At 44.0% G+C, this 64,733-nt stretch overlaps 2 protein-coding genes and 1 long non-coding RNA gene across 3 annotated transcripts; all 3 read right to left on the reverse strand.

The window, feature by feature from the left end:
* Positions 1 to 416: 416 nt before the first annotated feature.
* LOC126646942 (uncharacterized) lies at positions 417 to 4,016 on the reverse strand. The gene is made up of 3 exons (XR_007630472.1): positions 3,974 to 4,016; positions 1,020 to 1,164; positions 417 to 664 (listed from the first exon to the last, which is right to left on the reverse strand). It is a non-coding gene; the product is annotated as an uncharacterized LOC126646942 (long non-coding RNA).
* A 39,377-nt stretch (positions 4,017 to 43,393) lies between these two features.
* On the reverse strand, positions 43,394 to 51,379 carry FBXO4 (F-box protein 4). The gene is made up of 7 exons (XM_050328730.1): positions 51,180 to 51,379; positions 50,845 to 51,080; positions 48,914 to 49,134; positions 47,844 to 47,919; positions 47,161 to 47,339; positions 46,110 to 46,285; positions 43,394 to 45,060 (listed from the first exon to the last, which is right to left on the reverse strand). Exons 1-7 carry the CDS (start codon positions 51,366 to 51,368, stop codon positions 44,971 to 44,973), a joined length of 1,167 nt encoding a protein of 388 aa, XP_050184687.1. The 5' UTR covers positions 51,369 to 51,379; the 3' UTR covers positions 43,394 to 44,970.
* Positions 51,380 to 51,727: 348 nt separating this feature from the next.
* Positions 51,728 to 54,839, reverse strand: RIMOC1 (RAB7A interacting MON1-CCZ1 complex subunit 1). Its single transcript, XM_050328732.1, has 6 exons — positions 54,752 to 54,839; positions 54,342 to 54,442; positions 53,804 to 53,950; positions 53,268 to 53,399; positions 52,942 to 53,056; positions 51,728 to 52,026 (listed from the first exon to the last, which is right to left on the reverse strand). The coding sequence occupies exons 1-6, from the start codon at positions 54,837 to 54,839 to the stop codon at positions 51,737 to 51,739; spliced, it is 873 nt and encodes a 290-aa protein (XP_050184689.1). The 3' UTR covers positions 51,728 to 51,736.
* Positions 54,840 to 64,733: the final 9,894 nt, after the last annotated feature.

Here is a 64,733-nt window from a genome sequence, read left to right on the forward strand (position 1 = left end):
AACCCTGGTCTGCAGCCTGAAGGAAATGACTGGGGCAGCGCTGGGGCAGCTGCTCGCTGGAAGACGGGCTCTTCTCCAGGAGAACCTGAAGGGATCCTTCTTGTCCCCAGTCCTAAGACACGAGAGCCAGAAGCACTAGTCTCCAAAAACAAAATCCCTTGGGCATCTGAAGTGCCCTGCATCTGAGATTATCCATAGTGCAGAGCACAAACATTGTCTCTTGCTTTGTCCTTTCTCCTGTCAGGGTCAGCTACTCTGGAAAAAGTTGACACTGCTGGTTATCAGGAGCCAGGCAAGAACTATATCCTAGGAGCTGCAGCAGCCTTGAGTGTGCTCCTGCTTGGGATAGCGGTCTGTTGTATAGTCATGTCACAGCTGAGAAGGAGAGACACGTGAGTTGGCTCTTCCCAAGAGTTATTTATTGCTACCATTGGCAGTGTTTGCACAGTGCTGGAGTGCCAAGGGAGCTTCTGGGAGCACTCTGCTGAAACCTCTGTAGTATGGTCCTTTAACTGGGTTCTCAGTTCATATCCATGGGTAGACTCCTCTGAAATCTGTTTGTACAGAAGGACCCAGGGAGATGGAGCAGCACAAGGACAAGCCCATACTGATTCCTTCTGCAAACAGTCTCTTTCCTTACCTCAATCTCTTTCTTAATGTCCATCTAGAGATAAAGATGAAGCAGAGTCAGAAGGAGTAGGAAGGGGCAAGAGAGCCCAAACAAACACAAAGCTCAGCAACAGCTGCCGCCTGTCACCAGGGATCTTTGCAGCAGAGCTCGCCCAGCTATACAGGAACATGGGCACAGACCCTGCACCTCTGCCTGCTTGTCCCAGCTGCTCTCTGGCTGATGGGGCCTCTTCACAGGAGAACTGGATTTCCCTGGACTCACTCCAGCCCACACCATCCTGGTGTCCCTGCTACCAGTACCAGCAGGGGTACTTTACTTCAGAAGATGGTGTTCTGTTTAATGAATAATATATAAATAAATATCTTGTTAAAAGGCAGTGAGTTCTCACCTGTTTTGTCTGTGACTTGGAACTGAATGCACAGAGGTGGAAGCAGGGCTGGATCTGTGAGAGGAGCTGGGATGGACATGCACTCCAGAGCAGAACACCTTTGTCCCAGCATCAACCTGGTTTTCCAGCTGGGGCCTGTAAAGAACTGGAGAAAGGCAATGTATGTTTCGCCATTGCTTCTTGAACTGCTATAATGCAAAAAGCTTTGCCTTTGTTTAAACTGCAAAAGCAACTTGAAACACATGGGCATTCAATTACAAGGACAAATAGCAACCTTCAGAACTGGGGAAAGAGCCACCTTGGAGAGGGCTGTAACTCCCATATGTAGCCATAGGAACATAAAATTTGGACCTGGGGAGAGGTGGCACAATAATTAATTATGAAAGAAAATATGGTCAAGTACTCCCTAGCAATACTGATCACAAATTAATTTGGCACACAGAATGTAAAACACCAATACTCCCTATAAAACTCAGAAAAATAATATTCTGCCCTGGGCAAGGAGGACAGGTTAATACAAGTGAAGAACACAGGAGAAAACAAAATGGCTTCTGCGTTTATGAAAAGGAATTCCGAAAACCCTGATGGACAGCCAACCCAGTGATAAACTGGAGGTACTAGTTAAAGCATGGCAGGCAAAAGAGGGATCAATAAAAGCTGTTGTCTCTGCTAAAGCCCCTCCCCTAGAGGAACCACAAAAGGGGAACGTGGTGGGAAACACTTTTGTTCATCCCCAGTAGGTAAGCTAGGGGATGGAGAGTGACTTTCTATCAGATGGCTTACCAAAAATTCCAAAGGAGACTTATTAATGACCTGTCCTAGTGATCCCTGCAAAGTCCCCATAACCTTTTTAATAGACACCGGAGGTCAAATATCTGCTCTCAAGATTAAAGATGCCTCTTCGTGAGGAATCATCCCCTCATGTAAAGGTGTATTTGTTGTGGATACTTTTGGATACACTCAACCCCAAATGACAACAAGGATAAGATGCTGGTTGCTAGGGGAGGAGAAAATGATAAAAACCCTTATGGTTTTGGGAAAATTTCCTAGAAATCTTTTGGGGCTAGACCTCCTAAAGGGAAGGTCATGGACTGACAAAGAAGAAAAAAATAGGGGCTTTCAGGAAGGAAACCCAGCATTTGCACCTGCTAGATGCTGCCCCTGCTCTTCCTCCCTCCCTAGTAACCAATGACAAACTTTACCTCTTACCCTTGGGAGCCAGAGAAGGAATCACCCGAGTTACTGAGAATCTAAACCACTAGTGATTACAGCCCATTCCCCCTATAACACTCCCCCTATAACACTAATCTCCTAGTTGGAGATTACCTGAGTGCTACTGAGGTCTTCATGCAAGCACAGGACCCCTCCCTACAGCAGTCCAGAATAGAGCCAAACTAATAGCCACCATAATTTTGTGAACAAACTCACAAAATTATGGTCACTACTGATGTTAAAGACATGCTTTTTATGGTTCCTCTGCAAGATCAAGATCAGGAGCGTTTTGCAGTCAGCAGTACACTTTTACCTGCCTCCCATAAGGGTTTAAACATTCACCCACTTCAGCATGCATCCACTAGCAAAAGAACTGTCAATCCTCCTACACCTGAGGTAAAAGTATATCAGTATATTGATGATATTTTGCTAGCAGGAGATGAAATTGCACCTGTACAGATAACCCAAAAGGACATTATTGAACACCTAGAACTCCTGGAATTACAGAGCCCTCCTGAGAAAGTACAACTCCCTTTGCAAGGGGTAAAGTTTTTTGGGATACGGGGGAGTGGGGGCAGTGGTCTGTAATCCCCAGACACCCTCACCTCCCTTGAACTGATTAAGGTGCCTGAGAGCGGAGAAGATGTGGAGAGGCTTTGGGCCTGTTGGTCTTTTGGAGGAAGCACGCTCCCGGTTTTTCAATAGTTGCAAGGCCCTTGTGTGATCTGCTGTGGAAGGGAGCAGAGTGGGATTGGACTGCCTTCATGATGAGGCCCTACAACTCCTAATTCTTGAGGCTAACACACATCACTCATGAGGTCCTATACACACTTCTGATTCCATGCTACTTGAGTGGGGATTTGCCAGTTCAGAACTGTCCATACATTTATGGCAGTAAGGACATGGTATTTCTACACAACTCATTGGATTTTTCTCTCAAAGCTTTAAGGATGCACAAAAACGGTATTCCACTTGGGAAATGGGTTGGTTTGTAGTCAATCCTGCTCTCTGGGAAGCAGAAAGAACTGTCCATCAACAATCAATAGTTTTAAGAGGACCTGTTAAAGCCATCAAAAAGGTTTTGTCAGGAACCCTGACTCTTGATGGGGTGGCCCAACAAGTTTCTGTTTGAAAGTAGTATGCCCAAACTGAACAATGTTGTACCATCTTTCAAGTAACAGGAGGAGCTCCTAAAAATCTTCCCTTACAAGATGAGGTAGCCCCAAATAACACAACGGACTCTTTACGTTCTATTATTGCTCCCCCATAGTCAGAATAATTGCAGATACCCAGCATCAAGGCAGAAATGATATCCCAGGAAATCCTGACTGCAGACTTCAGGGTCAGTGGTGGGTTGTAGCTGGACACCCAGTGTGAGCTCAGACAGCTCACTTGAAGAGCTTCCTAGTTCATTTGGGTTAATTTGGTTAATTTAGTCTTGGGTGGTTTGGGTCTACATTTCTAGTTGCCTCCCAAAAACTTGGCTGTGGTTTTCCTCCTGTTTTCGGGGTCAGTCAGCTCCTCACTGCTGCATACCAAGGTGCTCAAGCATGGCACCATGTTTCTGATGAGGGACAATTACTTCTAATCAAACTGTCCCACTTTCTTTCTAAAGACATGGACCCTGAGACTCTGTAGAAGGAGACCTTCTAGATGGGAGAAAGTGTCAGAGTGCCAGTCTCAGCTGAAAGGCAGGCAGTGCCAGACACCAGCACACCAGGTAATTGCTGTCCCAGGCTCACCAGCCAGAATCATTGTTGTCCTGAGGCTTCTCCCCAGCACCCGCTCTTGCTCGTCCTGTCAGCAGAAAACGTGGAGGTGTGAGTGCAAAGAAGCTGTTGTCCAGGAAACCAAGCACAGCTCTCTGAGTGTGGGAGATGGACATGAGGAGGAAGAGCAGTACCGAAGATTTGTGAAATCCTTAAAAGAGTCTACTGAAAATGAAGACATTGTTTAAATATACTGAGGACATTCAAAAACTAAATACTTTGTTAATTAAGTTCTAGTATTTTTAATATGAAGTTCTTATATTGTACCCAATAATCCTTACAGAAATCCCTGTAAGTTTTTAGTTTCTTTTTTCCTGTTCACCCATTGGTTAAAAAATGCTATGCTGAAATTCTTCCTGTTATTGTTAAGACCCTCCCCCTTTTGCCCATATATGACTATGACCCCTCCCCTAGTTGCCTAATATGGGCAAAGCCCCGCCTTGCCTTTCCATATTTGGTATGTTCACGCCCATTCTTCTGGAAAATTCCCTGCTTCCCCTATATGAGGGGGAAGCCAGTTTAAGGCTACTCATTCTAGTTCGATTTATGGTTTGAGGTAGCAGGAGTCTGAGTGAATCTTTCCATTTTTTAGCAGGCTGTAATACGTGAGGTTGATAGCTGCCTCTAGGATGTGTGGGAAAGTATGCTTGGTAGCATGTCAGAGAGATGTTCATAGAGATTCCTCAACATTGTTTATGGGGTTTTTTTCTTACAGTTTTGGCTTAGAAAAGATTTTCTCAACACAGCGCTATTCGCTTTGAAGTGGCAAACAGTAACCACTGAGCTGCTCACCCTTGTCCCTCACCTCTCAACAGCCAACTACAACAGCTCCTGGCTCTGGGCTGTCTTCCATGGAGCCTTTGCTGCCTTTGAGATTTCCACCTCCTGAGAGAGCAGCCAAAATCTTATATTAAAGTAGAGCTTTGGCTCAACCTTTTAAACAGTTCCCTTGAGTTCCTGTCATACAGCCATCCTCACTTGCAACCCTGCAGATGCTCGTGAATAGAGAACCATGGAAGACAATTACTGCCATGTCACAGATGCCTCAGCTCCTTCTGAGGGAGCTCAGACACCTACATGCAACTACACGAGGAAAACAGCCCGGGATTCAAATGGGTGCAGTGAAATCCACCCCGGTCATCTCCTGATCCTAATCTTTGTGTGGCTCTCGCCTGCTAACTTCTTGGTTACTCGCTATAATCCTCTGTCCGAGACCTGTTCGTTTTCACTGCCTCTGTCTTGATGTCCGTCCCAGCCATTTTCAGCAGTCTCTGTCCTGCCACCAGCTCTCATTTCCTTTTCTCTTGCTCCCTCCTGCTCTTTCTGCCCTGCTGCTTCTTCCTTCAACTCTCCCTGTTCCTTGAGCCGCTTTCCCTCTCGCTGTCCCCTTGTTCTACTTCCTGTCCCCATTTTACGTGTCTTGCCGTCTCGATCCCGCTCCCTGTGCCACGTTCAAGCCAGGACTCCCCAGTGAACTGTTCCCTGCAGCGATCCCTGCAGCCGGGACAATGCAGGCAGCTCCTACAGCGGCAGGAGCTGGAACACGGGGCAGGCAGAGGTGCCTCGGCCCCAGGGCTGGAGCGGGACAGCTCCGGCCCAGCGGCGGTGCTGAGTGGGCGCGGGCAGGGCCGGCGGTGGCGGCGGCAGCTCCGGCCCCACAGCCCCGTCCCTCCCGGCCCGGCCCGGCCCGACCTGAAATGGCGGCAGCGCGGGGCTGGAGCCCGCGGGCTGCGGGAAGCGATGTGTCCCTGCCCTGCCACACGCGGGAAGCCGCTTCAAAAGCACCATGTGTGGTTTGGGGTCACTGGTCCCAGAGCCGATGACGAACCGGGGAGTTGCAAAATGCCGTGGAGTGGATTCAGAGAGAGCCCGGATTTACAGGCAGTTAAGAAGGCTACTTACTGTTCATCGCTGACTCTCCTCTGGCAGGGCTCATTGAGAGAGCTTCAAATGAGACTGGGAGAGGGAATAAGCCAGGCTCACTTAGAGTAAACCTGGGCACAACTCGCCGATGTTAGAGGAGGGTTGCAGAGGGAAGAAGTGCTGTCTTCAAACGTCATGAACCTGGAGCAAAACTAGCGGGAAAAGCAGGTTTCCAACCGGACTGATGGCAGACAAAGAGAGTACCAAGGAAAGCCACTTGTACTTGGCTCTTTTATGCAGTCTTCATAGTAGCTTTTCATAGGGATTTCTGGAAGCATGACAGGAGTGCCTCTGCACTCCCTTGCATAGGGCTGGGCTGCCTCTGAAAACAAATCCACCCTTCCCCACTTCTGCTCCTTCCCCAGCAATGCAGAAAGAGGAAATTCAACAGTGGGCAGATACAGAAATTCATGGGCAAAGGGTGTTTTTGGGGAGCCCTGGCTGAGGGCAGAGTCCGGTGGGGACGTGATGTCACAGAACCCCATTTGATTTGCAGCCACAGGGCCCCACTTTGATCTGCTGTTCAGTGCCAGCTCTGGGCATCTCTGAGGCAGCAGCAGTAGCGGCAGTCGCAGCATGTTGCAAGCACTGGAGGTCGTGGTGCTCACCCGCTGCCTCCTCTTCTTTTTGGTGGCCTTACAAGCCCAGGATGCCCAGTCTATTCCAATGCAAAGACAGGGACCACCAGGTAGGCAGGCAGGGGCCAGCACCCACCCTGGGCTGGCAGCAGTGGGGCCAGGGTGAGCCAGGAAGGCACCACAGTTCAGCAGTGGGGCAGACACAGCGCAGGGAGGTGGGGAGGGCTGCAGCTGCTTCAGGGGTGGTGAGGAGAGAGGGTTCTGATGATCAGGGAGATGAGTGGCACTGCAGAGCCAGAAACTCAGCACTGACTTATACATCACATGGCAGTGTTTATCCAGTCTCATGGCTGGGCTCCAACACTGACCCATGGCAGGTCACCTGCGCACGTCTTGGCTTTTGCTTCCTCTCAGAGCTGCCAGCTTAATGTCCCAAGGACAGCCCAGCACCCCTGCAGCTGTGAGAATACAGACCTGTCATTCTTTGTTCTTGAGGTGTGATGGTAACTTCTTGAGGGTGTTTGGTTGTAGATATGGCCAAAGGAAGGGCTCCTCCAGCTCCTCAGATGAATTTCACACTGATTCCAAGCTGGTATCTCAACTAGTGGTGGAGTAGTCAATCTCTACTGATTTCACAGAATAAGCAATCTTTTTTAGTGCGCTAGTCATAAGACATCTATTTTTGTACATTAATGTCCTTCTATAAATCTAAAATAGCGAAGGATTCTCAGAAGATACCAGAGGAGCTCCTAAGAGCCTTGGAGAAAGCTGCATCTGGTTAGTATATCCCACTCTGTTAACCACAGGACCTGGCAAGCTGAGTTTTTAGTTTACTGTGGGGATCTATTGTAGCCTATGCAGCAGTATGGAATCAGTCAGAGCCTCACTGCAAGGACACTCGATTTCACACATTGCATGGACTGCTGAGCCACAGAGATGGTCCAGCACATCTGCTCCCTCATGGGCTTCCAGCTGAGAGCCAGGGGCAACTGCTTCTGTACTTGTACCATTACTGGCCAGAGCTGCTCTGTGCAGATGCTGATAACCAGGTGTTGGGAACAGGGCTGTGCCAAATTTGTGTTGGACTCATGCACAGCCCAGCATCATGGTGGAAAGGATGTCCAGGAAATCTTGGCTGCTCTTTCCAGACCTCAGGATCAGGGGTGGGTTGGAGCTGGACACCCAGCATGAGGTCAGGCACCTTACTTGAAGTACTTCCTAAAATGACTCATTTGGTTAATTCTGTCTTGGGTGGTTTGGGTCTACATTTTTACTTGCCTCCCAAAAAACTTGGCTGTGGTTTTCCTCCTGTTTTCGGGTACAGTCGGCTCTTCCCTGGCTTTTACTAAGGTGCCCAGGACAAAGTATCATGTTCCTGATGAGGGACAGTTACTTGTAATTAAAACTGTCCCATGTTCTTTCTAAAGAGATGGACCCTGAGTCTCTGCAGAAAGAGATCTTGCAGATGGGAGAAAGTGACAGAGTGCCAGTCTCTGGGGAAGAGAGACAGTCATTGCCAGACACCAGCTCCCAAGGTAATTCTGTCCCAGGCCCGCCAGCCAGAATCACTGTCGTCCTGAGGCTTCTTCCCAGCACCGGCTCCTACTTGTCCTGTCAGCAGCCAGACATGGGGGTGTGAGCGCAGAGAAACTGTTGTCCAAGGATACCAGGCATAACTGGTTGATAACTGCCTCTAGTGTGTTTGGGGAACATACTGCCATCAGCCTGCCAGAGAGACATTCACAGATGCCTCTGGATGCCTTGGGTTTTTTTGCAGTTTTTCTTATACTTTTGGCTCAGTCGGAAGAGATAGTCGTAACACAACGTTGTTTTCTTTGAAATAGTAAACAGGAAACACTGAAGTGCTCCTTTCACTCTACATTCCTGTCCAGGCCTTTTTTAGCAGTCTCTCTCGCCTGCCACCAGCCCTTACTTTCTTGATTTTTCTTGCTGCCTCTGGCTCTTTTTGCATCTCTGCCCTGCTGCTTCTTCCTCCTACTCTCCCTGTTCCTTGAGCTGCTTTCCCTCTCGCTGTCCCCTTGTTCTACTTCCTGTCCCCATTTTACGTGTCTTGCCGTCTCGATCCCGCTCCCTGTGCCACGTTCAAGCCAGGACTCCCCAGTGAACTGTTCCCTGCAGCGATCCCTGCAGCCGGGACAATGCAGGCAGCTCCTACAGCGGCAGGAGCTGGAACACGGGGCAGGCAGAGGTGCCTCGGCCCCAGGGCTGGAGCGGGACAGCTCCGGCCCAGCGGCGGTGCTGAGTGGGCGCGGGCAGGGCCGGCGGTGGCGGCGGCAGCTCCGGCCCCACAGCCCCGTCCCTCCCGGCCCGGCCCGGCCCGACCCGAAATGGCGGCAGCGCGGGGCTGGAGCCCGCGGGCTGCGGGAAGCGATGTGTCCCTGCCCTGCCACACGCGGGAAGCCGCTTCAGAAGCACCATGTGTGGTTTGGGGTCACTGGTCCCAGAGCCGATGACGAACCGGGAGTGGATTCAGAGAGAGCCCGGATTTACAGGCAGTTAAGAAGGCTACTTACTGTTCATCGCTGACTCTCCTCTGGCAGGGCTCATTGAGAGAGCTTCAAATGAGACTGGGAGAGGGAATAAGCCAGGCTCACTTAGAGTAAACCTGGGCACAACTCGCCGATGTTAGAGGAGGGTTGCAGAGGGAAGAAGTGCTGTCTTCAAACGTCATGAACCTGGAGCAAAACTAGCGGGGAAAGCAGGTTTCCAACCGGACTGATGGCAGACAAAGAGAGTACCAAGGAAAGGCACTTGTACTTGTCTCTTTTATGCAATCTTCATAGTGGCTTTTTGTTGGAGTTAAGTGGAAAAAGCAAGACCAGCTAGCTCAGTGTTGGGTCAACAGAGCTGAATCAACTTTATTGGAAAATGGAGGATTTATATAGGGATTGGGGAGGAAGGTTCAGGAACATGGGAGGAGAATAGGAGGAGCATGCTAATTCTCCAACTACGATTGGGGAATCCTAGGGAAATACATAAACAAACGGAAAACATACATATGTATGAAGGGGTAAGGTAGTAACAAGGGGAAAACAGGGATTGGTCGAGCTGCTGTGGCTCCATGAACTATCCAGTGGCAGCTGACACTAGCTCTTGAACACGATGTCCATGGCAACCACTCGCAAAATGGTGACAAATGAAGCTGCAGCTCGACGGCAATATTACACCTAAAATCCTTAACAACACAGGTTGTTTAACCACCATAATTATACTCTTAATAATTACAAAACCCATCTCCAACATCTCACCCTTTCTTGTTTTATAACTTGAAGTCTTTCTTATATAATACATTAATCAATATTATTAATAGATAGAATAAGAAATAATTGTAATTTAAATTAGATGGAATACCTCAATTAGACTTAAAATATGAAGACTTTATAGAATATTACATTAGAAAATTAGGTTACAAAAATATAAGACATATATATGTAGGTACATATGAAAATAAATAATCTTCCGATTAAGGATTTTTATAATTAAATAATGATGATACATAATAATAGAAATTAGAGAATAAATAGAATCAGACTAAAACTCTTGGATGGTGTTGGGATAGGGTTGATTTTAAGGGTGTTATAATTAGCTGTAATTGATATTGTTTTGTAAGAGAGAGTAAATAATAGTAATGGTACTTGTATGGTGGAGTGTGTGTATTTAAATTTACGGTGTTAAACAAGAAACTTTGAGAACTGGGGAAAAATAGGAACTTGGATTGAAAGATGTAATAAAACTAATAAGAAATCATTGTAAATAGAAAAAGATAGAACAGGTAATATGGATGTTTCCATATTTATACTCTCCTCTCTCCTTTCTACAAGAGGGAGTAGAATGTGAAATAAAAGCTTAATGAAGGCATTATTAATAAAATCTGTAAAAGGGAAATTTTCAAGGAAGATGTTACTTAAGACCTGTTCCCAGGGTTAGAAGGGTATAGGAATGAGGGATAAGGAAGGGGAACCCCAGCGCAAAGACCTTCTTTACCCCACGGCAGCTCATCACCTCTAAGTGAAGGCGCCGTCAGTCAGGTAGCTTGAACCTCTGCGCAGAGGTTTTCTTTACCTTGCGGCCATCCACTGCGAGGCAGCTTATTATTTCCAGTTAGGGTTGAGTAAGAGGGAGGGAAAGAGGTCATTAATTCAGCATGAAGATTTCTAAACTTTTAATAAACACGAAATATAAGTATAAAGTAAGGTAAACTTACAGAGTAGTTATAAAATCACAACACAATTACAATTGAACAAAAGTATTTTAAACTTGAAAAGCAAAATTACTAGAAAAAACACATCGAAAAGACAAAAGTTTCTAAGTCTCCTTAGTTGTCTGCATTCCAGAATGTAATTGGGTGAGGATCTTGCTGAAAAGGTCTGCGAAGATTTCTTTTTCGGCGAGTTGCGTGGTTGATAAATGACACAGAGGTGTAGTTTTCTCCAGGTCTGAGGATTCGGAACTGCTGTTGTAATGGCTCAGAAATTGATGTTATGTTTTGAGGTGAGGGACTCTCCCACCGGTGGTTTAGGTATGGCGCGAGGCTGAAGACATTTTGGATTCTTGGTATTGGTGGAGAGGAAGAACTTGAATATGTGTATGTTGTTAAATTAGTAGTGGCATACCAGGTAGTAAAGCTGTATGCAGGCGGTACAACATCGGTAAGTGGCTGATGGACAGCGCCATCTTCCCAGATGTTTACATCTCAAGTTGCGGAAGTGTTGTGGTTACTGCCATCTTGAAGGTTAGGGATTTCCGGGGCGACATTGGTGACGTCAGTCACAGAGGAGGGTAGAGGTGACGTGTCAGGTGATGTAATAATGGGTGGGGACACGACTTCCCGCCATTGCTCCTTCGTGCCAATCCCTCCTCCCTCCTGTAGCCCGCGAAAACTTTCCCGCTGCTGGCTCAACGGTCCGCCTTCACTGTCACCATGTTGTACGCGTTTTTTACCCCCGTTTGCCATTTTAGGGTGTTGTATTGCGCAGAGTTTTTCTGGGGGACTGACGCCTATTTGAGTTTGATTACAAGTGGCAGGAATTTTGTTATATTCCTGCAGATTATTATCCTCAGTGACGGTAATATTTAGAGAACAGTCACTTTTATCTATTTGATTTTGATGTTGAGTAGTAGTTGTTTCCGAATTTTCATTTGGTTTTAGCGTGATTTTGAATATTATAAAGATGGTTTTCCACGCTTTCAGAGTCTTTACTGCGTGACTGTCTCCATTAAAAATTGCTATCGCCAGTGCAGAACCTATTTTTGCCCATTCCATATAAGTTAGAAGTTGTGGAACAGGGTTGATGTTTTTGTAGATCCATTTAACTAAGGATTTTAGGGAGCTTTTGTCCAAAGGATGGTTTTTTCTTCTAATTAAGGTTTTTAAATAATAGTACATCTTAAGTTCTTCCCTCGAAAGGGAGGCTCCCATTGTTGCTGTTTCGATTTTTATAGTATTTGTAGTAATTTTTTTCGATTTTTATAGATTTTTTCTTTTTAGTAGGGGATGTGAAGATGGGGTAGGAAGGGAAAGGAACTACCCCGGATGCTCACCTCTCCTGAAGGTCGCCTGCTCCTCCAGTGAGGGGGGACGCGATGCCCAGTCTCATCGGGGGGGAGACTGCCGGTCTGCGGTGTATCAGGAACTCCCGCAGTTGAATGTCCACTTGAATGCTAGTGTAGAGCTTTGAAAATAAAATGTCTAAAGGCTAACCACAGAGGTGGACGCCATTTGTCGCAGTCTCTGTAAATGGGAAACGATCGATCCAGCTATAGGGTTTGTTAACCCAACGTTGCTGCGCCACTGTTGGAGTTAAGTGAAAAAAGCAAGACCAGCTAGCTCAGTGTTGGGTCAACAGAGCTGAATCAACTTTATTGGAAAATGGAGGATTTATATAGGGATTGGGGAGGAAGGTTCAGGAACATGGGAGGAGAATAGGAGGAGCATGCTAATTCTCCAACTACGATTGGGGAATCCTAGGGAAATACATAAACAAACGGAAAACATACATATGTATGAAGGGGTAAGGTAGTAACAAGGGGAAAACAGGGATTGGTCGAGCTGCTGTGGCTCCATGAACTATCCAGTGGCAGCTGACACTAACTCTTGAACACGATGTCCATGGCAACCACTCACAAAATGGTGACAAATGAAGCTGCAGCTCGACGGCAATATTACACCTAAAATCCTTTACAACACAGGTTGTTTAACCACCATAATTATACTCTTAATAATTACGAAAGCCATCTCCAACAGCTTTTCATAGGGATTTCTGGAAGCACGACAGGAGTGTCTCTGCACAGGGCTGCCTCTGAAAACAAATCCACCCTTCCCCACTTCTGCTCCTTCCCCAGCAATGCAGAAAGAGGAAATTCAACAGCGGGCAGATGCAGAAATTCATGGGTAAAGGGAGTTTTTGGGGAGCCCTGGCAGAGGGCAGAGTCCAGTGGGGATGTGATGTCACAGAACCCCATTTGATTTGCAGCCACAGGGCCCCACTTTGATCTGCTGTTCAATGCCAGCTCTGGGCATCTCTAAGGCAGCAGCAGTGGTGGCAGCAGCAGCATGTTGCAAGCACTGGAGGTCATGGTGCTCACCCGCTGCCTCCTCTTCTTTTTGGTGGCCTTACAAGCCCAGGATGCCCAGTCTGCTCCAGTGCAATGGCAGGCACCAGGTAGGCAGGCAGGGGCCAGCACCCACCCTGGGCTGGCAGCAGTGGGGCCAGGGTGAGCCAGGAAGGCACCACAGTTCAGCAGTGGGGCAGACACAGCGCAGGGAGGTGGGGAGGGCTGCAGCTGCTTCAGGGGTGGTGAGGAGAGAGGGTTCTGATGATCAGGGAGATGAGTGGCACTGCAGAGCCAGAAACTCAGCACTGACTTATACATCACATGGCAGTGTTTATCCAGTCTCATGGCTGGGCTCCAACACTGACCCATGGCAGGTCACCTGCGCACGTCTTGGCTTTTGCTTCCTCTCAGAGCTGCCAGCTTAATGTCCCAAGGACAGCCCAGCACCCCTGCAGCTGTGAGAATACAGACCTGTCATTCTTTGTTCTTGAGGTGTGATGGTAACTTCTTGAGGGTGTTTGGTTGTAGATATGGCCAAAGGAAGGGGTCTTCTAGCTCCTGAGCCAGATTCTGTGTTGATTCCAAGCTGGTATCTCAAGGGTGAGTAGTCAATCTCTACTGATTTCTCAGAATAAAAACTCCTTTTAGTGTGCTATTCATAGTAAATTTGTCTTTCTACTTTAATATCCTTAAAAAATTTAAACAGGGATGAATTCCCACGAGTTCCCTGAAGAACTCTCGGAAGCATACACTGAAGTTCCAGAGGACGTCCAGACAGACTTGGAAGAAGCTCCATCTGGTTAGTAATATGACCTACTCTTTTAGGTCTATTGCAAGCTGAGTTTTTTTGGTTCCTGTGCGAATGTACTGTAGCCTACAGAGCAGGAAAGGATCAGTCAGAGCCTTGCTGCAAGGACACTCGATTTCAAACGTTGCAGGGGCTACTGAGCCACAGAGATATGTGCAGCACAGCTCCTGCTCCCATATGGGCTTCCAGCTAAGAGACAGGGGGCAACTGCAGAGCTGCTCTGTGCAGATGCTGATAACCAGGTGTTGGGAACAGGGCTGTGCTGAATTTGTGTTTGGCTCAAGCACAGCCCAGCATCAAGGCAGAAAGGATGTCACAGGAAATCTTGGCTGCTCTTTCCAGATCTCAGAGTCGGGTGGGTTAGAGCTGGACACCCAGCGTGAGGTCAGACACCTTACTTGAAGGACTTCCTAGAATGGCTTATTTAGTTAACTCAGTCGTGAGTGATTTGGGTCTACATTTCTAGTTGCCTCCCAAAAAACTTGGCTGTGGTTTTCCTCCTGTTTTCGGAGGAAAGGTGCCCAGGACAAAGTATCATGTTCCTGATGAGGGACAGTTACTTCTAATTAAACTGTCCCATGTTCTTTCTAAAGAGATGAAGCCTGAGACTGTGCAGATGGGATAAAGTGACACAGTACCAGTCTCAGGTGAAGAAGGAGAGACAATACAGGGGACCAGGACATCTGCTCAGCCTCAGGAATGTCCTGGCAGCTAATACTCAGGAGAGGCTGGTGTGTGTGAAGGGGAGCATTTGTTCTGCATCCCTGCAGTGCTCTCCATGGATGAACTGCAGCTCCCCAACACTCAGCTCTGACCTACAGACAAGGGCAGTGCTGGGGCAGCTGCTCGCTGGAAGACGGGCTCTTCTCCAGGAAAACCTGAAGGGATCCTTCTTGTCCCCAGTCCTAAGACACGAGAGCCAGAAGCACTAGTCTCCAAAAACAAAATCCCTTGGGCATCTGAAGTGCCCTGCATCTTAGATCATCCATAGTGCAGAGCACAAACATTGTCTTTTGCTTTGTCCTTTCTCCTGTCAGGGTCAGCTACTCTGGAAAAAGTTGACACTGCTGGTTATCAGGAGCCAGGCAAGAACTATATCCTAGGAGCTGCAGCAGCCTTGAGTGTGCTCCTGCTTGGGATAGCGGTCTGTTGTATAGTCATGTCACGGCTAAGGAGGAAAGACACGTGAGTTGGCTCTTCCCAAGAGTTATTTATTGCTACCATTGGCAGTGTTTGCACAGTGCTGGAGTGCCAAGGGAGCTTCTGGGAGCACTCTGCTGAAGCCTCCGTGGTACGGTCCTTTAATTGGGTTCTCAGTTCATATCCATGAGTAGACTCCTCTGAAATCTGTTTGTACAGAAGGACCCAGGGAGACAGAGTAGCACAAGGACAAGCCCATACTGATTCCTTCTGCAAACAGTCTCTTTCCTTACCTCAATCTCTTTCTTAATGTCCATCTAGAGATAAAGATGAAGCAGAGTCAGAAGGAGTAGGAAGGGGCAAGAGAGCCCAAACAAACACAAAGCTCAGCAACAGCTGCCGCCTGTCACCAGGGATCTTTGCAGCAGAGCTCGCCCAGCTATACAGGAACATGGGCACAGACCCTGCACCTCTGCCTGCTTGTCCCAGCTGCTCTCTGGCTGATGGGGCCTCTTCACAGGAGAACTGGATTTCCCTGGACTCACTCCAGCCCACACCATCCTGGTGTCCCTGCTACCAGTACCAGGAGGGATACTTTACTTCAGAAGATGACGATTCTTGAATAGATAATATATAAATAAATATCTTGTTAAAAGGCAGTGAGTTCTCATCTGTTTTGTTTGTTTGTGTTGGAATTGAGTGCACAGAGGTGGAAGCAGGGCTGGATCTGTGAGAGGAGCTGGGAGGGACCTGCACTCCTGGCAGGACCTTTTTGTCCTAGCATCAGCCTGGTTTCCCAAGTGGAGTTTCATACACTAGAATGGGTGTATTCTGGTGAGACGTGAGGTACAAACCCTTGTCCATGAGCTCATTTAGATGCTGCCTGAAGGAGTACACTCTCTGGAAGAGTGAGCCGTATGGCAGCAGTCTGTGGAGAGAGAATCACTGCCCATGGAATGGACTCACATTGGAGAAGACTGTGGAGAACTGTCTACCATGGAAGGGGGACCCCACACTGGAGCAGTGGAAAGACTCTTCTCCTCCGCAGTGGCAGGAACATTGTGAACTGATCATAGTCCCTCCTGCCTGTCCCCCTGTACTGCTGGGGGGAAGGAGGTAGAGTGTCTAAACTACAATTATTATTTAAATTAAAAAGGTAGTTGCAAAAATCATAGTGTAAGTATAAATGTATCTGAATATTTAAATTGTCCTAATGATTTAAATGTCAGTCTGTTAAGGGGCTTGTTGTGGAGCCGTGCGGCGCCCCTTCTCTCGTTGAGTAGCCTGACCACCACAATAACATGCTGTCACAGTTTTCACCAGAGACGCTTTCGGACCGTTTCCATCCTTTTCAGTTGACAAATCAGAGACATCAGCAGGATGAAGAGCAATGGCCCGCAGCTGGAGACTTGAACCGCTGTGTGCATTCATTGCTAGGTTAGATTCAGTAGACCATTTATTGACTCTAATAGAAGGCTTTAAAGTGCCAGTAAATGTCTGTATAGGGCGACGCCATGGATGTTTGTGTTATCCACGATGGAAGTATTATGGGCACTGTCAATTTGAATATTAATTACATCACCAGAGGTAGGCATGGTGAAGGTGTTGTCATGGGTCCTTGTTGCCATGGTGTTAGGTAGCATAGGTGTTGCTAAGGTGCCATTTTGGGGTTTAGGGATTTCCAGGGTGGTGTTGATGGCGACAGTCCCAGAAGAGGGGATAAGTGGTGTGTAGGTGGGTGGGCACATGACTTCCTGTGCTTGGCCTCCTGCATCACTCCCCTCGTTACCATCTTGCCCATGAAAATCCTCCCACCCTTGGTGTTTTGTGCTGCTTCCTTTGCCGCCATCCTGCATGCAGTAGTCCTCACTAACGATCTTACATGCATAACCACACTCCTTCCTGTTACCCACCATCTTAGGAGTTTTTGTTTCAGGCTCTCCACCACCATTTTGAAGAGAATTACATGTGGTAGAAGTTTTAGTGTTATCTTGTAAATTGCGGTCACAGTTAATGCCAGAAATATGAGAACACTTTGATTTTTTCACCTTTGGTTAAGTTCTACGGCTGTCTCTGCATTTTCATTGGTTTGTGTTTTTTATTTTACAGTCTCCTTTAGTATTATAAAAATTGTTTTCCAGGCATTTAAAGTTTTTAAGGTGTGACTGTCTCCAGCAAAAATAGCATTTGCCAATGCAGATCCAATTTTTGCCCATTCTAAATAGGTTACATTTTCTGGGGCATGATCTATGTTTTCGTAAATCCATTTTGTTAAAGCTTTCAGAGATTTTTTTATATTTTTTATATTTTATATTTTTATATTTTTATATTTTCAAATTACATTCTTAAGTAGTTGTATATTTCTGCTTCTTCCCTTGAAGGGCAAGCTCCCATATTGATGTTTTTATTTTAATTTTGGAGGGAGGGAAATTTTAGGGTAGGAAAGGGAATTCCCACAGCTGCTCACCTCTTGAGGGTGTGTGGATCTGCCAGCCGAAGCTTATATCCTCTCATTTAGCTGCGATAACTGCCAGAATGCACCCCCCCGAGTCCGGTGCACCTGAATGCCGACGAGGAATAGGAGAGTTCTCTTGATACAAGAGACCTACAGTCCTGCTCCACACTGCGGCACCATTTGTCACAGTTTAAAGGGAAAAGACTCGAGACCAGCGGGGTTCTTGAACAGGACTGCAGATCTCTCGTGGCAGTGCTCGAGGCTGATCTGGTTTATTAAACAAAATGGTGAAGTTTTATAGGGTGCAGTATTCACTCTTCACAGAGTGTCCCCAGGAGGTATTTGGAACCACTGGTATAAGCTAGTTCTGACTTCCTCCTTGTAAGGATTCATTCACCAGTCCTGTTCTTTTGATTTTCATTCGAAGATCTCCTGGTTCGGATGTTACAGTCCACTCTGGGGAAGATAATTCCACCAGTCCTTTAACTCGCGACGCATGAGTCCAGCCTCTTTCAGCAGTATAAATCACTGTATCTGTGGTAAGAAGAAGAACAAAGGGCCCTTCCCAACAAGGGGTTAATGAGGATTCCTTCCAGGTCTTTATTAATACCCAATCTCCAGGTTGAATCTTACAACAGAGCTAATGGTAAACATTTTATCAAATTCATTTTAGTTTCCATCATCAATTAGTTAAGTGCTTTTTAATTTCTCCATTCATTCTTTCAACTTTACCAGAACTTTGCAGGTACCAAGGTGATGCAGCCTGGGTGAAGGAAAGGCTCTGACAGCACACAGGGTTCTTCACTCTGTTGTAGGTCTTTATTGTAGATGGTAAATGACACAGCAGACAGCAAACATGCTGGTCACATGCATACAGCAGGAGTGAAGGGTGCTGTCACAGTTTTGATGTTGCCGGAGAGGGAGCGAACCAGCATCAGGGTTCTTGGCTACCTCCTAGCTGGTGTGCGTGCAGCCAAGGGAAGGGATAGCAGGTTAGGTTCAGGTTATGACGCAACCCCAAGAAGAGACACATGACACACGTCTGAACACCTGCACAGCCAAGGGCTGATTCACTTTATTAATACAAAATGGTGGGTTTTATAGGGTAAGGTAGGGAAGATTCTGGAAAGAGGGTAGAGATGGGGTGGAGCATACAAATCCACTAACAATGGTTGGATTGAGGGTACATGAATAAACATGAGGACGTAGGGACAAGGGAGGAGATAACCAGAGGAAACATGATTGGTCAGTACCTCGGGGTACACTGACCTATGAGGGATTGTCTCCATGCCTGATAGGCAAAAGTCCATGAGGGGAAAATGGGGAAATCAACCTATGAATAGGTTTTGTAAATTTAACAAAGCTACCACTATAAAGTTCTTAACTGTCGTTATTGTTGCAGGTAGAGGTGTGGGCAGGGCTGATCTTCCAGTCTTCAAATGAGACTTCTCCTTTCCCTTGAGCCTTCCACACAGCAAATGCTGTCTCATTTTCCTCCTGGTTTTCCTCATCCCCAACATCTCCTCCTTTCTTGTTTTTTAAAGAAACTGAGAAGACACGCTTGGTAATGATTTATTTTAGTTATGAACAGAAATAGGTGAAGGACGCAGAAAGACAAACTAAAAGTATTTGTTTCAGTCAATTGGGAAGAAGGGGTAAACGTAAACCATCAAAGATGTCTGTAGAATAAAAGGTTGCAGGCACTCGCGCTGCATTAATCAAGTTTTTCAACCCAGAGATAGTATAATAGGCATAGTGTTGAACAGATGGGGAAGGATTGGAAAGATTGAAACAAAATAAATTTTCAATTTCTTGGCATCCAGGGCTTTGGGTTATTAAAAAAAGATCAATAACTGCTTGGTAGTTTAAAGAAATGCTTGGAAATAATGATGACTCATTTAGTAAGGTTTTGATGGAGAGACTAATGGCATTTGCCTTTTTGGTTACCCAATATTCTATGTGTTGTAAGAGGTCAAGATCATGTGTTGTTTTTATTTCTGAGAGGGTTAAAAGTTTATTCCAGATTTCTGTTGTTTCTGAATTAGGACTTTCTTTTGCATCTTTTGCAGTTAGTGGGAAAATAAAATTGGCAGGATTAAACATTGACAATTTGCCTGTGGTACACCTACTGGGTGTGAGGGAATGTGAGGCCAAGCCCTGTCTCCACATAGTAGGAATTGCCCTGCAGGAAGGTTCCAAGGCTTCTTGTAATGTTCAGAGTGTAAATTTCAGACAGAGTCCTTGCACCACAGGGAAGCGTTCCTATAGATTAAGGAATTAGGTGTAACATCAATATTTGCTTTGGATAAGTAATGTTTTCTGAACATAAACCAGATTTTAGCATTTATATTACCAAGGAATCCTACTTCTTGGGGTTCTGAATTTGTAGTTGTATAGGTTCTGAGAAACCAGAGAGTATCAGATTCTTGGGGTATGCCAATTATGCTTAAGAGGGTTTTCAACATTCCAAGCAGGTAAATAAAGAAAATCAGTACCAAGGCTCTCAGCCAATTTTACCCAAATGTTCCCTTGTCTGGACAAGGCCCAAGGCATGGGGTCTTTCATCGGCCATTCGCAGGTTGGAGGGATGATGATGACAATGAAGACAATGAGGGTGATGACCCACGATGGAAAGTTTTTTGACAGGCGTCTGGAGAAGGGAAAGGTGCAGGCTACGAAGAGGATGATGGTGATGGCGGTCCATTGAAGACTTTGATCCTTTTCGCTGGTACCCATAGCGGACCTGTATCTAGTAAAACACAAACGTGTCCCTTCCCCCATGTTATAAGAGGGAAGGGACCCTGCCATTGATCAGTTATTAAATCTTTGTACAATACTTTTGCCTTTGTTATATGCGGCAATGGCATAGGTGAAAAATGCCTTTGTACTGGAGAAATGTCACTATCCTGCCTGTTAAGGAAATTCAGTATATACATGGCCTTGGCTAACTTCCCTGGGGAGTAAGGTCTCTTCCCACTCTTTCTTGTTTTTTTTAACGTTTTTAAGAGACTGGTGGGCGCGTTCCACTATTCCCTGTCCTGTTGGGTTATGAGGGATGCCTGTGGTATGTTTGATGCCCCATTGTGATAGGAAAATTTTGGTGCCTGAGGACACATATGCAGGGCCATTGTCAGTTTTGATTTGATGTGGCACTCCCATATAAGCAAAAGCCAATTGCCAATGTTTTTTGGCATCGCTACTTTTTTCACCAGAATGTGCAGTGGCAATTAGATATTTTGAAAATGTATCAATTTGAGACATGGACATATTTGAGTTTGCCAAATTGTGGAACGTGTTGTAGTTGGTGGAAATTGCAGCCAGCTCAGGGGGCCATTCACACCCCCGCTCACTCACACAACTCACAAAGAGAGGCAAGAGGCGAAGTTAGGTGCAAATGGCAGTCCCAGGAGCAGCGAAGCTGCTTTTAGGGAACAACCAAGCTGAATCTGCTTTATTAGAAAATGGAGAGTTTATATAGGGTCGGTTAGGGTAGGTTCTGGAATTTGGGCGGAGGGTGGGAGGAGCATGCAAATCCTCCTACAAACATTGGGTAGGGGAAATGAATATGGATAAAGGGGTGGTAACTGGGAGGTAACAATCAGGCTTTCCTGCCAACAGGGCAGGGGGAGCCCGCCAAACTCTGTGATTGGTCAGTACCCCTTCTATTGGTATCTGACCAATAGAAGAATTGTTGCTGTGCCTGCCAAGGCAGGCACCAAGTCCTTATGGGAAGAAGGAGGTGAAAGTAAAATGGAGTCCAACCTAATATTAGATTTTCTTCCTAAACACAAAACACCAGACATATCAGTCCATCATGATGGGCAGTGATTTGGTCGGTGTCCCTTCCTCACCAGCACCTTTCACTGCGCATACCTTCCACTCTGTGAAGTGGCTGATTTTTAGAATCCAGTTGGCTGTAAAAATTAAGAAATGGTGTGTTTTTTGGAGTGACTCGGGATTTTTCTGTGGAGTGTGGGTAGGAATCCCACGCAAGGGGATAGGCCTCCTTAAGTCTCCTTTTTATCTCTGCCTGTGAGCTGGTAGCTATTTGTCTTTTACTTCTGGCTGAATTGGTAAAATTGATTGTGGATGACTGAATTTCACCTGGGATTACAAATTTAAATGGATGAAAAAGGGTGACTTTCCCTATGGTGCAGGGACCCACTATAGGATTGGCCGGGATTCCGGACCACGCCCTTTCACCACAAATGAGAAAATCACGTGAAACCAATTTTAGAGGTTTATCTGTAATCCCTGTATTTACAGCTGAAATTTGTTTTGTGCCATTGCACCATAGGGTAGTGTTTTTGTAAATGCTCTTTCTAGGACTCAAATTGGTCTCTATTCTGTGAATTCCGGGTCTCGTCTGAAAAGTCATACAAAAATTGGTAATAACAGAACCTAATAACTCAAACTCTACAGGATTGTTGGACATGACAGAAAAAGGTCTTATAGAAACGTTGTACACTATCATTTAACGGAATACCAACTAAACATGTAGCGAAAGGATTGGCAACGTTTTTTGTGGATAAGCAAATAGTATCTGTGTTGGCCTGTTTAGCAAGTTTATACCATAAGTTGTTTTCTATTTTACTTCCTTCGTAAGTGCCCATGATGGAATTCTCCCAGGTGGTGTTTCCGTAGGAGGAGCATGGATCTGCGGTGTTACAGTCAGGAGAATAACAAGGAGAATCAGGATGTTCCGTCTTTCGGTGAAACCGGTGTGGTAAGGTCTGATGCCTGTCTGTAGATTTTCACTCTCATTGCTGGTATCCATCGTGGCCCTGCGTCTGTTAAAATACATGCATGCCCTTTCCCCCATGTAATGAGGGGGAAAGGACCCGACCATTTATCAGTTAACAGATCTTTGTAAAGAATTTTAGCTTTAGTTGGTACAGAGTCAGAGATTAGGAAGTGTTTCTCAACAGAGGTTTTACATATGGGAGTGTTATTGTGTAGAAGAGGACAGGCAGGGAGATGGAATTTAATTTGTCCTGTGAAATGGACAGTAGCCAATTGGAAATCTAGAGATTGTGATAAGAGATGGTGGAATTATTGTGTGGTTAAGGGAAGAAAGAGGAAATCTGGATCCTTGCCAATTAATTCATTGCATCTGGTACGGCCCTTAAAGAAAAGGAAAGAAAGCATTTCTGGAAAGGTGGTAATAGTTTTGGAAAACTGGTAAGGGAGGAAAAACCATTCCCATAAGGAAAACCTCATGTCATTGGTGTGAAACTGGCCTAAAACTGCCAAAGGTTGTTTTTCCCCTAAAGCAATGACAAGTGAGACGGGTATTTCGGGGATGGAGCGGTGTGCCTGACAGGAGCTGATTTTTTGTTGAACGTTGGATAGTGCTGTTTCTGCCTCAGGGGTCAAGGAGCGAGGGGAGGAAAGGTCAGGGTCCCCTTTAAGGAGATCGAATAAAGGACTCAACTCATCTGTGCTTATACCCAATATGGGACGGAGCCAATTAATAGAACCCAAAAGTTTTTGCAAATCGTTCAAAGTCTGAATGTGTGTTTGAATTTGAACAGATTGTGGAAAAAAGGTTGAATTTGTAATTTTAAGGCCTAAGAATTTCCATGGAGAAGAATTTTGTACTTTTTCAGGGGAAATGGCCAATCCATGTGAATTTAAGGTTGAAATAAGTGAAGTAAAAATTATGTCGAGCGATGATCTGTTAGGAGCACAAATTAAGATATCATCCATGTAATGGAGGATGATACTTTGCGGAAATTTGGATCGAATTGGATAGATAATTTTAGAAACAAAAAGTTGGCACAGGGTTGGTGAGTTTTTCATTCCTTGAGGGAGAACCTTCCATTGGTACCTTTTATGGGGTTCTGAAAAATTGAGGGAAGGAACAGAAAAGGCAAATTTAGGGCAATCTGAAGGATGTAAGAAAATTTGAAAGAAGCAGTCTTTGATGTCTATAACCATTAGAGGCCACCCAGCAGGGAGCATGGATGGAGAGTGCATACCCTGCTGGAGAGTCCCCATAGGCTGTAGAACATTATTGATTTTACGAAGGTCCTGGAGAAGTCTCCAGGACCCGGAGGACTTGTGTATAACAAAAACTGTTCCAGGGACTAGTGGAAGGTTCAATGTGCCCTAACCGTAGCTGTTCATGTACTAGAGTGTTAAGAGCTTGCAGCTTCTCTTGGTTTAAGGGTCACTGGTCTATCCATATAGGGTCCTCGGTGTTCCAGACCAGTGGAGGAAGCTGCGGCTCCCCAGTGACCCTTGTTAAAAAACCAATTGAAGTCCGATGCCCCATTGTGCTAAGACATCTCTTCCCCACAAGGTAACGGGAATGTCAAGTACAAAAAGGCAAACTGAGGCAGATTTGTTGTCAGGTCCAGAGATACGGATGACTGTTGGACTCTGCAAAGGAAATTATGAACCTCCCACTCCATTAATATTAATTAAAGTGGGAGACAAAGGCCAGGTGACAGGCCAATCCTTTTTTGCCAGAATAGTCACATCTGCTCCAGTGTCCATAAGACCCGTGACCTGTATGCTTTGAGGGTTGGCAGTAGCTGTAAAGAAAAGATTACATGTAAGTAATGGTCTTGATGTAACAGTCCTTGCCCAGTGTATTTGTGGTATAGCTTCAGAGAGAGCGGTAAAGGAAATTAATTGTGCGACTGGGTCTTTATCAGTTAACTGAATAGGTGGGTTAGAGACATTAACCAAAGTGGAGAAAGTGTCAGTGTTTAAGATATGGGCTATGACAGGGATAACAAAAATTCCGTTATCAATACAAGTTTGGGTAGATAAAACTAAATACACATCATTGAAAGGAAGCCTGGAGGAAGAAACAACATCAAGAGTTTGGGCTTCATTTAAAAGAATTGTAGAAGGGGAGCAGGGATATAACTGAACCCAAGGTAAATTTTCATTAGAAGGCTGTGATGTACTATTTAACTCATGGAGAATCTCCTCTGGTTGTATGGGGAATTTGGTGTCCTCGCGCCCCCCTGGGCACTCCGCTGGGCATTTCCCGACTGTGTAGTATCATTGACATTCTCCTGCGATTTAAAAGAAACTTTGCGCTTAAGTTTTGGTGACTTGGGTGGCAAAGGATTGCCATGGACATCAGTGATTGATTTACAGTCTTTAGTCCAATGGTGTCCCTTGCCACAGTGCAAGCACGGTGTTTTTGGCAAAGTAAGAGCAGGCTTGTTGTGTAAGTCAGGACATTGTTTCATTAGATGGCCAGACTTGTGGCAATTGAAACATTTATTGGGACCAGAAAGAGCCACAGCTAATAATTTAGCTTTATGGGTATTGGAATTTATATTTTTGCAGGTTTCGATCATTTCCATTAAAGTAGGATTTTTAAGGAATTTTAATGCTTTTTGACATTCGTGATTAGCATTTTCGACTGCCAATTTTTGAAATAAGATGTCCTGCAACTCTTTTTGGGACACCTGCTTAACAATGGCTTCTTTTAAACGAGAGATGAAATCTATAAATGGTTCGTCTTGGCCTTGTTGTATCATTGTGAATGATGGTATAGTAGTATATGCATCTGCAACCTTTTTTAAAGCATGCAGTGCCAGATCCTGCGAAATCTGCAGGTATTCTCTACGAATTCCAATCTGTTGTTTTCTGTCTGCGAATGGACCTTCCTCAAACATGACATTGATAAGATGATCAGTGGGGGCTTTTCGTTTCGGTAATTTCTCATTGACATGTTTCACGATAAGATTTTTCCATTCGCTTTCAAAAACTGAGTATTGGACAGTAGTAAGAAGTCCTTTAGCTATCACCCAAATGTCATGGGGTATTAGTATATGTGCTTGGAAGAGAGTGTCCAATAGGCCTAAAGTGAAAGGCGCAGCTAACCCATAGTCGGTAACCGCTTTCTTGATGTCTCTCAGGATGGGATAAGAGATCAGAAACCACTCCGGAGCAGTGTTAGGGTTGTCATAAAACACCGGAAAGGCTTTTAGGAATTCGGTGTCCCCTGCCTCCATGGCCTGGGCCTTGCAGGCCTTCCAGATATTGGTGGACGGAGGCTTGCTGGAACGGCAGGCCTGACTACGGGCATGGGCGCCGCCATGTTTTTGAAAGCACGTGACGGAAGTTAGTGTGATGTCAGGTCCAGTAGGGGGCTCACAGCAAGATGGCAGCGATGACGTGACCGAGGAAGCGGAGCTAGTAGTGGAGGGTGTGGCAGAGGGACTACGGGGGTATTCTTCGTGATGTATTCTTCGCGCGCTTTCGCCTTTTCCTGCGCCTCACGTCTTCCCCGCCCCTCTGCGCTTCACGCCTCCCGACGACTCCGCCCCTCTCCCTCAGCCACGCCACCATTTTGAGCCCAGGAACATGAGGGTCCGGGGATGGGGTTGTCACCGCCATTTTGAGCGTGCCGAGAGGATGTACAATATGGCTCGAGATTCTTTTTCTTCATTCGGCTCTGTAGAGCTGTCAGAACGAGCCTCCACGCTTCAGCGGCCACAGAATCTCCGCGCTCCTTCTCGACCCACAGGGAAAATCCAATTTTGTCCCAGTCGTGAAGGTTTAAGATTTCTGGGACCCGCTTGCCATTTTTATCCAGCTACCTCGCCAAGGTCTGTAAGGTTTTTTTATCCACCGGATGGGTCATTGGACTTTGTGAAAGCAAGGCTTTTAAGTGGTGGTAAAATGCCTTCTGTGGTGTGGAGAGGCGAGCTCCCATGATGTTACCGGTACCACACGCAGTAATTATGGGGAGTGGAGTTTGGGAAGGGAGGGATAGGACTGCCTCAGCTGCTCACCTGCTCCGCGCAGCAGAACGACGTGCGAGTTGGGACTGCCGGTCGCTGACCCATTGCCCGCTGTTCGACTGAGGGTGACTGCCGGGGAGATGACCTCCACACGCTGTGTCTCCAGTATCCCAGCCGGGCACTCCGGAGTTTCCTCAATATGAGGAACCTACAACAGAGCCCCAGGTCTGGGCGCCATCTGCCACAGTCCGGGTAGAAGGAAGGGACACGCAGCACACGAGGGTTCGTGCTCTGTCGCAGGTTTGTTAACGAAGGGTACCAGAGACACGGGTGTGCTGACGCGGAACAAGGGGTGCGTAGGGTTTTTATAGGTTCAGGGATGGAAAAGTCTGGAAAAGGGGAGGAGTTAAGGATTGACAACTGGGAAGGACCAATGAGGAATTGATAACATGCATACATTAACTCTCAACCTATCACAATAAACAGGGGGTGTGGTAAGATCGCCCATACTGCGGCAAATCTTACCCAATCAGGGAAAGGGAAACTCTAACGAATCGGGGACCGAGGATTTGTGAGGGGAGAACATATTTGAGATAAAATATTATATAGAACTGGGGTACATTAAACTTCAACATGCATTAACAGTAAGGAATAAAACTATTGTTCAACTTGTCATATCCGGGTATTATGCCTTGTCCGTATATATGTGAAAATCATGTGTAAAAGTCCAAGTCCATTAAACACAGTCCTCGTTATATTCTTTGTAGACTTTTCGCCACTTTCGGTAAATCTTTTGAATCCTCTTCTTGTCCTCCACATAAGATGACGGATGGGTTTTGAAGACGAATTGGAGATAATATTTTGGACACATATAATTTGCAAAGTGTGAGCGAGTTTTTCATGCCCTGGGGGAGAACCTTCCATGCGTATCTTTCATTGGGTTCCCCAGCATTCCTAGATGGTACAGTAAAAGCGAATTTGTCTGTGTCTTCAGGATGTAGGGGAATTTGAAAAAACCAGTCCTTAATATCAATAATTACTATGGGCCAATTTTGAGTAAGCATAGAAAGTGCAGGCCTTCCTAATTGTAGGGAACCCATTGGTTCCAAAATCTCATTGATTTTTCTTAAAGCATGTAGTAGTCTCCACTTGCCAGATGGTTTTCGGATAACAAAAATGGGGGAATTCCAGGGACTGGTTGATGGGGTTATATGTCCTAGGTCTAATTGTTCTTTAACTGAAAGTTCCAATTGTTGCAGCTTCTCATTCGGAAGTGGCCACTGGTCTACCCAGAGAGGTTTTTGTGTGAGCCAATTAAGTTTGGGTAGCAGCTGCACACCAGTGGCCGATGTTACAAATTTGTTTTAATTTTGGTACCCCACTGAACCATTATATCCCTGCCCCAGAGTGTTGTTGGTAAAGGGAGAATTAATGGTTTGCAAGTGGCCACATTTTGGTCTGTATCGACAAATGTCACTACATGTTTACTCTGCTGAGGTCTCTGAGAACCCCCCACCCCAGATACATTAGCAGATGTTTCCTCGATAGGCCAGGATTCTGGCCAATCTTTGGTTGCAATTATTGTAATATCCGCTCCCTTGTCGAGTAGTCCTTTGATGGAAGCCTTTCCTAGTGATGAGGTAATACCAACTGTCATTAAAGGTTGATCGTTCAAGAGTGTCGTTGTCCAGTTGACAGTTTTGATGGTTTTTTCGTCGTTCAGATGGTCCTGCATATGTTGGTTCAGTTGTGATACAGGTATTAAAGCTGCTACAGGTTCCTGGTGTGAGATTACGGTAGGTGAAAGAAGAACTCGGAAAGAGACAGCAAAACGATTAGTGTTGCAATTGTTGATTAATTCTGTTTGTGCAATAATACCCTTTGAGGAGGCTTGTTCGACGGGTTGAACCAGGTACCACTCTTCTTTATTTAAAGGTTTATCAGGTGATGTTGTTATAATACACTCTTCCCCTGTTAAGGTGGTTTGTGGAGTGCAGGGGTAAAGTGTGATGTGTTGTATAGTTTTTAGTGTAGATTGGGTTCAGACTGAGTCCGAGTAAGGTGAGTTAGAGAGGTATTTGTTGTCATTGCGCCCCTCTTGGCGCTCAGAAGAGAGTTTTCCTGGTCATTGTCTGTTTTGCATTGCGTAGGTGGGGTGTTGAAGGTGACGTGTTTTTTATATTGTGATTTAGGTGATTTCGGTGGGAGGGGATCACCATTAACATCTGTTACTGACCTGCATAAGGAGGTCCAGTGTTTCCCTTTTCCACATCTTTGACAGTTAAATCTTGGTAAAGTTTTTGGAGTAGAGGATTGTTGTTGGTTTTCGGGGCAATGTCTTTCCAGGTGGCCTTCTTTTTCACAATTAAAACATTGGCCTTTAACTGCACACATCATTAATTTTATCTCTTTTTTTGTAGATCCCACGTTACGGCATGCTTCTATCATGTCTAGTAACGTGGGATTTTTTAATGGGCGTAAGATTTTTTGGCACTCTTCATTTGCTTTTTCAATTACTAGAGATTTAAATAATACATCTTGTGACGTCTCATCAGTAATTTGTTTTACAATTGCTTCTTTTAATCGTGTTGCAAAATCAAAAAATGGCTCTTTAGGACCTTGAAATATTAATGCATATGAAGGGGTGGCCGTAGTAATTTTAGCTACTTTTTTAATAGCTTTAAATGCCAAATCACTTGTTTTGGGTATTAATGATATGTGCGTTGTGGCCTGCTTTGCATTAGTTGTGTATGCCCCCTCTCCATATAGCCTGTCGATAGCTTGGTCATGGGTCATTCCTCGGATGTCTCCACCTTCTTTAATATATTTTTTAATTAGTGCTTTCCATTCTGCCTCAAAGGCAGAGTATTGTATTATTGGTAGCCACGCCCTTGCGACTAATCTGATGTCATTGGGCATTAGGTCAAAGGCACTGAAGAAGGATTCGAGGAGCCCAATGGTATATGGAGAGTTTAACCCGTATTCTGTAATGGCTTTTATTATGTCCTTAAGGACAGGATATGAAAGTGGTCTCCACTCTGGAGGCCTGCCCTCTTCTTTTATGATTGGGAAAGCCTGGAGCATTTCTAGATCACCAGCAAGTGCTGCTTGTTCATGAAACACTCTCCAGGCTTTTTCTTGTGCTTCAATCACCTCATGTGTGACATCTATCCAAGGGCCAGGTGTTATTGGTTCTTGGACAGTGGTAGTGGCTGGATAAGTATAGACGTCTTCAGCATCTCCTGCAGTTGGTAAGGATTTAGATGCTGAAGCTTTATGAGTGTTCGTATTATGGTGTTTAGGTATAGATGTGTTAAGAGATTGTGATGTGTGTACTTTGTTTATGGGTGTTTTAGATTTAGCTTTTTGTATGATTTGAGTGAGGGGGGGTGGTTTAATCTCCTCCTCACTGTCAGTATTGTTGATGTCTTCGGCTGAGGTGGTTAGTGATGTTTGAGTGGGTGATGGTCTATGGTTGGCAGTAGTAGGATGTTGTTGTGTTGGAGGTGTTGGGGGGGAATGGTGTTGTGAAGAGATGGTAGGTGTATGAGTGATTGTGTGGCAGGTGTGTTTTGATTTGAAAGACAGCTGCCGGAAGGCCTCAGGTGGAAGTAGGACCTGTGCCTCAGTCGTAGACGCAGGCTTGTGTGGTTCTTCTGGTGCTGTGGGGTATGTGAGGTGGTGTAGTGGTAGGGTGGTAGGCTTTAGTGTGGCAATAGGTCTAGGTAGTAAGGGCGGGTAAGTGTTTGGTGGGTAGGCCTCAGGCCTGGTGTTGTGGGCACAGCCATGTTGTTCTGGAAAAGCGGGGCCTCAGGCCGGGAAAGAGGCGTAGCCCTGTGACATAGGTGGGGTGATGACATGATGAGATGGGGGAGTGTCTATGATGATGTCATGAGGGGTGGAGAGAAACGATGACGTAATGCTGGAAGGAGTATATTGTGGTGGTTCCACCCCTTTCTTTTGTGTTTCGACTCCACCCATAGCTCCTCCCTCTCCGTCCACGTCACGAGGTGTTTCCTGACGCCGCCATCTTCGCTGCGTGACATGCAGTGTTCCCGTCCTCCCGTGCCATTTTGTCTTTCTTCCCTCATGGTTTTTGATTCTGCCATGTTAGTAGGGGAGGGTGACACAGTTAGAGAAGGCTTCAAGCTGCCATTTTGTGCTGTGGCTGAATTAACATCAGGAACACAGATTCCACCCTTTTGTCGGTCTTGGAGTAACATATAAATAAGTCTCCAAGCAATGAGAGCTTTAGCCGCCACTTTATCCCCTCTTTTTTCAGCTTTCCAAAGGTTAGCGCCAAGCTTGTCCCAATGTTCTATGTTTAATTCTTCTGGGATTTCTAAGCGGTGGGAGTTAATCCACGAAGCAAGGGCTTTTAGAGAGGCTTTGTCATATTTATGCCCTTGATAGTCAATAATCGCTCTGATTTTTTTATAAATCGGGCGCTCAGGTTTACGAAGAGCGGATCCCATGGTGTTAATTAGCGGTGAAATTGGGGGTGTGGAGAAGGGTTAGGTAGGGAAGGGACTGCCCCGTCAGCTCACCTCTCTTGTCGGTCGCCTGCTCCGTCGATGAGGGGGACATGATGTCCAGTCTCTGCCAGGGGAGACTGCCGGACTGCAGCGTATCAGGAACTCCCGCAGTTGTTACCCACAGGAGACTGGTGTGAGTAGATCCAAAAAAGGAAAACTCACAAAACAGACTCACACGTTGGGCGCCATTTGTCGCAGTCTTGTTGTGGGAAGGGAACAGACCAGCGACGGGGGTTCTTGCAAGCTGCTTTGTGAGTTGTAAAAGGTAGCAGGAGCAAGGGCTTCAAGGTTAGGTTCACCCGAGCTGTGACCCACAAGGAAGACACAGAGACGAAGTGAACACCTTGAAAGCCAAGGCCGATCCAACTTTATTAACAAAATGGAGGGTTTTTATACCTTCTGAGATAGAACAGTCTAGAAAAGGGGAGGTATCTAGGCGGAGCATGCAAATCCACTACAGACTATTTGGTAAAGGGAAATGCATAAACATAAGTGGGTGTTAACTGGGGAGGAGAAAACTTGGGATAACAGGATTGGACGGTACCTCAAGGTATACCAGCCAATGGGATGGATGTTGCCAAGCCTGACAGGGCTTACCGGCTAGGGGGGAGAAGAAGGGAAAATGGGGTATGGTCAACCTAATATTAGGTTTTAAAGTAAAACACAAGCCACTACATAACAGTCTTTGAAGCACACTTAAGATCTGGTTTCTGCGTTGTTCCTCTGGACTTTCCAGGCATCGAAGTTGGTGTTAGTCTCTCGGTTCTTCCTCCAATCTTCCATGTTTTAGTAGATCCCATCTCCAGCAGGTAGTCCTGGAATTTTTCTATCGCTCTGCATGTGAGACATCTTCAACTCTACCTTTTGCAGAGCTGTTTCAGCCTCTGGTGTTAAAGAACGGGGTGACCTCAGGTCGGCATCTCCACTGAGTAAAGAGAAAAGTGGATGGAGTTCATCTGTAGAGATGCCGAGCTGAGGCCTAATCCAATTAAGATTGCCGAGTGGTTTTTGTAGGTCGTTTAAAGTCTGTATGTCATGGGTGATACATACTTTTTGTGGGGTAATAGATTTCTGTGTAATCTTCCAACCCAGACAGAACCATGGAGACGCCCATTGGATTTTTTCAGCAGAGATTTCTAACTAGAAGGTTTTGAGAATTGCAGCGGTGGCTTCCAATACTTTTTTAACTTCAGTCTTTGTTTCAGCACAAATTAGAATGTCATCCATGTAGTGATAAATGATTGAATTAGGATTTTGGCTCCTGATTGGTGAGAGAATTTTGGATACATACAATTGGCATAAAGTTGGTGAGTTTTTCATGCCTTGTGGTAAAACCTTCCAGGCAAACCTCTGGTTGGGCTCTCCTGCATTTAGTGATGGGATGGTGAAGGTAAATTTGTCTACATCAGAAGGATGGAGGTGGATCTGAAAGAAACAATCCTTCACATCAATCACTACTAGGGGCCACTCCTCAGGCAGCATTGATAACGACAGCATGCCTGGTTGGAGCGGTCCCATCGGTTCTATCACCTCATTTATCTTATGTAGATCATGGAGTAACCTCCACTTGCTGATACCTTCTGGATGACAAACACGGGGGAGTTCCAAGGACTCACAGTGGGGTCAATATGGCCTAATTGTAATTGTTCCTCCACCAGTTGGTGGAGGGCAAGCAGCTTTTTGTTTGGTAGTGGCCACTGGTCTACCCAAATCAGAGTTGTTGTTTTCCACTTTAAGGCAGGTAGCAGCTGCTCTCCAGTGGCCAGCCCTATAAATTTGTTTCAATTTTTGTGCCCCACTGTGTCATCATATCCTTCCCCCAGAGGGTCATTGGTAGAGGTAACACCAATGCTTTGCAGCTTGCTGTTCAGCCGTTCGTATCTGTAAATAAAACAATTAATTTACTCTTTTGGGGTTTTTGTGTTCCCCCCACCCCCGAGACACTCATCAATGTGTTTTCCAATAGCCAGGTAGTCGACCAGTCGTGCAGAGCAACAATTGTTACATCAGCTCCAGTGTCGAGGAGACCACAGATGGTTGTTTCTCCTGCAGATGATGTAACTGTTACTGTCATGGTTGGCTGCTCTGCGCTGACAGTTGGTATCCAATTGATGGTTTTTACTTCCTCTTCTTCTTGCTGATAGGAAAGCTGATTCAAAGGAAGAAGATTGTTGGGGGTGAAAATGATTAGAAGATACGGATTATGCCTTTGAGAAGTGGAAAAACACTATGGAAGTGGAAACAACATTCGAAGAGTGGAAAAATAAGATGGTTAAGACCTTTAATCAGCCTCAATAAGCCTGAAAAGACTGTCTGTAGTGGTTAAGTTTATTAAAACCTAATTATTAGGTTGCTTTTCCCGCCAAGACCCTTCTCCCCTCATGGACTTATTGCCTGACAGGCATGGATACAGCATATTATTGGTCAGTCTACTGTGTGGTACTGTCCAATCGAGTTACTCCTCGTTCTCTCCACCCATGTTCACTCCCCACTATGTTTATGTATTAAATATCACCCAATTATATATAGCGGATTTGCATGCTCCGCCTGCGTTCCACCCTTTTTCTAGATTAATCTTTCCTCGGGGGTATAAAAAACACTCCATTTTATTTAATAAACGGATCAGCTTTTGGCTGGCCTGGTGTTCACGTCGTGTCTGTGTCTCTCTCTTTTTGGGGCACTGCGCGCAATAGCTGAACCTAACCTGGCAGCACTTGCTATTGCCGCGTTACCATCTGCAGGCAAGGGAAGAACCCCCATCACTGGTCTGTCTCCCGGTCCCGAGACAAGACTGCGTCAGAAGACGCCGCAGCCTGGAGAAGGAAAGGGCGACAACAACACAAGGGGTTCTTGCTCTGTAGGAGGTCTTTATTAGTGTGCAGGACGCGAAGGGATACAGAGGCAAGCATGCTGTCCCCCACTGAGGGGAGAGCTAACACTTATATAGGGTTCGGGATGGAAGGAGCTAGAACTTGGGAGGAGCATGAGACTGACAGGGTTTAACAACCAATGGGGATTCTACAACATGCATGACATAATCAGGAACCAATAATAGGACAGAAGGAATGTGGCAGGACCGCCCATACTGCGGCAAATCCTGACCAATGGGGAGGAAGAAATTCTTAACCAATCAGGGAAGAGGAAAATATAATTGGAGTACATATTTTTTGAAAAAGCATGCACTAACAATGAACAGTAAAACATTAACCAAACAACACAAAACATTGTCTTTAACTGTGATTTAGGCCTAAATGACCCGCAAACATCTCTGTTATTTAGTAAAGTCCTTTCTAATATTTCTTGTAAATAGCACGCCATTTCTTGAACTGCTCTCATTTCTTCCTCTTGTCCTCCTCAAGAAGAGCACCTACAGGTTTGTTAGTTGAGATTTCAGAGGGAGGAAAAGGAACACGAAGTGTTATGAAAATGTCATCAGAGTCAATATCAGTGATAATTTCAGTCTCGGCTATAATTCCTTTTTCCACAGCTTCTTCTGATGTTGTGACTAGATACTGCTGTCACGGTGACTTCCATCCTGCTTTCATCTAAATTTTCTTGTAGTTTCTTTCTCCAGCATTCAAACTTCTCCTTCTTGTCATCCCCAACTTCCACAGCAGGGGCCAGTGCAGACATGAGAACAGAGAGCGAGACCCATTTGATGTGAGGTCACAGAGCTCCACTTCAATCTGCTGCTCAGTGCCAGCTCTGGGCACCTCTGAGGCAGCAGCAGTGGCAGCAGCTGCAGCATATTGTGAGCAATGGGGGTCACGGTGCTCACCCACTGCCTCCTCTCCTTTCTGATGGCCCTGCAAGCCCAGGATGCCCAGTCTGCTCCAATACAATGGCAGGAATCAGGTAGGCAAGCAGGGGCCAGCACCCACCCTGGGCTGGCAGCAGTGGGGCCAGGGTGAGCCAGGAAGGCACCACAGTTCAGCAGTGGGGCAGATACAGCGCAGGGAGGTGGGGAGGGCTGCAGCTGCTTCAGGGGTGGTGAGGAGAGAGGGTCCTGATGATCAGGGACGTTAGGAGTGGCAGTGCATGGCCAGAAACTCAGCACTGACTTATCCATCCCACCCCACGTCAATGTTTATCCAGCCTCATGGCTGGGCTCCAGGACTGACCCACAGGAAGGTCAGTGCGCACATCTTGGTTTCCTCTCAGAGCTGCCAGCTCAATGTCCCAAGCCAGGTACCCCTGTAGCTGTGATAAAACAGACCTGTCTGTGTGCCCTTTCATTCCCAGATCTCCTTACACATTCTTCTCTTGAGTTGTGAGAGTGATGGTAACTTCTTGTGGGTGTTTAGTTGTAGATGTTGCCAAAGGAAGTAGTCTTTCAGCTCCTGAGCCAGATTCCGTATTGATTCCAAGCTGGTATCTCAAGGGTGAGTAGTCAATCTCTACTGATTTCACAAAATAGGCACTCCTTTTCCAAGTGTTAATAATGAGAAATTTACCTTCATCCATTAATGTCCTTGTGTAAATCTAAAATAGGGTCAGATTCCCGGAAGATACCTGTAGTTCCTGAGGAGCTCCTAAGAGCCTTGGAGAAAGCTGCATCTGGTTAGTATATCCCACTCTGTTAACCACAGCACCTGGTAAGCTGAGTTTTTAGTTTACTCTGGGGATCTGCTGTAGCCTATGCAGCAGTAAGGAATCAGTCAGAGCCTCACTGCAAGGACACTCGATTTCACACATTGCATGGACTGCTGAGCACAGAGATGGTCCAGCACATCTGCTCCCTCATGGGCTTCCAGCTGAGAGCCAGGGGCAACTGCTTCTGTACTTGTACCATTACTGGCCAGAGCTGCTCTGTGCAGATGCTGATAACCAGGTGTTGGGAACAGGGCTGTGCCAAATTTGTGTTGGACTCATGCACAGCCCAGCATCATGGTGGAAAGGATGTCCCAGGAAATCTTGGCTGTTCTTTCCAGACCTCAGGGTCAGGGGTGGGTTGGAGCTGGACACCCAGCATGAGGTCAGGCACCTTACTTGAAGGGCTTCCTAATTCATTTGGGTTCATTTGATTAATTCTGTCTTGGGTGGTTTGGCTCTGCATTTCTCATTGCCTTGCAAAAAACCTTGGCTGTGGTTTTCCTCCTATTTTTGGGGACAGTCGGCTCCTCAATGTTTCCAAGGTGCTCAAGACAAAGTATCATGTTCCTAATAAGGTACAGTTACTTGTAATTAAACTGTCCCATGTTCTTTCTAAAGAGATGAAGCCTGAGACTGTGCAGAAGGAGACCTTCCAGATGGGAGAAAGTGACAGAGTACCAATCTCAGGTGAAGACAGAGAGGCAATACAGGGAACCAGGACACCTGCAAAGCCTCAGGGTCATTCTGAAAGTGAGTGCTCAGGAGTTGATGGTGTGCAAAAAGATAGAGCTTTTGTGCTGTATCCCTGCATTGCTTTCCATGGATGAACTGCAGCTCCCCAGCACACAACCCTGGTCTGCAGCCTGAAGGAAATGACTGGGGCAGCGCTGGGGCAGCTGCTTGCTGGCAGACAGGCTCTTCTCCAGGAGAACCTGAAGGGATCTTTCTTGTCCTCGGTCCTAAGACACGAGAGCCAGAGGCACTAGTCTCCGAAAACAAAATCCCTTGGGCATCTGAAGTGCCCTTAATCTGAGATTATCCATAGTGCAGAGCACAAACATTGTCTCTTGCTTTGTCCTTTCTCTTGCCAGGGTCAGCTACTCTGGAAAAAGCCGAGACTGCTGGTTATCAGGAGCCAGGCAAGAACTATATCATAGGAACTTCAGCAGCCTTTGGTGTGCTCCTGCTTGGGATAGCGGTCGGTTGTATAGTCATGTCCCAGTTGATGAGAGACACGTGAGTTGGTTTCTCTCCAGTTATTTATTGCTGCCATTGGCAATGGAGTGTTTGCACAGTGCTGGAGTGCCAAGGCAGCTCCTGGGAGCACTCTGCTGAAACCTCCGTGGTACGTTCCTTTAACTGGGTTCTCAGTTCATATCCATGAGTAGACTCCTCTGAAATCTGTTTGTACAGAAGGATCCAGGGAGATGGATCAGCACAAGGACAAGCTGATATTTACTCTGCTTGAGAAAGCAAGGATTAAACTAGAGATTAAGAAGCAGAGTCGGGAGAAGGAGCAGGAAGAGGCGAGAGAGCCCAAACAAACACAGAGCTCAACAGCTGCCGCCTGTCACCAGGGACCTTTGCAGCAGAGCTCATCCAGCTGTTACAGGAACATGGGCACAAACCCTGCACCTCTGCCCGCTTGTCCCAGCTGCTCTCTGGCTGATGGTACCTCTTCACAGGAGAACTGGGTTTCTCTGGACTCACTCCAGGCCACACCGTCCTGGTGTCCCTGCTACCAGTACCAGCAGTGGTACTTTATCTCAGAAGATGGTGTTTTGTTTTATGGATAATACATAAATAAATATATTGTTCAAAGAATAGAGTGCTCACCTGTTTTGGCTGTTTTTATTGGGATAGAATGCACAGAGCTGTGAGCAGGATCTGTGGGAGGAGCTGGAAGAGACCTGCACTCCACGGAGGCACACCTTTGTCCCAGCATCATCCTGGTTTCCCAACTGATAGTTCTCCACCAGACTGGGGACATGCTATCAAGATGTGAGGTGCAAAGGCTTGTCCATATCAAATGAATGATTTGTGTTTCAGCTCTGAGCCTTGAAGCACAGTTGACATGATTGAAGAAAGGGAAGGAATGAGACCAGTGGGCTCATGACAGGACTGCAGATTTTCTTCTATGGCAGAGCCGGAGGCTAATCCCGTTAGAGGCTGAGTTACAGCCCACCTCGCTCTGCCCAATAGGGTCGTGTTAGGTCTCACCCTAAGGGTAAAAACCCACCGTGCCCAAAATACAAGATGAGAGATGATGTGAACAGCACACCAGTCAAAGCTGATCTGAGTTTATTTAACAAAATGGAGGGGTTTTAAGGGACCAGCTAGAGAAGGTGCTAGAACTAGGGAGGAGCATGGAAGGAGCATGCAAAATGGGGAAAGGTATAGGATAGGCAATAGGGTGACATAACAAAGGCATAGAACACAACCATGAAGTGACTGGGGAATGAACTGATTGGTAGCTACCCCGCGGTAGGCTGACCAATGAGAAAACTGTTTCTGTGCCTTGGAAGGCAAAGTCCAGTAACTAAAGAAGAAGAAGACAACTTAAAATGGTGGGTTCAACTTAACAATAAGTTTAGCCACGTGGTGATAAGTATAAATGTCCATCAGGCAGGCTAGTTGGCATTAGCAGGATCCTCTGTGTTGTTAAGAAAGTCCTCTTTCCAGTGGGCAAACTCTGTCTCGCTCTCCAGCTCATCCCCAACACATAGGCACTCAGGCCTTTCTTTCCAGAAACCAGTATAAAAAGCTCTGTATGAGCTGCATAAAAGAAGCCAACTGGAAGTAGCCTTTATTTGTGTCAGGCAGGATTCTAGCAAAAAGCTAGTCTTGCTACAGCTTCATAACCTTCAAGGAGTCCAGTTCCTACAAGTTCTACTCCAATACAGCCTCACAGCCCAGCACAATATACTTCAAGTAGGAAACCTTTACCATACACAGATAGGCATGCTACATGAGTATGTTACTCTCAAAACCCAGATTATTTCAACCCCTCTTCCTGATTCGTATGACAAGAATTTATGGGAATTGATTAAAGGGTTGAGCCACACCTCTCATTTTTTGATTCTGCAATTCACCTGTCGCTCCATATTGGAGTGTTCCAACAACAATTGCTCTCTCTGTTGGTGCTGTTTTCAATATATAGTTAACAAAATCCATCCTCATCTACCCAAACCCACAAGCTTTTTTCCTTTTTCAATATACAATTTTTAGATGCATCTCAGTATATCCAATAGTTCAGCATTTTTCAGTTGACTTCCCCACTGCTCGCACAGGGCTCTGACCTTAGCCCACATGAGACCCAGTGAACTGCAGGGAAGGTCATCACAGCCAGGAATGTTGGATAGGACTGATCCCTTACATTTAGATTTTAAAAGCAACATTTTGTTTAGAACTGCACCATGACGATAATTTGTTTTGTCAAGGGGATGAGGGGCAGTACAAGAGACACAGTCACCAACCTCAAGGAACAAGTTGTGTAATTTTACTATAATGCAAGCCAGCAAAGAATTACAAAAGGATAAGCTCAGCAGTGTACCTAATCATAACTACAAAGAGTGCCTATGAGAACAATACATTACCAGTTACCCTGATACTATAATCAGCATCCAGAGCCACATATCAGCTGGGGAGCCCTGGTCACAGCAAAGGGTCGGAGAACCCTTCCCGGTAACTGGGAAATCCTATGCAGTGCGTCCACTTGTAGGTGAGGGCTCCATCATTGCTGTGAAAGGTCCAGTTTTTATAGTGTTAAACAAGCTTACATAACCACTAGTACGGAAAAACATCTAGCTTCCTTCTCTCCTTGGGTTTCACCCAAAGAATGGTCAGGGTTCAGAGGAAAACCAACCTTTGACAGTCTATCACCAAACATGGCCAGACACTGACCAGTCTCTAAATACGGAATGATAAATGCATTCATATTTCACTAAGAGTCATACATATTTCATAATGAACAGATACGAATATTATTCACTATATCACTAATGAGCGGATACAAATATATCTTACTAATAAGCATACATATTTACACACGTAGTCTTATCATACTACATATTTTACTAAGAAGTATATATAATTTTTGCTAATGAGTGGATACATGGCTAAATATAACGTTAGGTTGAAAAGTTCATTTAGAGGTAAACTTTGGCTCAGGGCCTGTTGTTCAGGCCTCAGCACTTCAACTATTTCACCTACCTTAAAGGTAACGCCCTTGTCTTCCATTTAATCTCCTTCATCCTACTGCCAATGAAGACCTCCAGAAATAGACTGAAGTGATTATTGGTTGATTTATATTGTTAAGATTATTAAGTTTGTTTGGTTTATTTGTGCCTCAGGAAACCTGTGTGTGAATGGATTTACAGATCTGCAGTAAAGTAGCCTATTTACAATGTTGGTATTAAATTACAGGTGTTATTGTTGCAGTGTTTCTATATAATATGCTAAATTTACAGGTGTGATTTAGTTAAGACTCAGGACTGAATCACTGAGTGTTCTTCTTGAATAACTAGATTTCACAGTCATCTACCACAGTTCCTTATTTATTGATGGATATGGGCATATTAGTGACAACTAGAATGGAAAGATGTAGAGGAAATATTTAATGATGCATGTAAAATCTGAAACAACTCTTATAAAATCATAGAACCTGCCACAGCCTTGTCTTGGGATTGGGAGACAGACCAGCGACAGGGGGTTCTTGCCTTGCCTGCAGATGTTAGGGTGGCAATAGCAAGCCCTGACAGGTTTTGTTCACAGCTGCGCGGAGCCCCAGGAAAGAGACACACACACGAGATGCGAACACCTGAACAGCTGAAAGCTGATCCCCTTTATTCAATGAAATGGCGGGTTTTTATAGGGTACTGGGTAGAACATTCCTGAACAGGGGAGTAACTTGGGCGGAGCATGCAAATCCGCTTACAGTGGTTGGACAATGGGTTATGCATAAACATTAGTGGGTGTAAATGAGGGAGGAGAGAACTGGGGATAACCGGGTTGGTCAGTACCTCATGGTAGACTGACCAATGGGGAACTGTATCCAAGCCTGTCAGGCTGTCAGTTCATGAGGGAGGAAGGGAAATGGCGGGAAGGCAACCTAAAAATAGGTTTTATATTTCACTAAACCACCGTAGACAGTCTCTTAGGCACATTGAGGTTCACTGTTCATTCTTACAAGGTGACTTCTCCATTCTTCAAAGGTAGTTTCTGTTTTCTGAGCATCTCTCCATTTCCTAAATGCATTTTCCATGTCCTCATAATCATCCTGACTGCCAACAGAACCATAGATTCATATATGTTGGGAAAGATCTCTAAGATCTTGAGTTCAGTCTTTCATGGATCACCACCCCATCAACTAGAACCATGGCACTAAGTGCCATGTCCAGTCATTTCTTGAACACCTCCAGGGATGATGACTCCACAACCTCCCTGGGCAGCCCACTCTAATGCTTGACAATCCTTTCAATAAAGAAATTCTTCCTAATGTCCAAACTGAACCTGCCCTGGCACAGCTTGAGGCTTTGTCCTCTTGTCCTGTCACCAGTTGCCTGGGAGAAGAAGAGGCTGACCCCCACCTGGCTACAGCCTCCTTTCAGATGATTGTATAGAGCAGTAAGGTCTCCTCTGGGCCTCCTTTTCTCCAGGCTAAACCACCCCAGCTCCCGCAGCTGCTCCTTATATGGCTTAGTCTCCAGACTCTTGGCCAGCTCTGTTGACCTTCTCTGGACTTGGTCCAGTACCTCAGTGTCTTCCTTGGGGTAGGGGGCCTAAAACTGAACACACGTTTTGAGGTACAACCTCAACAGTGCCGAGTACGGGGGCCAATCACTGACAATTGCACCCTGGCTTGGATCGAAAATAGTGTGGCCAGCAGGACCAGGACAGTGATTGTTCCCCTGTATTGGCAAGGGTACATTCCACACTGCTAGCTCATGTTCAACTGCTGTCGACCAGCACCCCCAGGTCCTTTTCCACTGGGCCACTTTTCAGCCACTCTTCCCCCATCCTGCAGTTCTGCCTGGGGTTGTTGTGACCCAAGGGCAGGACCCAGCATTTGGCCTTGCTGAACCTCATACCCTTGGCCCCAGCCTGTCCATATCCCTTCACAGAGCCTTCCTATCTCCTCCAGCAGATCAACACTCCTGGCCCAATTTGGTGTCATATACAGAATGACTAAGGGTGCATTCAATCCCCATGTTCAGATCATCAGTAAAGATATTAAACAGGACTGGACTCCTGGTACATTGACTTTTGACATCCATGTAATGAGTTTCTTTACAGACACAAAGACATAAAACGAGGGTCCTCTTGAGAAGGCAGAATGCTACCAGGCCTCTTGATGACATCTGTATCTGCATTTTCTTTCCCATTAATAATGCTGTAGGATACCTCTGTGCCTAAAAGCTCAGAGCAAAATAGCAGAATAACAAAATCCAAAACACAGAAACATCCTGCTGTAGGGAGGATATTCCTTTAGTTCTTCCTTCTTCATGAGAAAAGTTGTCTAATTTATTTTCTCCTTCTTGTCTTCCAGTTCATTTTATTTGCATTGTTACCTTATTGCAAACGGTATTATATCAATCAGAATTAACACACTGTGTAAGATATCTGCCTCTGTGGGAAGAAAAAAGAGCAAAAAGCTTCTTTGTTTTTAATTGTTTGGAATGATGTAGTAAATTTTACTCAAAGCTAATTCAAGGCTCTTGATTTGCAGTTTCATCCTCCTCCAGGAAAACTGAGAGCAGCTTGTGTGCAAACATCCTCTGGGCCTGAAATTTAAGCACAAGCTCTAGCTATACTACCACCTTCTGTAACTGGCCAAAGAATGTTATTTCTCTATTATTTCAGGAAAGTAATTTATCCAGAACCACTAGTGCTAAAATGGCATGAAAGACACACTTAATCACAGACTACAGCATCAATCACCTTGCAATAATGCCAGCAATTATTTCCATGCATTTTCTTGACAGTGACTCCAGCTATTCTCTTTAGCTGTGATATTCATACTACCATACAAATTGAGATTGACGATACACACCAGATTAAAAGAAGAGGCAGTATGTCCCCTGTCTTTGAAAAGCATGTTGAGAATCAGCATCCCCACAGCCACCTTCTTCTAGGGAAAGCTGCTCAGGTGAAGCCTCACTAACCAAGTTTTCTTATACAGCATGCGTATTGCCATTTTAACCTTTTACTTTTATTTTGTGACCACTGTTTATATAAACATCTTGTCTCAGTGGGCAGGAAAGCAATTTTCTTTCTAGCACTGTTAGAATCCTTCATCCCAAGGAAAGAAAGATTTCTGGGATCCAGATCCTGATGATTTTATTTCTCACAAACCCATTACAGTTGCTTCTAGTGTGATAAATACAAGATTAATTAAGATTTTTTTTTTAAAAAAAGGGGGTTACATTAAAAAGTTTTAAAATACATTTAATTCATGATTCCATATCCAATTATTTTTGAAATTGTAACAATTTAAGTCCCAAGCTTAACTGACTTACTATGCTTCTAAATTCGTCAGACTCAAAAATTTAAATAGTAGAAACTGGTTTAGGTCAAATATAAAAGATAGTGCTAGATTAAATATGGAGTGCATCTCTGCAACTGTCTGGTGTATGTATTCTCCACAGGCTGGTTGCCTCTCCATAGCACACCTCTGTGCATCTCAGCTTGTCTTTTGGACAGTGTACCTGGTCACCTTCCTTGCCTGTACTGATCCACCACAGCACTCAGTCATGCAGATCTGTCACTGCATGGACTTCTCATTCCCAGTGTTTGTTTTCTGGACTGCACCCTTAAAACTTACAATTCTTAAAGTTATCTTGTCTTTAAGGTAAAGTAACTGATGATCTTTAGATTAATAAAAATTATATACCCTACATTATCCTGACCTTTTGCGAGGATAGTGAGTGAATATCTGTTAAACTGGCAACATAAAATAATCTTGTTCGTTATGATGGCAATGATAGTTTGTTATGTTGTGACAGTGTGATTGCAGTGTGTGTGCACACATATGCACATGTGGGGGGCTTAACACACACAGAAAAACTGTAAGTAACATTCTTTAAAAAATAATTTATTCCTTGTGAAGAAAGTACAATGATGATCTTACATGAACCCACCCCCATATCTGTAGCTGACATAGCATCAGGTTGCTGCATTCAGGCCTCTACATACAGATCACTACGAAATTATTAAGACCAGCAGGAAAGTCACATACATCCAGTCACAAGGCATGGACTGTTACCCTAAATACCAATGAATCTGTTGTGTCTGCTCTATTTTAAAGGGCAAAACACACATATGCTAAAAAAGGGGGATAAACCGCAACATTTTCACATTATATCTTCCTACGGATTTTCCCTTGAAATTCCCATATGTCTAAAAATGTTTAGAAAGCTGAATTAATTGTGCATAAAGATGAAAAAAAAAATACATTTTCTAATTCATTAAAAAAAATCCAACCATTTCCTCAAATGGAGATTTCTGACATAGCTGTGTTGAGCATCACTCACATATCCCAGACCAAGGGTGGTTACAGCTGTATATACCCCATGCAATTATTTATCTGGGTTCCAAGGAGAAGTTGTGAGACTGTTGAATTTCATGGAGAGAGGAAAACAAGCAAGAAGCCCAAAAAGTAAACAAGTGCACAGAAAAAAAATCCAAGGGAAGTTTCTGAACATTCATCCAATAATAAAAACACAAAAAAGGTGGAAGAATATGACTATCTCCGAAAACATCTATACGGAAAATGCAATTCCAGCTTTAAAATGTTACTTCCCTTTTTATAAAAATATTTGCAACTGTGTAGAAAATTTCAAAGACAGGTACAATTCATACCTGGAAATGGCCACAACTATTTCAGTAACTGATGGTTTATGTATTTGATAAAGTTCTGAAGTACTAATGATTCTATTTAAACATTGAGGTATGTCCAGTTCAAGCTAATAATTTCAACAGAAAGAGAAAGATGCTGAAGTCTGTTATGGTTGGTTAGTAAACAGGATCACAAATACTAAACAATTCATACATGACAGTTTGCTTGTTTGTTTCTAAGAATTTTGGTCTGGGCTGACATTCCCTCTGCTATTTTTTGTCTAGAAACTGTTTCTGGAAAAAATGCATGGGAATTCATGCTTTTGGAAGAGTTGATGTCTTTCTGTCAGCCTACTACTGTACCAAGTACAGTATATTTTCTTTGGTCGGGAACTGTCCCTGCTGAGATCTCCACTGAAAATGTTGACTGAATGTGCAGTGCCTGTCACAGGTCTGTGCAGATAAACTAATGTAGTGTTTCACGTATTTACAGAAGAGATTAGACAAACAGATATACTGAGAAGATTGTACTTTAAAGGTCCCTGGTGGAAAGAAGGGAAGCAACCAAAACACCCAGACTGGCCTGCCGAATTACTTCCTAGCTGCTGGATTCCACGCAATCCTACTTGTACTTCTAATTCAGGACTGTAGTTGGAAGAATGCTGATTATTTAAGTACATGCAGTGATATATATGCACATTTGTCTTTTAAATTTTACTTCTGACAGTGCCCTGGCAGGAAGGACAAGACTCCCACTTCCAATGAAATGCAAAACACCAAAGGGTTTATACAGTACAACAATGCACAATTCCATTACTGTGCATTTTTACAATTTGCTTCTTCCAAGAGCCACTCAATTCCATTTAGCAAACCATCTAAAGTTGCAGCCACAGTGTCCTGCACCTGTAAAAATAATAATAATAAAACCCTAATGTATTAGAGATATCAGGTAACAGGATCTAACAGTATTTTAACATCACTCCATGTCCATCTGTGAAGTCAGAACCATTCATATAAAATCTAAATTTTTATTATTGGTGTAAAGGTCCCTTAGACAAAAAAAGGCTTCATAAGAGTAAGAAAACAAAAACCCCCAAACATTAAGACCTATCAGGAAAGCTTTCACTCTTGGAACCAATGTGAGTTTTTTCTCAATCATTGCATCAGCTATTCTGGAACACTGTCCTTAATTTACAAATGGCAATGTACTTGAAAATTCTTCTCTTAAGTCTTGAAACAAAAATGTTGTTAGCTCTAGACTTCTACCCATATTAATAATATTCAGATTTTGTAACTTTTATCACTTTTTCCACTTTTATCAAGTGGCTATAATAAATGCTTTGTTTTTTTAAAAAGCCTGTAAACATTTTCCTTATGAAAACAGAAATTATCTCAAATCAGAATTTTGGTTTTTTTCTGTTTTTATTATTCTTCAGCTACACAACGTCAGCAGATTAATTATATGTGGCTGACTCATGCTGACATATACTGAGCTTGACAAGCATTAAAAGAACAGGTTCAGGACCTCACATGCTAGGTAAAAAACTGATTTGTCAAAGACTTAAGCACATCATATCAAGTGAGCATCAGTCTCCTAAATATGGCCCAAAAATCTATCTTGTGTCCAAGGTCTTGGGTTGTGACTCAAGTAATTTAGATTTAAATTAACTGAAGCTTCCTTACTCCCTTCAAGACCAGCATTTGTCCTCCCTTAAACTCTGAAGTCTCTTGTGTGTGCCTGGGCAAGCCACTGAACTAACTCCCTATGCTCAGACAGGCTAATGATTCAGTTTAGAGGACCAGAGAAACTAAATCCCTCACTTAAGTGGAGAGCTCATGTACTAGTGTTGAAAACTGCACACTTGCTTAGGTACGAGTGGTTCAGGAACCTGAAAGCCTAAACTGAATGTAAACCAAAGAGAAATAGAGATTAAAGGCTTAAATGCAAGTACCATCCAGGGCTGATGTAGCAGATTTAGTTGCAATTGATGTGCGATGTAAACACATGGAGTTCTTTCCACACCAGTGTGAGAGACACAGGACAAAACCAGCAGAGGTCTGGTCGGAGGCCCGAGGGCTGGATCAATCATTGCCAAAATACGAGCTCGTTCCTCCTGACGATCATGCTCTGAGGAACAATTTTTAACATATGAGTCTTAAATATAAGTAAATCCAAGGAAGTGTTTCATTGGTGTTTTGGAGGGTTTTTTAATTTCTTTTTCTATTTCAGAGGTGACGAAACAGAGGGCCAGAAGGGCCAAGTGATCTAGTTCTGCTTATCACAAGACTGATTCACCTGCACGCATGTCACGCAGATATTAATGTCATGTTTAGATGTTATTTAAAGGTCTCCATAGATTCTACAGGCAACCTACTTTAGTCCTTAACATCAGTGTTTTCTGAGTACCTTACAGAGATCAAAGTTGCAACAAGCCATTCAGAAATACTCACATCCTGTACAATCAGCAGCTCTTCCCTACGGGACATAATTTTCTCCATAGTATATTCCCTCACATTTTTTTTTTTACCCTCTTCTTTTCTGAACCAGCCTTTTTGCTCCATTTAAAGTTGATGAATGTACAGACCATTACAATATTAGTTATTTGGATTATCCTCTTACAGGACTATCCTGATTTAGACTAATTGCATTGTGTACTGAATTTTCCTGGTGAAGGTTCTGGTTCCAGACTATTACACCGCAAACAATGTATTTCAGGCTTCTCCTACACATGGCCAAGGTTTTTGTTTGTGTTCTTTTTTAATCCAGATGATTCCAATTTAGATAGCAACTGTATCAGTATATGCCACAAACAAAAGACAAAGCCATAACCCATCAAAGGTTGATGAGAAAGTGTCTAAGACAGGAGACATGAAGAAATAGCACTAATAAAGCAGATTTTGAAAGGATGAGAACGTGGATTATGATATTTTGTATATTCTTTGTAATTTTTATAACAATCCAATTATTCTCAAATTATAAATAAATAAAGATAAAGCCCTTACTTTTATGAGCTTCTGCATTAGCAACATAAATGAATCCATCAACTACTTCGCACACCTTCTTCACTTGATCTATTACACTGTAGTGCACGGCTTGCTGATTCCCTTCTGTGCTGTTGTCCTGGTAAAACATCTTATTCACAGCAACAGCTTGCTCTGTCCTTGCTCTCCTCCTTTCCACACTGGAAGACATTTCAATATTTCAGTAGTCAGGTTACCTGAAAAAGCAAACTCTCAATCCTGAGAGTCTAAGTGGCAGAGGAAAGGGACAGGAAAATGGTATGAACCAGCAAAACAATTTTGCCCCCTTCCGCCCCGCCTTCTTTCCTAGTGTTCATATAGAGAAGATGGCTAGCAATCTGCACATGAAAATACATCCCAGAGTGAGTTTATATAGTGTTTCAAAAGGGAATCAAACAAGGTTTCAAGAGGGATAGAATTACCGGTACTGTACCTGTCACACACATGTGGTTATGCAAGAGGCTTGGAAAAGGTTTATCACTTCCATGTGAAAACTCAGCAGTTGAAGAAAGAAGGGAAAAGCAAAGACATTGAAGCTTCAATTTATAAGGAACTTCCATACATGTGAATGCACAGATAGAAGTCACATGACCAAAATATGAGGAAGGTATGAAATGAATGAGAAACTGTACATTTTATTTGGTGAAGACCAAATCTTATCTTACCTGGTGGTGGAGTACAATGTCAGAATATTGAATTTTTGACTGTTATTAAACTGAAAACTGACTCCAGATCCAATTCCTAGAGGGAAAAAATGAATATATGAGATTACCACTACTTGGCTACTGAACAGAATTAAGTAGTAGTCTGAAAATTCCAGTGGTGCTATAAAGTGGATATATTCAAGTCTAGATATTGCTGCTAGGGGTAGCAGATTTACTATCTTACAATAAATTTTATACATGCCCTAATTGGTCAGACTATTAATTTAATGAAAATCAATTCAATTATATTTAAATAAAAAAAGAGGCATTTCCATTTCTCATAATTAGACTTGAACCTAGAAACTCAAATCAGAAAGGAGGCAGACTTGTGTTTAGCTGAAATTGCCATAGCAAAGGCTCTAGTCTGTTAAAGACAATCTGCATTGAAAACGAGAGAAATTTAAAAAAAAAACAACTCATTTTCACACATCCTGTAAATACAGTATAATTATTCTAATTCTGATGTGCTGAAATAAACATTAGTCAAAAATTAATACATTTTTGTCTCTAGTTTGGACTGAAGTGAAATTACAGATGTTCAAAGCTATTCTTTTACATATAAAAAAAAAATCCTTCACCTGCTCTTGTTAACTCTTCTAAATGAAATTTACACCATTTGACATAATCATATAAAGGATCAGTCTTGAGTTCTTGTATAAAAACACAAATGTGTTTAACCCCCCACTGTAAGCAGTAGTACCTAAACAAAGTTCTGCCTGCATTTATCCATTACAACAAGAGCTGTAACATGGAATTTTGGATGAAATAAGTACAAGGAGCAAAATGATCCTTCTGACATTGTTGCAAATTTAGTCATAAATTTACTGCAGCTGTTAGTTTGTCCCAAATGTTCACTGCATTTATCCTTCTGAACAAATACAAAGAAAGAAAATGGTTTGGTTTTTTCCATGATGTTGCTGACTTCTAAGGGGACAAAAAAACCCATTCTTTTTCTCTATTTCTCCACCCACATTTTTTTGTGTTATATTTGCACACAAAGTATAAAAGCCAAAAGCCAGAACCATCATTACCATGAATCTGTCTGTGAGGTAGGCCAGCTACTAGCAGAATTTCTGGGCACGTCATCATCTTTTGCACTAAGGAGTTGTCCAGCTCTTCCAAACCCGGCCCAAACATGGCAAAGCGAGGTTCTACCTGAGTGACCAGTGACTGCAGAAAGGAAGTCACAGCCCCGTACCGTGGTCGGCTTGATCGCAAACTTCTTCTACTCTGAGGACAGCTCTTTTTGTATCTGTGTAAAATAGACACAACTAGAAATTAAAGACAAAATGCACAAGAGGTATTAATCAAACAACATAAATTGACTTAGGTCCCACACTTCTCATGCTTCGCTTCTGGGTCAACTCAAAAGGAAGAGATCAAAAATTATTGAGTTCCAAATTGATGATTTCAAACACCAGTACAAAGCAAGTAAATGCATCAGTTCTTTTGAAGTCCAAATACTGACTTTTTAGACCTTGGTATGCTGCTATCTATAGATCATTCAGTTTGTTTAAAATAAAATAAAATAACACATTTCCCCACCCTCACTGAAAACAAAATATAAAAAAAATAACATCAAAGCAGATGAGTCACATAAAAAAATAAAATTAAGAAAATGAGACTGGTGAGTGCATTTCAAACCTTAAATAGACTGCTTCTGTGTTTGAAACAGGTAACCACCTGAAATGGACCATATCCCCTGTAGGTACAGAGCATGCATGCTGTGAATGATGAGTGTTGTCTGCAAGCTTATGTGCTCACTTGGTGCAGAAGCTAGCAGGCATGAAAAGACTTTGGTAACCAAGGGAAAGAGTAACAGATAGATATCCTAAGAGAAGCAGCTTCAGTCTGCTTTTGCAGTCATGGTAGGCTGCTGCTGGACAAATCACTTCTAAATGAAATTTACACCATGTGACATTATCATATAAAGGATCAGTCTGGAGTTCTTGCATAAAAACATCAAACGTGCTCTTCTACATCTACTCTGAGATACTTCACTTGAGATCAGCAGAACCACTAAGTGCACACAGACACAATGGAAATCAGTCGCAGGTGGTTTCAAATAGGCAGTGCTCTGAAGTATTCAGACCTGAAGAGAATTAACTCCAGTTTTAAAATCAGGATGTATTTTGCACTTCAAATTCTGGGTGCATTGTTCTTGCCTGTAAAGTGGGGCTGAAGTTAGTGCACTTAACATGAAAAAACATGTTAAGAATCACCTTTGGAAAATTTAACTGCAAATAAATAAAAAACCCAAACAAACCCACAAAGTACTACTACAAATCAATCACGGGAATTGAATGACGTTAAAAAAAAATTGCCACAACATAATCTGATTGTTTTAGGAGTTCTTGTCAGTCATCTAAACACATTGTGAGTGTTGCTATGTTTTTCAGCTATGCTATCTGAAACCAGTTTTCTGTGCACATTCAAAAAGGTTTTTTTTATTATTAGGTCTTCCATGTAAGATGAAAAAAATAAAGATTCATTCCACTTGTAGTAGTTTGAAAACTTCTTAGTACTTTTATTAAAGGAGAAATCACTTGCCATTGTACTGAGAGCAAAGAACACTTCTTTATCAACAGTCGCAGGGCTTTTGAGATGACCGTATTTCTGTGGCACAGCAGACACACAGTTTACAAACAGCTTTAATTTTTGTAATTAGCTCTTTGTTTTTTACAGTGTCTTACATTCCTGTTGAGCCACAAAACAGAAAGAGCTGACTAGACCATTGAACAACAGGAAACTGTATTTCCAAACTAAGACAATGGATTTGATAAAAGATCAAAATTTAAGCAGCAGGTTACAGCAGAGCTTTATTGCTGTGTATATGACAACATTTAAACAGCAGGTTAAAGCAGAGCTTTATTGCTGTATATATGAAACATGCCAGTGGGCTGAGTATTTTACAGCTGAAGAGAGACTTAAACTCACGTTAAGAGAACATGAAGATACTTACACTGCCATGTAATCATACAGTGCCTTATCGCTGGCGTCCGAAAAGGCTTTATCAAAAACCTCCACCTCCGGGAGCGACTTCCAATCAACCCACGTCCAGAGCGGGAGATCCCGCAGGAGAAAATACCTCCACAGCAGCGGGTCCCGCACCACCGCCCTCCAGTAACTACTCGTGCTTCCCAAGCGGCACAGATCTTGGGGCGACAGGAAGGACATGATGTTCAGCTGCACGTCGATCTGAAAACCGGGGAGTGGGGGGAGGACAGCGGCGGATTAAACGACTCGGGAGCGGAGCCGGGAGAAGGCGGGAATGTCCAAGCGGGCCCCCACACTCACCGGCAGCCTCTGCAGGGCGCTCGCCTCCTCGGCGTCTCCCGGGAGCGCTGGATGCGGGGGGGCCGCGAACGCGGCGGTACCGCCGCGTTCGCGGCTCCCCCGCATCCAGCGCTCCCGGAGGACGCGCAGCCCACCCCTCACGGCCGCTTCCAAGCCTCCTCCCCGCTCCTCTCCTCCCTCGGCGGCCATGGCGCCGCCACCGCCCCTCACAGCCAGCGCGCCGGCGCCGCGGACTTTGGCACGGGCTGAGGGGAGACGCCCGCCATCCTCGCCCGAGGGCAGTTCGTTTTGCCTGCGGTTTTTTTTTTTTTTTTTAATTGGGGTTCCCACCCACCTACCCGAAATACTTGATTATTAAACTTTGGACCTTGGTGTTCCAGGAGTTCTTTGAGAGAGAGTGTGTGTTTGCGTGTTGTGGTTTTTTTTTTTTTTTTTTAATGCAGCAGGAGTACACATTTCGGTTTAAAAAAATAAAAAAATAAAATCGGGCGCTGAAGCAGAGGCAAAGCTCCTTAGTTGTGCTCTGAGGACACGGTGTTTTCTGCCGGCGGCGGGTCTCAGCCGTGGGTTTTCACGAAGTCGCGCAGCATTTGTTTCGCCGTCGTTGTGTTCCACCCTTGGCCTCTTAAAGGACCCTCACACACGGCCACATACTTAGTTAACATGTTTTTCCCTGTTTCTTGGAAGTCCAGCCACATGCTCTGTGTTCCGCTGCCCAGGCTGCTGTCAGACACGGGATCTATTGACTCAGGGCTTTCCTGCTTCCCTTCTCCCCAGTGTTTCAGTCCCCAGTAGCACATTTCTCCACAGTACATCATTGCCAGTAAGTGAGTGTCACTAAATACACCTGCAAAAATAATTTATACCAAGTACTTTATTGTTCTAAGCAAGTACACAGCTTGTTAACTTTTTTTCTTTTTTTAAGTTTCCTGGAAAAAATGTCCAAAATTACAGTCTCAGCCTTTTAAACAGGTACACCAAAAAAACCCAAATCTTAACCCTGAGAAGACTGACAATGCCCAGAAGAGAACGCGGATCAAGACTGTGCTGCTTACTCTGTCCATTTTGACCCTCCATGATGCTAAAATCTCTAAGATTGCCATACAATTCTGATAATCACGTTGGCCTATTTCCTTTGACAATTTCAATAGTAAGCACAGGCATGACTATACCTATTTATGTTAGAATATTTCTGTGCCTCCCACAATTCAAGACTAAAAGAAAATAGTTCTACAGATTGCTCTACAGTAATGCAACTTACATAAAACTACATAAAGTAGTGACAGAGAGAATTTGCCAAATCGGAGCAGTTTTGCATGTAGCTTTTATGTGAGTGAAGACCTTAATTCTTTGTACCTGTGTTATTCTAGAGCTGAACAGCCAGACCAATATGCAAACATCTAGCACCCTCTGCAGCCATATCTGTGCCTTAAACATTTGTCAGTTGTCAACTGGATGGCTGTAAAACACACATGCTCAGCATAAAACACCCACTGTCTCAGTTCACCTTTATCCAGTGCGCTCAAAAACACAGGAAAACAAACACTACCACCTCCTAAAATGCACAAGTCAAAAAAGAAGTGGGTGAGCACTGCTGCCTGCTTATTTGCTTCATTATTACCTTCTTGTTCTAAAAAGTGACAGGTTTTGAATATGAATGCAAAGAATGAAAACACGCAAAAAAACACTTCATAAAGTGAAGCAGTTATTAAGAGGAGGGGGTTGTGGGTTTTTTTCAGGGGTTTTTTTTGTGTTTGTTTACCTTCGCTGAGTAATCTAGCTGTGTCCTTATCTTGAAGTAAGACATCTTCATTTAGCTGAAGAGGGCATCTAAAGCTAAGCATCTTCATCAAGTAATGAACTCCATCATTAAGAAACTGAGTACAGTTAAAAAGGAGGAAAAAATAAGTTCTGGTTAAATTAATGATAGCCATAAATAATTCTATGAATTTCTCAAAATCCTACTAAAAAAAAAATAAAGGGGAAAAAAAGAAAAAAAAGATTAAAAAAGCAGCCATATCTTAAGAGTGAAGAGTCAAACTTTAAAGCTGTATTCACAAGCTCACAGAACATTTTCATTTCCTTTACCTTTTTAAATGTGCCAATGTTTCCTTGTAGCCATTCTCTCCTTTCTTTTGCAGTGTGACAGTACATGTAAAGCAGGGCTCCTTTCCTCCAGTAAAGACATTCTAACAATTCTGCACCAAGGATGTTAACAGGCTGAAATAAAATCCAACAAACTGGGCTAACACAAAAATAACCCACCTGAACTAGTCATAAACACAGTCACACATGCAAGAAGTGCTTCAAGTCTCTTACTTTAAAGGCTGTACTTGACAACAACACTCAGAGACACTAACCTAATACTGAAAACTGTCAACTTGAATTATCATTAACATCCTATGCAGTAAGGAAATGTTAGCGAGAGAAATTCTGAGCATGCAACAAGTTATTTCAAACAATATTTTCAGGAATGACTATTTAAATACAAGTAAGACTTGAAAATGTTTAAAAATACCTCAAGTTCTGCCCATCAAAAAAATAAATACTATGATCCTGTTTCAGATTTTTATTTTAAAATAATGAAATAAATAATCCTCTGGCTCAAGAGCATCAGTACTCACTTCTTCATCTATGTTGCATTCCCTCACTAGATCTTCTGGTTCTGAAAGAATACAAATAAGTTCTTTAAGTTTTTGCAAGGAAGTTTCTTCTGGAAAATCTTCATCCACAAGCTGGTTTTCCTCAAAATATGTTATGTCTAGGACAGCCTATGAAAACAAGAAGACATACAAAGGAAAAGTACTACCAGCAGAATAATCAAGTAGTGGTATTTCCTAACATAGAAAACTTGTTAGTTTATAACACAATATATTTTGAAGGTATTTTTTAACATTTTGTTTACTAAAGGTGCAAGTTAGAAGTACTGGAGGATTGCTGACAGTGAACGTAAAGTCAAAGCTCTTTCTGTCCCTAAAGTATCCATACAATTATTATCGATTCCCAGATTATACAAGTCAGGTGCAGCCACGAGCTTCACGGATGTTTACCATACACACCAAGTAACAAGGTATCCCTTTCTGCTCTATCCTCCTTTTTACACCAAAGCCTCTCTCACAACCTACACAGATTTTCTTGAAAGTCAGCTTGATGTTTTAATACCTGAGTATAGAGCTGAAAAAGCGCAGAAGGAGGCTCTTTCCCTTCGTTACAGAGGTCCTTCAGCTTGTCCAGAGCAGCCGAGCCTTTTGCCAGGAAGGTATCTGAAGGAAGAACACAGTGCTTCCTTAGCACTGAAAGGCACTGAGCAGGAGCCTCGCTCCCCTTCCTTTTTCATGTGGCTTCATCCACCCCCGCCACCCTGCAACAGCAGCTGGGTAACACAGCACTTCAGCATGCCGGCTGTCCTGCTAGCCCGCACCTTTCACAATGAAACTGAGGGTATCCGCGGGTACGCTCCGCTATGCCCGAGCCGACCCCCACGCTCCGTTCACGGGGATACCCTGCGCCCCGCCCTGAGGGCCGCCCTCTGCCTGCTCCTCAGCCCGTCACCCCCTCGCCGGGCCGCTCACCGTGCGCGGCCGCGCCCCGCGGTGCCCTGAGCCGCCTGCCCAGCGCCGCCAGCCGGGGCCGCAGAGCGGGCACCGCCGCCACCGCCATGGCCGCGGCCGCGCTCACGCGCAGGCGCAGCGGGGCCGCGCCGGCGGGGCGGGAGCGGCGGAACAGCGGGGCCGGCGGGCCCGGCCCGCGGCTGCCTCCCCTCCCTCAGCCCGCGCCCCGCCGGGACGGCCCTGCCCGCACTGAGGGCAGCTTTGGTTGTGTGGGGGCGTGAAAGCCCTTGCATAACAGGGGTCCGTGGCGTTTGCGGATTCGTGTCATGGTCCTCGGGGAAGAGTCGCTGGCGTGAGCCTGTGCCGGCGGAATTTGTGTAGTTCACCTTACAGATTGGAAATGATCTCGGATCATCCAGTCCAAACTATGACCAAACACCACCATGTCAACTTGACCATGGCACTGAGTGCCACGTCCAGTCTTGCCTTAAGCACCTCCAGGGGCGGTGACTCCACCACCTCCCCGGGCAGCCTATTCCAGTATCTAATCATTCTTTCCCTGAGGAAATTTTTCCTAATGTATGCCTGAAACTTCCTGTGGCACAGCTTAAGACTACGTGTCGCTGGGGGACGGCCGAAAAGGAACATCAGCTCCAAAGTAGTACCATAACAGAATTTTACAGAATCCTTTCTTCCAAAGCAGGCAGTGATATTAATACAGAATTCACAGCAACTGTGTCACTTGCTGATTGGATATTTCTTACATAAAGCGTACTAACGCTCTCTTTATTGGAGACTTTTGTCTAACAAAGCGTTAATTTTCCTGAGCGCTCAATAGTTGGCAACACAGTAATTATTAGCAATCTACATCCTGCACCATGAACACAGTTAGCATTGTAAAGGCACCCATCTTGTGGGTGTATTCCAAGGACTCTGAGAAGGCTCAATGTGACCAGCAGCAAGCTGTTCCCTAACGAGTTGTTGAAGGGCCAACAACCTTTCCACGAGGAGGGGCCACAGGTCAAGCCACGCAGGAGAATCTGTAAGCCATGTTAAAGCAGTGGTGGGTTGTGTCACACCCTGCAGTACAGTGACCCCTGTTAAAAATCCGTAGTGATTTTCACCCCCCACTGAGAGAGACAGTCACGACCCCATAGGGTTAAGGGGGCTACAGTTACATACGGTTTGATGGTTTGACCCTCAGGATTAGTAATAAGTACTGCATTTTGTGAAACAAAACTCCCAATCCCACAACTCCGGCTCCCACCATAGCCAAAGGCCAAGAGGCCGGCCAGAATGTCTGTGCAGTGATAATTACATCAACTCCAGTGTCTAGCAGTCCTGCCACTTTGATGATTGGAGGTGAGCTCCATTGGTTGCGAAGGGTGCAAGTCATCTGTGGACATTGTGCAGGAATCGGTTGTGACCAGAAAACTTGCGATGCACCAATAGAAACAAATCCTCCATTCTGGCGCTCATGAGGCTCTGTTTGGGGATCACAACTCACAAAAGGTACAAGTTGAGCTATTTGGGTTCCTTTAGGTATTGTCACCGGGTGATAAGCTATAGAAACCGTAGCACAGATTTGTCCCATATAGTCTGCATCAATCACTCCCACATGAACAAGAAGTCCTGCAATTATACTACTAGAGCGTCCAATTAACAATGCACTCAGTCCTCGTCGAATAGGTCCCCGGGCATCTGAGGGAACCTTAGTCACATCCTTTGACATAATAATTAATGTGTCAGCGATGGATACATCAATGCTTGCTGATCCTGTGGTCTTCCCTGTGAGGCGTTCACACAGGGGAATGACATCGATGCTCCCATCGCACCCTGACCAAGTCCTTGAGTTATTACTAGAGGACCCTGAGTTATTACTAGGAGCATTTGTGTCCCTGCGCGCCCCATTGCGCTCTTCTTCCTGTTTCCCGGTAATGGGTATCCTGCAACATGGTATCGGGAGCGACACTGCATTCCAAATCCCCCTGTTTACCACAGCGATTACAAGTCCCTGTAAAAACCACAGCATTGTTCTTAGGGGACTTCCCTTTTCTCTGAGGACACTGCACCTTTAAGTGCCCTTCTTTTACCACAGGTGAGACATTTTTGAGCTGGGCACAAGATAGCTGACAAAGCAGACATCTTATGATCGACTGATCCCACCTGAGAACAAGGTTCCACCATACCAGTTAAGGTTGGCTGACCTGGCAGGGATTCAATAATTTTTCTGCAATCAGTGTTAGCCTGATCTTGTGCCAGTTGCAAACAAAGTTTCTGCCACAAGGTGTCATCATCTACTTGCTTTTCTAAGAATTGAGCCAACCTTTCAACAAATTGCAAAAACAGTTCTCCATTAGCCTGCTTAACGGCTGTATAACGTATTGTGGGGCTGGTATTTCCACGGTATGTAGCAAAGCTGTCATACCCAATTTTTGAGCTTCTTGGAGCACAGTGGGGGTCCCATGTAGCTTGAAGATCTGGATTAGAAAATGGCCCTGCTCCCATCAGAACCTATGCCTCCACATCCTTTAAAGGGTCTTCATCAGCTCTGCGCATATTTTCACGCTCTGCACAATCTGCTACTTGAGCCCATTGTTGCATAAATAATTGTAATTGTACTGTTTCAAACATTATCTCTGCCAGATGTGTAATGTCATATGGGGCTAACAAATCAGCATTAATGACATGAATCAATCTCATAACCTGAGATGAACTGATGCCATGTTTGCCAACATTAAACTGTAGATCTTGTATAACTTTCCATGCAAATACATTATACTCATCAGCTTTCCCTGAGTTAGGGACAGGAAAGGCTAAGAAATCATCTTGTGAACTTTCAGTCTTTTTTCAGGAACAAGGATACCCTGTTTTCTCACAAAACTCCCAATTACCAGTACGAGCAGCTTCTTCTTGAAAGCCTTCCCAAAATGACCCAGGATTTCTAGGCAAAACAGTCACTTTTGCAGGAGGTAAAACCACACCCTTTGCTCTCCCCCCCCTTCTCCTGATCCTTCTCCCTTTGACAACACAGCCCCCTAGAAGCAAAAGTTCTGCTTCCTTAAGGGAACTCTCTCCATCAGAGTCCGAGGATGAAGTAAAGGAGGATACAAATCAGTTTTATCTTTAGAAAAATCAATAAGAGGAGGCAAAGTGTCCTTTTGGTTTTTACTCTTCATCTTAGCCAATTGTTCTGCTGGGGAGGGATAATGTATGGGTGGTGGAGGAACAGCTGCAGAGTATATGTTCTAGGAGGAGAAGGTTTCACAGGAGAAAAATTCATTTCAAGGGCAGCAGCGTCAACAGGGGGAGAAGCAGGAGAAGCAGGGGGTTCATCAATGTGTAATTCAGCCAGCAGTTTTGCAAAGTCCTCCCCTCCAGCTTTCCCTTGATTTTGTTGTTGCAATTCTTGCTGCCACTCAAGAGTGGAAAGTACCAATTTCCAGGTGGATGCTAACCCTTCCACTTCACAATCCCCTTGTGCAATTGCATCCAACAATGTTTTATCAATGTCCTCCCAGGCTGAAATACTAAAAGCAGATACCTTGGCCTCTCACCCCTCCTGGCAACACCAATGTAACAAACAACATGAATGACCTTAGTTGTATTTTATACCACGACGATGGAACAATGCATTCCAAGCAGCAAGCACCCATTTTTCATCTGCACTTGTGGTTTGCCCCATAGTGCCCGTGTAGTTCTCGGTGGCTTACCTGCTGTCCCCAGGTGTCACAAAATACGGATCCAGATCCTTTCGCAGCTCCCCACTGCTCTCAGCTTCACCCAGCTCTGTTCCCGGCTGCACCTCACCCTGCAGTTTGGTTGTCTTTGCTTCTCACACAGGGCATCATTTGTCACTGGGGGAATGGCTGAAAAGGAACATCAACTCCAAAGTGGTGCCATAACAGAATTTTACAGAATCCTTTCTTCCAAAGCAGGCAGCGATATTAATACAGAATGCACAGCAGCTGTGTCTCTTGCTGATTGGATATTTATTAAATAAAGCATACTAACACTCTCTTTATTGGAGACTTTTGTCTAACAAAGCTTTAATTTTCCTGAGCGCTCAATAGTTTGCAACATAGTAATTATTAGCAGTCTAAATCCTGCACCATGAACATAGTTAGCATTGTAAAGGCACCCCTCTTGTCTTTGTGTATTTTTAACTTTCCCAAACTTATCCATCGACAACTTGCTACATGACTTCTCTGTTCTCATGGGTACGGTCTCAAGTCTTCATGAACCATGTACTCTATCAAGGAGTCTGCGGACCCGCCGCTTCCCTCCCTAACTACGTCCTCCTGTCTTGTCTCCAGTTGCCTGAGAGAAAAGGCTGACCCCACCTGGCTACAGCCTCCATCCAAGTGGTTGTAGAGAGTGATGAGGTCTCCCCTGAGCCTCCTCCAGGCCTAATACCCCCAACTTCCTCAGCTGCTTCTCACAGGATTTGCTCCAGACCCTTTGGCAGCCTCCATTCCCTTCTCTGGAGAGCTGCTCCAGCACCTCAATGTTCTTCATGGATTGAGGAGCCCAGAACTGGACACAGGACTTGAGGTGTGGCTTCACCAGTGCCAAGTACAGGGGAAGAATCACTTCCCTAGTCCTGCTGGCCACACTATTCCTGATACAGGCCAGGATGCCATTGGCCACCTGGGCACACTGCTGAGCTCATGTTCAGTTGTCTGATGACCAGCACTCCCAAGTCCTTTTCTGCTGGAAAAACTTGATGGGGGTGTTGTCCCCATCAAGTAATGCTTTCCAGTCTCAGTGCAAAATAGGTGGGTTTTGTTTGTTTGGTTTTAACTTACACTTCAGTATTGAATTACTTAACATGGAGAGGTACAGCTGTGAAAGTACAGTTAAGTCATCTTGAGACCACATACCTTTTGTTAGAGGAATCAGACACTTGCTCCAACGTTGCTTTAAATAGCACCCATCCTGAACATCAGGAGTGATGAGTAGCTTCCATGTGTGATGGAAAAACAGTAAGTTTTCATTTTATTTGTAGCAAAATCTTGTTCCTATGTGACAGTAAATCATGTGCTATTTTACACTGTTTAGTTATAGTAGTACTGCATTTCACTATACTGTTTCCCTAGCTTTCTCCATCTCTTTACCTCCCTGGAAAAAGCTAATGCCTCAGTGTCTGTGGAAGTAATGTGTCATGAACTCACACAATAGTCATGATTTTTTTATTTGAATACTTAAAAAAAAAAAAATTGACTAAAGATATTCTCCCCTTTTCAAGTCATATACTGTTCATCCTGTTAGAGCCTGTGTTCCACTAAAGTACTTAAGAAAAAAGTGCCATTTACTTTGGTACTTTAGACCATGAAAAGCTGCTTACTTGCAGGCGCAGATGTTTTTGCTGTTGTCTGTCTTACGAAAGAGTTGCCAAACAAGTCAAATACAACAAAAAATGTAAAACCTAAATGGCAAAATTGCGTCTGCTTCCAGAAATGGTTCGATTTATAGAAGAAATCAGTGTTTTGATTGGATATGTATTATAGTTCATTCCTGCATGGTCATTAGTCAGATACAATTTTTTATCTAAGGAACAGCTGATACTAAAAGTGTTCTGGTAGTTAACCATATCTGACCATAACACTAGCAGTGAGTGGAAGAGATGGTCCTTCACGTCTTAAGTGAAATACAATGCTTTCCTTGTTGTCATCTTTGTGACTGAAGAATGCCTGCGACATTGACAAGTGCCCTTCTTCAGGTTATTTGCTTGCTTGGTCCTGCCCTTATTCTCTATTCCAATACCCAGCTATGATTTAAGTGTTGCTTTTTTTCATAACTAGTCAACTGGGCAAATGTGTCAGCCCTTTATAGTGAAGGAGACATTATCCAGCTTTCAAGATGTCTCCTGTAAAAAAAAAAAAAAAAATTAAAAATCCCCAAGCAACCCAAACCAAAACAAAACACCAAATGGTTGTGTGCTGACTCATTTGATAAAGGAAGTGGTATGTTTTCTTCCTGTGCCTCAGGCAGTGCTGCAGCCTACTTTAGCTCTGTCTGTTTTGAAAGCTGGACGTATATGCAGTGACTGTTCTTTTTCCAGAAGTTGTTATCCACACTTTCTTTAAATATACAGTGAAATGTGGCTTTGACCTATCAGTAGCTGCAATGGAAAAGGTTTGTGTCTGTTAACACCAAGTTGGTAAAATAGAAGTTGCTACAAATTTTAAAAAGGGGTTGATGCACACTTCTCTTGGAGGATTTGTAGTGGTTTGGGTTTTAATTTCCCCAAACCTGATTTTGCCATGAAATGTGTGAGGGAGCAGAAGACATCTCTAGTAGCATTTTTCTTTTGTTATACCCTACATACTCCCACTGGGAGATGGTTTGTAAGAAAGCGAGGTGAGACTTCTGGGCAAATACCTAAGACACTGCAGAGCCTGGAAGAAGGGCTGGGCCGAACTAGGATGAGGGTGTTGCCTCCTCACTGCAGTGGGCAAGCGCTCAACCCACCCTGGCAGGGAGCTCTGCCTCCCTCCTGGCTGGAGTAGCCTCTGAGCAGCCTGTGTCCATCTGTTCTTTCCTCAAAGCTGCATTCCCTTTGGCACTAAACCCCCAAGCCAAATTTTATAATGTGTGGAGTTGCGGTGCTAGTCTTTTCCCCCCACCTTCCAAAGTGCTTTGGTCTCAAGACTGATGAAAGATAAGTTGTTTGAGGGAACAGTGATTTCAGTTTGCCTTTTATTTTGTTTTTGCTAAGAATCTGTTCAAATAAACTCCCAGCCAGATATTTGAAAGACAGTGGCCCAGTGTGGGCTTTACTACCTCTCACTGTTCTTTTCAGAGCTGGGAAGTCTTAACATTCAAATTCTTAGAGCTTCACACAAAGTTGCATCCCAATATTTTTCTGAAAATTTCCGATGTTTGAGAAGAAACATTCTTTCTGAGTGACACAACATAAATTATGTTGAAGCAAAAAATGTTTCACTCCATATTCTAGGGTAAAATGATCTCAGGTGAAGGGATTCACGAGGGATTTGTGATCTTTCAGTGTGTAGAACTACGAGGTTTTAAGGCTGCTGTTACTAATGTGGGAAGGTGTAGAGTGTTGGCTGTTCAGAGACAAGACTCTGTTCCTAAATTGGTGGAAGAACAACAGGAAAATTATGGTGCCAACAGTTGTGGTTGATGGAAGAGGGAAAGCTGTGATTTTGTCCTTCAGAGGCATTGCCACAACTGTTTTCTTATTTTGGGTTTGTATATAAATATCTCTCTATATATGCATATGGATATATGGTGTGAGTGTAAAGTAGATTCTGTAGATTGCTACAGTAGGTTCTTTCCTTCCAAACCATGTACTCTTCTTGTCCTTCTTGAGGTGTACGTGTGTAAATGTGTATGCTGCTAGAGAACAGGCTGGTTGTAATGGTACACTTTGGAATAATTTTTGTCCTAGATATTCTGTCAACACTTACTAACTGCCCTAATATATGTACCTGTGAAACTGGGCTAGCCTAATGTCTCTGAATACCTGAAAACTTTGAACATACCAGAACAAGTCATGTCTTGGATATACATAATTATCCTACTTTAGTAGTTCTGGGACAACTTTTAATTGTGTTGAAAGATAAAGAAACAGAACTTAAAATACAAGGGTGTTGTTCCACTCTATATTTAATATTATTTAAACTAGGGAAATGTTTTTAGCTTTAATGAAAAATACAGAATCATCTAAAAAAAGTAGATTTGCGCAGCAATAACTGATAAATATTTATCATTATTAGCAGCTTCAAGGACTTGTAAGTTGTGCAGGTTGTGCAAATTTTCTTAAACTATGGCACTTAAAATAGATGTAATGAACTCATAAAAATTCTTGGAGAAAGTAGCCAAGACAGGAATTTTACTGCTTTCAAGTAAGTTTATGTTCACAGAATCACAGAATACCGCAGTTTGGAAGGGACCTGTAAACATCAGTGAGTCCAAATCCTTAATGCCCAATGTGAACTTCCCCTGATGCAGCTTCATTCCATTTCCTCATGTGCTGTCCCTGGTCACCAGAGAGAGGAGATTAGCAACTTCCCCTTGGCTGCCTCCCCCACATCCTGTGAGGAAGGTGTAAACTGCTGTGGGGTCCACCCTCAGCCTTCTGATTGTTGGATGTTTTGCTCTCTAGAAAGAAAGCTGAAAGAAAGAGGATTTACTTTTAGGAAATTAGTCCTCTGAGAAGAGGTTGCTAAGCCTGATGATGATCACTTGATTGCTTATTGCTTTCTTTGGTTATAAACTGACCCTTAATGTTAAAAAAAAAAAAAAAAAAGAAAGAAAAAGAAAGGAGGAAGAAAAGGGTATGTGTGGAGGTGGAAGTAGTTAGTAATGTAAAAATTGAATGGAATTAGAGACATGGAAAACTAGATCAGACTTATTCAAACAGGACTCAAAAGATGTCAGACATTATCCCTTATCTGGCAGACTCTTAACAACTTTAGAGTTTGTGGCCAAAATTTGTATTCGAAATGAACAGGGAAGACATAATGGATATTAACACAGATGTATTTGGCTATTTTGAGTTTATAGCAAGTGAACCAAGTATAGCATGCTTCAAGTCCTGTGAAACGTGGGAGAAATTATCATACTGTATGTGGTACAGCCTCTTAGAACGACCGTGAATTACTATGATTTTGAGGCACATGTCGTGACTCTTGGGGATGTTCCTGTGCAGGGCTAAAAGTTGGACTCCATGATCCTTGTGGGTCCCTTCCAACTCAGCATATTCTGTGCTTCTGTGAAATGTATGCCTTTATTCTGCAAGCATGAATAATGAGTGACCCTCATAAATTATAACATTTTAAATTGTAACAATTTAAGTGTTAGGCTGCAGTCTCTGAATTTCATACAGCAATTATAACTGAGACAGATGTGAGTTGACTTAGAAATTATGAGATAGGCATATTCATCTATATGATAGGTTTCACAAATGTATTCAATCTCTGGTAAAATACTTAAATTAGGGACATATTTATAAAATATTAAGCAGTAATGGTTTATTTTTGTTAGCAAAAAAAATGAGACTGACTTACCTTCTTTGGGTTTTTTTCTGTTTAAGAAAATTGTAAACTTCAATAGTGAACAAAAGCATAACTGCCTAAATGGACAAATTCCATTTTATTGGTTGTTAGTGTGAATTCAGGATGTGATCAGAATTTTTGTGTGCATAGTGGACATTATGCTGATTTAGCTGTCTTAGGAATGACACTGTTATGGTGCATCTCTAGTAACTACAGAGCCACTTCACGAAAGTTAATGAAAAGTACCTACTCTTTTTACTTACTTATATGTATTAATGAATGTTGATTCATATTTGCCTCCTGTACTCAAAACAAGTTTAAGTTTGATTTGGGTTCATCCTGTCTCATTTTGATGAGTTTAAGTGAGCAAAGAGGTGATCTGAAGAGATGTGGCTTCACAGTCTGTCCTGTGGCTCACCTGGTCAGAGCTGCCTCAGTAACAACTGGATTGTTGCACTCAGTCTTAGCTGTCAGACTTGCACCATAAACTGTGGTAGCTGAGGAGTATGAAAAGTGTTATTTATAAAACTACTGAGAGAAACTGAATTTATTAAAATGTGTTACAGAATATTTTGTCCTACACGTCTTTCATCACTGTATTCAGGGCCACTCCCGGGCAGGTGGAGCTCGTTAGCCCTTAAAGGCAACCCATCTACGTCCTGAGGACCTCGCTGCCACCGTCCAAGCTTGCTTGGCCCCAGCAGATGAACTTTAGGATTAAAGGGTGGGCTCAGTTCCGCGCACACTGTGTCTCACCTAAAAAATCCAATGCGCAGGCTGGAAGGTGTAAAGACCTTCCCCAGATCTTCACTCGTGAAGACTGGCCATTAATTTGAAGTAAATATTCCTGCTCTTGAAAATAAGCAAAATAAGTATTTGTATTTATGCACAGAAAATATGAAACAGAGGTCTTTATTTATTGTATGTGAGCTTCATGAGTTTATTGTATCTAATAATATGTGTAAGAAAGAAGGTCA

This window comes from Myiozetetes cayanensis, unplaced genomic scaffold (genome assembly GCF_022539395.1).
Source record: "Myiozetetes cayanensis isolate MyiCay16 unplaced genomic scaffold, myiCay2020 scf4, whole genome shotgun sequence".
Classification (NCBI taxonomy): domain Eukaryota; kingdom Metazoa; phylum Chordata; class Aves; order Passeriformes; family Tyrannidae; genus Myiozetetes; species Myiozetetes cayanensis.

Excerpts from the sequence above, each read along its gene's own strand:
- FBXO4 (XM_050328730.1), bottom strand. The coding sequence starts at position 51,368 with ATGGCCGCCGAGGGAGGAGAGGAGCGGGGAGGAGGCTTGGAAGCGGCC. Across the intron at positions 49,135-50,844 it reads CTGTATGATTACATGGCAGT|ATACAAAAAGAGCTGTCCTC; the intron begins GTAAGTATCTTC and ends TATTTTACACAG. Across the intron at positions 47,340-47,843 it reads ACATTGTACTCCACCACCAG|TGTGGAAAGGAGGAGAGCAA; the intron begins GTAAGATAAGAT and ends AATGTCTTCCAG.
- RIMOC1 (XM_050328732.1), bottom strand. The coding sequence starts at position 54,839 with ATGGCGGTGGCGGCGGTGCCCGCTCTGCGGCCCCGGCTGGCGGCGCTG. Across the intron at positions 54,443-54,751 it reads GCGGGGCGCGGCCGCGCACG|ATACCTTCCTGGCAAAAGGC; the intron begins GTGAGCGGCCCG and ends TTCTTCCTTCAG. Across the intron at positions 53,400-53,803 it reads AATGCAACATAGATGAAGAA|CCTGTTAACATCCTTGGTGC; the intron begins GTGAGTACTGAT and ends ATTTTATTTCAG.